The following is a 72089-nucleotide window of genomic DNA, read 5'->3' as shown; positions in this document are numbered from 1 at the left end:
ACTTCTGGGTATTATGCAAAGAAACCCAAAATTCTACTTTGAGGGGACATGTGCATCCATATGTTCGTTGCAGAATTGTTTACAATGGCCAAGATGTGGAAACAGCTTGGGTGTCCGTCAATGGATGAATGGATAAAGAGGAGGTGGTTCATAAATACAATGGAATATTGCTCAGCCAGGGAAGGGAATGAGTTCTTGCCATCTGTGGTGGCATGGATGGACCTGGAGGGTAATGTGCTGAGTGAAGTATGTCTGACAAAGACAGATGCAATGTGATTTTGCTTATATGTGGAATCTAAAAAACAAAATAAACAAAGAAAATACAAACAAACTCATAGAGAACATTTTGTTGGTTACCAGATGGGAGGGTGGAGATGGGTGAAAAAGGGGAAGGGATTAAGAAGTACAAATCGGTTGTTATACAGTAGTCATGGGGATGTAGGGTATAGAATAAGGAATATAGTCAATAATATTGTAGTAACTAGATATGATGTCAGATGGGTCCTAGATCTATCAGGGTGATAGATGGGAGGGGTTGGGTGACTGGGTAAAAAGGTGAAGGGATTAAGAGATACAAATGATAGTTACAAAATAGTCATAGGGATGTAAAGTAAAGCATAGGGAATATAGTGGATGCTATGGTAATAACTATGTATAATGCCAGATGGTACTAGACTAGTCAGAGGGATCACTTTGTAAATTATATAAATGTTTAACCACTATGCTGTACACCTGAAATTAATATAAAATAATACTGAATGTCAACTGTAATTGATAAATTTAATAAGGGGGAGAAAAGGTGAAGGGGAATAAGAGGTTCAAATTGCCAGGTATAAAACAAGTAAGTCGCAGTGATGTAATGTACAGCATAGGGAATATAGTCAACATTGTGAAAGTGTGGTATGGTATCAGATGTTTGCTAGACTTATCATGGTGATCACTTCTTTAGGCATATTCATGTTAAATAACTATGGTGTGCACCTGAATCTAATATCATATTGTATGTTAGCTATATGTTAAAACAAATATTTTTAAAAGCAACAATAAACATTTCAAATAATCAAAGTACCTTTCTACTTCAAGAAACTAGAAAAAGAAGAACAAACTAAGCTCAAGTTAGCAGAAGGAAGGAAATAATACATATTAAAGCAGAAATAAGTGAAATAGAGAATAAGAAAACAATAAAAAATATTTACAAAACTAAGAATTTGTTCTTGAAAAGATAAACACAATTCACAAAACATTAGATAGACTAACAGGAAAAAATACAGAGAGCATTAGTCAATGAAATTATAAATGAAATGTGAGACATTACAACTGACACCACAGAAATACAAAAGATCATATGATGTTACTATGAAGGACTATACACCAATAAACTGGACACAACATGGAGAAAACGGAAAAATTCTTAGAAACATACAACCTACCAAGACTGAATCAGGAAGAAATAGAAAATCTGAACAAACCAATTACTACTAAGGAGATTTAATCAGTAATCAAATATCTTCCAATGAAGAAATGTCCAGAATCAGATGACTTCACCAATGAATTTTACAAAACATTTAAAGAAGTATCATCAATCCTTCTCAAACTCTTGCAAAAACTCAAAAAGAGAGAACATTTCCAAACTCATTATATGAGGCCAGCATTACCCTCCTACCAAAGCCAGACAAGGCCACAAAAAGAAAAAAAAATTAGAAAACAATATCCTTGAAGAATATAGGAGCAAAACTTTTTAACAGAATACTAGGAAACCAAATTCAGCAGCACATTGAAAGCAAGGATTTTTCCCTGGGATGCAAAAACAACTCAAAATATGCAAATCAATAAGTGTGATACATCGTATTAATAGAATAAAAAATGATAATCATCTTAATAGATGTAGAAAAAGCCATTTGATAATATTTAAAATTATTTGATGTTCAAAGTTCTTAACAAATTACGTATAGAAGGAACATACCTCAGCATAATAAAGGCCACATAAGACAAGTCCTCTGCTAACATCATGTTCAATGGGGAAATTCTGAGGGGCTGGCACGGTGGCTCAGGCGGTTAGAGCTCCGTGCTCCTAACTCCGAAGGCTGCCAGTGATTCCCACATGGGCCAGTGGGCTCTCAACCATAAGGTTGTTGGTTCGATTCCTCCGAGTCCCGCGGGGGATGGTGGGCTGCGCCCCCTGCAACTAAGATTGAACACAGCACCTTGAGCTGAACTGCCGCTGAGCTCCCGGATGGCTCAGCTGGTTGGAGCACAGGCTCTCAACCACAGGGTTGCGGGTTTGATTGTGGCGTGACTGGGCCTGGAGCTGAGCTGTGCCCTCCACAACTAAGACTGAAAGGACAACAATTTGAAGCTCAAGGGCGCCCTCCACAGCTAAGATTGAAAGGACAACAACAACTTGACTTGGAAAAAAGGCCTGGAAGTACACACTGTTCCCCAGTGGGGTCCTGTTCCCCTTCCCCAATAAAATCTTAAAAAAAAAAAATTCTCAACTTTTCCTCTAAGATCAGGAAGTGTACCCTCTCTCACCACTGGTACTCAGCAAATTATTGGAAGTTCTAGCCAGAACAATCGGGCAAAAAGGATAAATAAAAGGCATAATAATGGGAACGTAAGAGGTAAAATTGTCTCTATTTGAAAATGACATGATTTTCTATATAGAAAACCCTAGAGACTCTACCAGAAAGTATAAGATCTAATCAGTGAATTTATTAAAGTTGCAAAACATAAAATCGACATACAAAAATCAGTAGTGTGTCTATACACTAACAACAAATTATCTGAAAAAGAAAGCAAGAAAATGATTGCAATTACAATTTCATCTAAAACAGTAAAATATTTAGGAATAAATTTAAACAAGAAGATGAAAGATACCTGGTACATCATCTCTGATTATTAAGAAAAAAAATCACTTCACCCCAGTTGGAATGGCTATCATCAACAAAACAAATAGTAACAAGTGTTGGAGAGGCTGTGGAGAAAAAGGAACCCTCATACACTGTTGGTGGAAATGCAGATTGGTGCAGCTGCAATGGAAGGCAGTGTGGAGGTTCCTCAAAAAATTAAGAATAGAATTACCATATGAACCAGCAATCCCTCTCCTGAGTATCATCCCCCAAAATCTGAAAACATTTACCCATAAAGATATATGTGCTCTGATGTTCATTGCAGCTTTATTTATGCTGGCCAAGACATGGACACAACCACAGTGTCCTTCGATTGATAATTGGATAAAGAAGATGTGGTATACATAAACAATGGAATACTATTCTGCCATAAGAAAAGATGAAATAGTGCCATTTGCGACAACAGGGATGGATCTTGAGATTATTATGCTAAACAAAATAAGTCAGACAGAAAAAGTCGAGAAACATATGATTTCACTGATATGCGGGATATAAAACTGAAAGCAACAAAGGAACAAGACAAACAAACAAACAAAAACTCATAGATGTAGACAATAGTTTAATGGTTACCAGAGTGTAAGGGGAGAGGGGAGCGGTAGGTGAGGGTAGATGGGATCAAATACATGGTGATGGAAGGAGAACTGACTCTGGGTGGTGAACACACAATGGGATTTATAGATGATGTAATACAGAATTGTACACCTGAAATATATGTAATTTTACTAACAATTGTCACCCCAATAAATTTTAAAAAAAGAAACAGAAAATAAAGGGGAAAAAGAAAAAAAAAAACATTTTCAGAGTAGATCCCTTTCTGCCTATATGCTGTACACAAGAAACCCACTTTAAATATAAAGACACATATAGATTAAAAGTAAGTAAATGGGGGAAATATATCATGCTAACACTGATAAAAAGAATGCAGGAGTAGCTATATTAATTTTAGATAGACCAGTAGTCAAAACAAGGAAAGCTATTAGGGATAAAAAGGGGCAATACATAATGATAAAGTAGTCAATTCTCCAAGACAAAACAATCTTTAATGTGTATGCCTGTAATACAGAGCATCAAACTACATAAGACAAAAGCTAATAGAACTAGACGAGAAATAGATGAATCCACTATTATAGTTGGAGACCTTAACATCCCTTTTAGAAATGGACAGATCCAGCAAGCATAATCAGTAAGGTCATAGTTGAACTCAACAATACCATCTATCAAGTGTATATAATTAATATCTATAGACTATATTATCTAACAACATCAGAATACACAATTTTTAAATTCACATAGAACATTCACCTGGATAGAACATTCTGGGCTGTAAAACACACTTTAACAAATTTTCAATAATAATAGTGGTCACATATGTCTATAATTGAAAAACATTTTTAAAAACAAAATGACTTCTTTGTCGAAAATTATCTGTCTATATTTATGTGGGTTTATTTCTGGGTTCTCAATTCTATTCCATTGGTCTGTATGTCTGTTTTTCTGCCAATACCATACTGTTTTGATTATTGTTGACCTGTAGTAGAAGCAGAAGTCAGGGAGTGTGATACCTACAGCCTTGTTCTTTTTTTTTTTTAATTTATTTATTGGGGTGACAATTGTTAATGAAATTACATAATTTCAGGTGTACAATTCTGTATTACATCATCTATAAATCCCATTGTGTGTTCACCACCCAGAGTCAGTTCTCCTTCCATCACCATATATTTGATCCCCCTTACCCTCGTCTCCCTCCCCCACACCCCTTACACTCTGGAAACCACTAAACTATTGTCTTTTTTTTTTCCTTAGGACTGCTTTGACTATTCAGGGTCTTTTCTGGTTCCATACAAAACCTGATGATTTTCGACAAAAAAGCCAAAAACATACAATGAAGAAAAGATAGCTTCTTCAATAAATGGTGCTGGGAGAATTGGAAAGTCATGCGCAAAAGAATCAAACTAGACTGCTCTCTGTCACTGTGTATCAAAATTAACTCAAAATGGATCAAAGACCTAAACATAAGACCTGAAACAATAAAGTACATAGAGGAAAACATAGGTGCTAAATGTATGGACCATCGCTTCAAAGAGCATTTTATGAATTTGACTTCAAAGGCAAGGGAAGTAAAAGCTAAAATAAATGAATGGGACTAAGTCAAACTAAAAAGCTTTTAGAATTGGATAGCCATGTGCAAAAGAATGAAACTGGACTGCTATCTGTCACAATGTACCAAAATTAATTCAAAATGTATCAAAGACTTAAGCATAAGACCTGACACAATAAACTGCATAGAAGAAAACATAGGTACTAAACTTATGGACCTTGGGTTCAAAGAGCATTTTATGAATTTGACTCCAAAGGCAAGGGAAGTAAAAGCTAAAATAAACGAATGGGACTATATGAAACTTTAAAGCTTCTGCACAGCAAAAGAAACCATTGACAAAATAAAGAGGCAACCAACTGAATGGGAGAAGATTTTTGCAAACAGTGCCTCCGACAAGGGGCTAATATCCAAAATATACAAGGAACTCATGAAACTCAACAACAAAAAAACAAACAACCTAATTGAAAAATGGGCAGAGGACCTGAAGAGACATTTCTCCAAAGAGGACATACACATGGCAAATAGACATATGAAAAAATGCTCAACATCACTAATCATCAGAGAAATGCAAATAAAAACCACAATGAGATATCACCTCACCCCAGTCAGAATAGCCATCATCAACAAGACAAATAGTAACCAGTGTTGGAGAGGCTGTGGAGAAAAAGGAACCCTCATACACTGTTGGTGGGAATGCAGACTGGTGCAGCCATTATGGAAGGCAGTGTGGAGTAATTTTCCACAAAAAATTACGAATAGAATTACCATATGACCCAGCAATCCCTCTCCTGGGTATCTACCCAAAATTTTGAAAACATTTATCCATAAAGACAAGTGTGCTCCAATGTTCATTGCAGCTTTGTTTACGGTGGCCAAGACATGGAAGCAACTAAAATGGCCTTCGATAGATGAATGGATAAAGAAGTTGTGGTATATATACACAATGGAATACTATTCGGCTGTAAGAAAAGATGATATAGGAACATTTGTGACAACATGGATGGATCTTGAGAGTATAATGCTAAGCGAAATAAGTCAGACAGAAAAAGCAGAGAACCCTGTGATTTCACTGATATGTGGTATATAAACCAAAAACAACAAAAGAACAAGAGAAACAAATGAGAAACAAAAACTCATAGATACAGGCAGTAGTTTAGTGGTTACCAGAGAGTAAGGGCGGTCGGGGCTGGGAGATGAGAGTAAGGGGGATCAAATATATGGTGATGGAAGGAGAACTGATTCTGAGTGGTGAACTCACAGCGGGATTTATAGATGATGTAATACAAAATTGTACACTTGAAATCTATGTAATTTCACTAACAATTGTCACCCCAATAAATAAAAATGATAAATTAATTAAAAAAAGAAAATGTTCTAAACTTGATTGCAGTGATGGTTGCACAACTCCGTGAATATTTTACAGTCACTGAATTGGACAGTTTAAATACATGAATTGCATGATATATGAATTATAGCTTAACAAAGCTGTTAAGAAAGAAGTCAAGGAACACTTTAACATATAGTGGAATTACAGCTGGAAATGGAAAATAGGTAGAACTAGGTGAGAAAATGAGAAACCTGGTTGGGGAGATATGGGGCAAATTTCAGGAGTGTCTATAGACAGAAGAGTTTGTGACCTAGGCAATCATTTCAGCTTCCTATGCAATGATCATGACATGTAAAATTGTAATTTAGATTCATCTGCACTTGGTTAGCCAGCATCATGGACATCTAGGGACACAGGGAAGCAGAGTTGGGTAGGTGAGTTAGGAGGCTCCTAAAATCACAGTCTGAAGAGCCAGAGAAGGTGTTAGAGCCTGAGAAGGCCTGCGCGACCAGGAGGGCTCTGCCTGAGGTGGAAGGGTGAGGAGACTGAGAAAAGACACAGAGACAGGAAAGCTGGGATTGGGAGGTCCACCATCCATGGATGGTGGAGCAGTGGCCAGTTTTTATTATTCACACAGTTTTGTACTGTCTTATAACAATAGTCTACACAAGTAAGTATTAGCAGAACAAGTAAGTATCAGTAGAACATTCCATTCTGTACATTGGCAAGTTTGTATGTCTGTGGCTGCATTAGTGTTATCTTGTTCTTCCTGGGAAAGATTGCTGAGGCGAGGCTTCCCATGAGAATGACCTTGCAGCTGCAAGGCCTTTGTCAGCTCACAGCCTGCTCCCCACATATCCCCCTTCTCTTTTTGCTTTCAGCAGTAGCCTATAAGTCTTATATATAAGACCAGAAAAATAGATTTAAACCAAATCACCCTAGTCTGATAAAAGAGTCATGAATGTAATAGTAATTGTTGTATATACCTCTCCAGGGGACAGAACCTTATGTTGAAACTTATAATAGATGGAGAACTAATGTGAAACTCAAATCATTGAATATAGCCAATTAGATGACCCCTATGCGACTGTGTCTGTCTTATGTTGTTCCTTTCTTGCTGAATCTTACCCGTCCTTGACTAGCCAGTCATCTTTTGGGGTCGAGTTTTCTAGATGGCCCCTATGTAGCTGTGTCTGGCTTAGGTTATTTTTACCCATCATTGACTAACCAGCCATCTTTTGGGGCCCCACAGGGAGACATAAGGTGTAAGCACAAAGGTGAGGTAAAGTCCCTGAAAGGATCAGTCTCACAGACTCTTTTGTGTTATCTAAATTTTTGGGGTGTGAGATGTTGGGGTGAGGCTTCAGGCCAGAGGCCTCAGGCGCTTGTCAGCCTACAGCCCACTCTCTACATCTTCCCCTTCTCTTTTTGCTTTTAGCCATAGTTGCTGTTGATTAAGAAAGAGGTCTATGAGTCGGTGTTGAATGACTCGGTAGACATATTTGTGGAAGAATGGACAGGGTTGGGTGACTGATTAGGTAACAAGATCCAAGCTATTGAATAACTAAAAAGAGATCATGAGGAATGTTGATTTGCCATATTATATCTTTAGTAAGCTATACTATATTATTTAGTTGGTGACCAAAACACAAGTTACAAAATTGCTTTGAACACAATGCATCTGAGACCCCAAATGCACAATTTTGCATGATTAGCATAATAACAGACTAGACTGGAAAACTGAGTGACAGCTCGAAGTCCTTACAAATGGCACCACGTGGGTGGCAAGAGAGAAGGGGATACAGAGCCCAGAACCCAGGACTCTCCTTCCCTTTCTGTACCAGTCAGCTGCAGTGCCACCCTCTCTCTCTCTCCCTGTGGAATACTGTAAATTGGTTACCAGGAGGCTTTGATGAGAAACGCCAAGCCCGTGCTCTCTCGTCCTGGTCCTGATTGGCTGTCTTGAGGTAACTCCGGGAATCCCACTTGCAACTGCTGTTGCCCTGGGGCAAGAAGGGGACTGAAAGAATTCTGAGGGATGCACAAAGCCAAGTCCCAGAGGCAGTAGGAGGATCCAGAGAGGAATCCCGGCCTAGGGGCACTCAGAGAGGGCTGTGTGATGGCACTTGCTTCAAAGATATTGTGCTGTAAATGTGTGGACCTCACTGTGCTTATCGAAAAGTCTGCATTCTCCAGTGTGGAATTGGAATTTTTTGCTCCAGGCCACTCTTAATATAAATTATTTAATTATGCATGCAGCTGCAAAGGGTCAGGCAATGTGCGGTTGTGCCTTTTTCTGTTTTGGTTTTTTTTTGGCAGAGTGAGAATCTTGCACTGTAAGTTGGGGGACTCCCTGAGTGGTTGGAGGAGCTGTGTGCCGGTGTCTGCTACAAGCTCTCAGAGCTCGGCTGAAGAGGTATGTTTGGATCTAGCATAATGGAGAGACTGTTGGAAATGTCTTCAGAGCTCTTGGCCATCCTTCGGGTCTGGAGCAGGCCGTCTGGACTCTTTTAAAGAAGAGATTTGGGTTACGAAACATGGGGAGAGGTAAGGGATCCTCCAACATTGCCTGCGAGTAAATTTTGGCTGTGAGAGAGATGTGGGATGTCCTCTGGCTGTCGAGGGAAATTTTGATGTCGTCAGGAGACACATGGTGCCCTGGCTATGTCTGCTAAATTTAATGCGTGCGGCAGACATCACAATATTGCTGCATTGACCACTGGGGGGAAACCTGGTCCTGGAAAGATGCACGTGTTCTAACCTGGACTGGGGTAAACACAAGGTGATGCTGCAAAATTTAATATTCAATGCAGATTTGAAAATATTTCCAAAGATCCAGGTGAAAGTTAGGGTGAGGGAAAGTTATGGTATCACCTCTCCAAATAGAGATAATTTTGAAGTGTGCAGGAGATAAGGTGGGGATTATTATACAACCTTATAGAAATCTGGGGCGAGGTGTTCTGCATTCTCCAAGGAAATCAAGGGTGTATGGGAAAGATACCGGGTATTCACCACTGGGGGAAATTGGATGAATGTGGCAGATGTGAGGTGTTTCCACACTCGCCAGTAAGAAATAAGGGGCACAAGCGGAAAACCACACAGTTCTCACACTGTCCTAGGGAAAATCAAGCTTTATGGAAAATATCTACAGTGCTGTCATATTATTGGGGACAATTAGATGTGCCAATAAAGTTTGATGGTGCCCTCCTGCTCTACCCAGGGTAAGTTTGTGCGTCATCGTGTATAACAGTTTTTGGAGTGTTGAAATGTCCTTTCTAGAGATTTGGGATGCAGGGGAAATTAGAAATCCATTTGAGAAAATAAAAGACACAGTGGGAGACTGTTTTGTTCAGAAGGATGTGCGTGCGCACGTGCATACACACACATACATACAGTAAGAAAATTACAAAAATAATAACCATACCTCAGGAGTTTCAAGAAATAAGACTCTTTGCTGTGCATTTTAAAGTAGGAACTCACCTGTTTTCCCCTCCCTGCCCCCCCTTTCTCTCTACTTTCCTTTTACAGGAGAAAATAGGAACCATGTTAAGTACTGACCACACTGGTTTTGCAAGAACAAACAGTGGGGTAAAGATAGTCTAGTTAATAAACGGTGTTAGGAAAAATGGACAGGTACCTGCAAAAAAAAAAAATGAAATCAGACCACCTCTTTACACCATATACAACAATAAACTCAAAATGGATTAAACACTTAAATGTAAGACCTGCAACTATAAAATCCTAGAAGAAAACATAGGCAGTAAACTCTCTGACACTGCTCTTAGTAATATTTTTTTCTTCTGATCTATCTTCTTGGGCAAGGGAAACAAAAGAAAAATAAACAAATGGGACTACATCAAAGTAAAAAGTTTTTGCACAGCAAAGGAAACCATGAATAAACAGAAACACAACCTACTGAAAGAAGATATTAGCCAATGATACACCCAATAAGGGGTTAATATCCAAAATGTGTTAAGCACTCATACAACTCAACACCAACAAACACCAATCCAATTAAAAATGATCAGAGGACCTGAATCGACATTTCTGCAAAAGGTATATAGAGATGGCCGATAAACATATAAAGAGATGCTCCATGTCACTAATCAGAGGAAAGTAAATTAAAACCACAATGAGATATGACCTCGCACCTGTCAGAATGGCCATCATCAATAAATCAACAAATAATAAGGGTTGGTGAGGATCAGAGAACAGGGAACCCTTGTATACTATTGGTGGGATTGCTAATTAGTGTAGCCTCCCTAGGAAACCATTTGGAGGTTCTTAAAAAAATTTAAAACAGAACTACCTTATGACCCAGCAATTACAGTTCTGTTTATTTATCCAAAGAAATCCAAAACACTTATTTGAAGAGATATATGCACCCTTATATTCACTGTAGTGCTAATTGCAATAGCCAAAATATAGAAGCCACACAAATGGTTTTTATCCAACCATAAAAAGACGGTTGGATAAAGAAGATGTGGTACATATACGCAATGGAATATTACTCAGCCATAAAAATGAAATCTTACTATTATTTGTAACATCATGTAAGGACCTAGTGGGTATTATGTTAAGTGAAATAAGTCAGGCTGACAAAGACGAATGCCATATAATCTCACTTATATGGGGAATCTAAAGAACAAAATAAATGAACAAGCAAAATAGAAACAGAGTCATAGATGCAGAGAATAAACTGATTGTTTCCAGAGGGGAGGAGAGTTGGGGAGCTGGGTGAAAAAGGTGAAGGGATAAGGAGTACAAATTGGTAGTTACAAAATAGTCATGGGGATGTAAAGTACAGCATAGAGAATATAGTCAATAATGTTGCAACAAGTATGTATAATGCCAGGTGGGTACTAGACTAATCAGGGGGAATCAGTGGATAAATTATATAAATGTCTAACCACTATGCTGTATACCTGAAACTAGTATAAAACAATACTGAATGTCAACTGTAACTGAAAAAATAATTTAAAAAAGAAATGAAGATACCATGTATGTCAGAGATTAAAATGTAAGTAAATAGCATTCATATTAAATATCTGAAGTGCAGCCAGAATCTTAATGTACTTTACCAGTGTGTCAAATTTCACTCCTCTCCCACTCCACATCCCTGATACGGAGACCGAAACTAGGGAATCTAGGGAGAGTGTAGGGCCTCTGGCCCTGAGCCTGGAGTAAAGATAGCTGTTCTTTTCTGACTCAAGGATGACAATGTGACTTTGCTTTCAGATTTGAGCCACAAAAGACAGTATGAAAGACTTTATTTAAACCTATTTGAGAGAAGAGTGTTGGCATAAGGTAACCAAGGCTATTATTTTTTTCTCTCACAGTGATAGTTGAGAATACATCAAATATACCTCAAATATACTTGATAGCCATTTCCTACAAATGACTGGAAAGAAGTGCATACTCATTGAAGGAGGTTACGAATGGGGAAAAATAACTCTCTCATGGTCTGATGTGCCCTACAGGATTCCATCATCCCAGTGAATGTGAGCTGATCAGCAGGAACCCTAGATTCCCTTCTCCTGCAGGAGAGGTAAAGACCTGGCTTTTGCATGTTCAGGATCCCACTTTATAACAAGATTTGAAAAACTGATTCACCATTTTGTGAAGCAGAAAATCTGTGATTTTTAAAATCTAAGGCACATCCAGGAGTTTCTTTGTTGAGCTTTGGAGAAAGGTTCTCTCATCTATATCTTTTATAGTCCTTTGAGGCCTGCTTATTTTGTAATCCCAAACAAAAGTGAACTATTTTATTAATGGAGCAATGCCTTTTCTATTACAAGTGTAAAGTAGAGTTGATTGGCTCCTTGAAAAGTTCACTTGGGTTCCACAAACTGTAGATCAAAACTGGAATCTCACAAGTCTAAATGCAACCAGAGTCACCAATCCAGAGTGGGAAGGGCCAATAGAAACAATCAGGCAATGCTGGAGGGCAAATCCCACATTACAGCAAAAGTAGAGTTGTCTTTGGAGTATACAGTCATCATAATGATGTCCCTCTGCAGCAACTCACTCCTATGCCAAGTTTTCATGAAGCAGAAGGAAATCAACAAATCAACAGGCCTTCCTATCTTGAATCTGGCAATATCTAACATTTTGATAATTCTGCTCAACAGTCCATTCGTGTTGTTGAGTGACTATAAAGGGTTGCTTCCAGCATACAGGGTAAATGCTGCTCCAGTGCAAGGAGCAGTGATGGGACTTAGAGAAAGAAGAGATATAAACCCATCTCAAGGCCCCATTCTTTAACCTGCCTGCTGTGCAAGGCCAGACGGGGATTATTTGAGTGGTTAGCCAACATCCGCTTTGCTTCCCTCTTCCTGGCTCAATTCCTGAGTGGACAGTGGATGTCTGGCAGGATCATGTGTCACCTCAGCTGATTTACTCAGTACTGCTCCTTCCACGTTTCAACTCTAACATTGATGGTGGTCGCCATTGACTGACACTGGGTAAGGCTTCTGGAGGGAATTTATGAATAAAAAGACAGAATGGGCTGTGCTGAAGCAGATTAGATACTTCCTCAAGCTCTTCAGGATGGGGCAGGTCTTGAGGACAGGTTATGTTTAGAATGGCACACAAATATCTTCCCACCTCCACACTTCCTCCTCCTTTGGCTGGATTCCATTTGGAGTTCAGGCATTTTCAGAGACATAACATTTTGAATGTATTTTTCCTTTTTTTTTCTAAGCTACTTTTAATCCAAATGTATGCATACTGGAATGAGGTAAACAGTATTAATAGTCCAGGTAAATCATGTAAAGCAAGTAAGAATGCTTCAATGTTTGACCATACATAAAACATAGACCAGAGCAGTTATCAAGAAGGGTGTTGTCTCTCTGTGTTCCAGGTAATTCTGTATCCAATGAAACTGAGGGAAACACAGCCCCAAAGCATGCTGACTGTAGCTATGATCTGGAGTATTGCAGTGTTCCTTGATCTTCCACATGCGATTTATGAAAATCTGTTCTTTCTCATCAGCATATAAGTCAGTCCAGTCACTTAAGATTTTGTTGTCTTTGGAAACAAAGACCCTAAGGAAGGTGACATTTTAGAAGTCCCTAACTTCATGTTTTTCCACTCAATCTTTCTTTAATAGAGGATATGTAGCCTCTCTCTGACTCTAACCTGGATTAATGGGACCAAGATGATAGGCTGCAGATTGCAAACACTAGTGATTAGGAATCTGGTGGGCCTCAGTTTGACTACTGCCTGGACCAGGACAAATTAGAGAATAATGTAGTGTAGTCTCTTAATTTTAAAATTAGATAAACTAAGACCTAGAGATCGGAGAGGGTGGGATTTAGTTAAGGACATACTGTGGCAGAACAGGGACTAGAACTAAGGTCTCCTGATGTGCATTCTACTGCTCTTGTTATCATAACTTCCATTCTCCTCTGTTCTAGTGATGCAGTTGTCATGAGTCACTGCCTCCCTGCTTTACCTGGGCCCAGCAAGCTGGTTGGGAAGTATGTGGGCCTTGGGACATTTGGCCTGCTTTACATCCTGCAATTGCTGATGATTGTTATAACATACTCACACCTGGGGAAGAGGTTGTGGATACAAAGTATGAGTAACAGTGCATCTGCTCATCAAATTTTGGCAAACTACCAGAAGCGAAAGAAGAGCATCTGAATGTTGATTGTCACTGTAATAGTCTTCACAATACATTGGCTTCCTCTCAGTTGTTATGTGGTTCTTATTTCCAGTGCAAACACAGAAACTGAGAACTTAGTTTTCTATGCTTTTTATAGTTTTGCTATGAGTGGTACCTGCTACAATACTTTCACCTACTGCTGTCTCACAGGACATTTCAAACCAAACTCAGATCTATAGCATCCTGGTGCACAACATTCCAGTTGTTATCCTAGGACTCCAAGGTGCCTCAAGTGCAAGTGCAGGAGAGTCATGAGCTCCAGGAGCTCCCATGGGTACCTCTGACAATTCCAGAACTCCAGGTGTTTAGGAATCTCAGGTTAGCCACAGTGGTGGGACAGTCCCAGATCCCTGTCCAGGGAGACTGGGATGATCCAGATGTCTTCATGGAGCAAGAGGAGGAGTCTTCAACCAAAGATGCCTATTTCTGTATCCAGGGGTAGACTGCTAATCTTTAAGGTGGGCACCCACTTTGGAAGACCACCTGGCCCCTTGGACTTCTGTTGAGAGGAGTTCCTCGGCATATGTACCTGTGGGCATGCTACCTGAGAGCATCTCTGAGCCTGAGGCCATGACTATTCCATTCTCCTCCCAAGGAAATGGCCCATCTCCTGAGCTCAGGTTAGATGTTCATACTCAACATGATGACAACAAATCATCCAGAAATGGTATATCCCTTAAGCCAATGTTTTCCAATCAGGGACATCCCTGCAGGCAGATCCTGAGTCCTCTCTCTACTTGATGACTCTGAGTCTTAAAGAAGAAGTCATAGTATACCTAATGGAGCCAGTGTGTCACTATTGGGGCAACTGGCACCACAAGACATCCTGCAGGAGTATGGCAAGTCTCACCTACGTTGCTTTAGAAATGGTGTGTGAGGGAGGGAAGACTATTTAAAAGCCCCTCCTTACCAGTAGGAACACCTTATTTTTCTTCACTGTACCCCTTAGCACCAGCTTGGTGCTCTTGTATATTTGCTTTCTGCCTCAACTTAGCCTGGCCACATCAAAAGGCAAAAGGTCATCACAAGGAGCAAGACCTACCTGTGAATGGCCCTCGTCTTCTATTACCCCCTCTTCTCAAATGTGACTCCCCAAACTCAGAAATTTTTGCAGTTCTTCTGGTTTCTGCTTTTCTAGTTTTCAGATTTTCCATCTTATTATTCAGAACCATGGGCTCTCTCACCTGGAGTAATACATTGGTATTTGTATTTTACTACTGTGTACAATTGCATATCTGGTCTCCGATGAATTATAATGGCTTTTTCCCATCTAAAACTCTTGATCCCAGTAACATTTTCTACCGATTTTTGCATGAAAATTAAATCAGCCCCTCAACCGTAACTACTCATGAAGTACAATTTGTTGCTTCCTAATTTGGAACATTGACACAATGAGGTGCATGTGTGCACACACACTCATACACACTCGTATTCACACAGGTACAGGCATGTATATACTGCCTCAATCATATAGATCTATAACCCAAACTCTCATGCTACTCTCCCGCTTGGTGCTCTCACTTATTTCTACCTGTAATTTCCATGCTAACTGGGCCTGAATGTAATTTCATGCCTGAAAGTGAAGTCTTGCAAGTTCTCAGATTGTGGCATTTTTTTTTTTGCTTTAGTAATCAGGGTTTCTTTACTGCTGGAGCTTCACTTACCCTACCCCTGACTTGACTTTTCTTGATGTCGTGTACTTCCCTGTGACAATTCTATAGATCTATAACCCATATTATTGTGCTCTTTTCTGCTAATTCTCTTCCTGTGTTAATTCTATGTTCCTACCCCAATTATCTCTTGTCAAATGTATATAGCTTTACTTTAGTTTACCTATAAAGGTTTTATTTTTTTATCCTCCTCTCACATCCTCAACTCAATTCACTTCAGTTCAAACCCTAAATACCCTGCCACTCTTTTTGTGAATTTTTCTAGTCTCATCTTCTCATTTGACACCATTGCTATCACACGTGCCCCAGACGTGCCATACACATCCATTCAGAAGCACCCTCATTGGGTACAAAACCGTGTCTCTCTCCTTGCGACATTCCACCCAGGTGCTCACCTTTCCATATATGTTTTTGTTCCTGCTACTCAAGCTTGGGTTTCAGCTATTGCCTTAACCAGAGGTTCACAATTTCCTGAGCTAAGAATTGTCATCTCAGTAATTAGGGTTTCTCCATTTCTGGTGCCTTTTTTCTACTCTTTAGATTCTTTCCCCTTCCTCCTCTATTTTTGTATATTCCATGCTCTCTTTTTTCTGTTTTACATTTTCTTTCTTTTTAAAAAAATTCTTTGCCCCCTGCTTGCCTCTTTAGTGTTAACCCTCTCTTTGGTGTTAAGCTGCATCTAATCTTACTTCGGTATCACAGTTCTCTACTTTTCCCTGTACATAGATCTCCTTCTTGTCCTCCACCACCTACACGCACAAATTCATGTGATGCATGCACCCAATCATACACCTGAACATTTTTGCACCTTTTATGTCACCAATTCTGGATGTTTCTTTTATGTCACCAATTCTGGATGTTTCTTTTATCTCTGAAGCAGAACAGGGCCATGGTGACAGAGCCAGGAAACATTGTGAGAGCTCCTTGAGGAATGAAAAATAGGGCACAATTTCTGTTTCAAGCATTTTGCTTGTGACAGATCTTTCCTCCTTGCCCTTTGAAAGGCTAAATGACTCTGGTCTCATGAAACATCTCGGCATAGCACATTCATCAGAGGGCATCATGCAAAAGAATATTAATGAGAAAAGCAAAGAGTGTGATAGTTTCCCTGAGATCTCAGTCTTCCTTAATGAGATTGTTCTTTCTAGCTAAAGAGGACTTTTTGCTTAGTATGCGCTTATAGATTAGTTACAGTTTTGTGTCTGTTTATAAATTTTGATCAAAAACCATGGTCGCAGCTTCCCTTTTTCACCAATGAAATATCTCTATTAATATCTTGCTACAGACAATGAAAACCACACGATTTTAACACCAACTAGGAGAGCTAGGTCGTAGTTGTTTTTCATTCAGTTAAAGGTTGGCATTTCCTTCCAGCATTGAAAAATTTTTCTGTTATTATTAGCCAACTCCAAGGGATGAGGATATGGGGAAGAGTGCAATCTCCTATGTTGACTTCACTTTAAACCGGTGGGATGACCTAGCCAGAAGCAGTCTTCTCCTAAATATCTTTATTGCCTTCTAAGCTGTTGAAAGGTCAGAATTTGGAGGGGAACATAACATTAGTATTAACAGTAACACTAATAATCGGGTCATAATCAGGTAATAATATAGTAGTAATATAGTAATAATATTTATTATTAATAACATCACAAGATAAATAACGAGAATGAAACTATTAACAATGATAATTATAATACCTTATATTCAAGAAGGCATTATGATGATAAAATACTTCTAAATGGTTCATTCTTTTTCATAGATAACCGTTACAACAGCCTTATGAGCTAGGTACGTGTTATTATCTCCATTTTACTGATGAGAAAACTGAGGCACACCAATGTCAAGTCACTTGCCCAAGGTCATGCAAATGGTTAATCCAAAAAGGTAAATCTAGTCCTCTCACTCTGAGTCCTGTGTTTTTTCCATTGCACTTACCATCCTGTCTCTACAACTAAACTGAAGCACAGAAGCACTGCCTTTCATTATACAAATGGTGTTTCTATAATAGGAACTGGACGTGAAAGAATATCTCTAACTGAGCAACCCAAATAATGTATAATTCATTGGCAAAGAAAGCCCTCTGTCACCCATAATCTCTTTCCCATAAGCTTCCAATGAAGACATGTTAACTCTCTCAGTGTAAAGGTTAACTCTTCTACCTGTTTTCTGAATTCCACTTACTCATCTGGAACCTGGCTTCATTTATTGTTGTTACAAAATTTTCTATGTTTTCAACTATTCATTCTCTATAGAATTCTCCCTCAAATTTAAACATGCTCTGACTTTTCCTCTTTTAATAATAAATATATAAAACAACAACAACATGATCTTGAATGTCCTCTACTTGGTGTGATCAAAAACTACAGTGAATGTTTAAATAAGAACATTGTTACAGTAAAACTTCCAGCAGTTCTGGAAGTCCTCTTTCATGAGTTTCTATACTTCACCCTTCAACATGACAATGCTCTGTGTCACACATTGCTTCTGGTATGGCAATTTCTGTCAAATAAAAACATTATGGTGTGTCCTCAATCCATCTTATTCACTGAATCTGGCACCGTGTGACTTCTGGCTCTTCCCCAAAGTCAAAATGATTCAGGACATCGAAGCAGCCATGACAGTGCAACTAAAGACACAAAAAACGGCTTCTAGATTTGCTTCAGAAAGTGGCAAGAATTATGAGATAAGTGTGCTTGAAGCAAAGGGGAGTATTTTGAGGGGGATTAATGGCAATGTGTCTTTTACTGTAATAATTTTTTAAAATGTAAACATTCACTGTATTTTTTTTATCACACCTCATATCTTTCTTTTTCTTTCAAAACCCAAGGTCAATGAAATAGTAATCTACACTCACTTGTCTTTATGTCATTACCTCCTTAACCCCCAGCAATATGGCTTCCTCCTCCATTTTTGTGCTAATAATGGTTACCATTGATTTTCTTTCTTTCTTTTTTTAATTAAAGTTTATTGAGGTGATAACTGTTAGTAAAGATACATAGATTTTGGGTGTACAATTCCATAATACATTATCTATATATCACATTGTGTGACCATTGATTTCCTAACTGGCAAATCAAATGGACTTTTTGACTCTCCAAGTAATTTGACCTTTCTTCAGATTTAACTGTTAATCACTCTTTTAAACTCTAATATTCCTAGGTTTCTGAGAAACTGCTTTTTCCTGGTTTACTTTATATCCATTGGAACATTCTCAGTCTTTTTAAGCCTCTTGTTTTCTCATAGGTGATCACACACATGCTCAAGGCCCAAATTATTGGCGTATACGCTCATTTCCTCCAAATCAATATATCTGGGGTTCCAAAGTTATATGGTCAGTTGCTTCCTGGATATATCCCACTTGGATGTCCACACTTACCTCCAAGTAAGGATGTCCACAATTAAGTTGATTACATTTCCCATCATGTCTGGTGAAGTATACTATCTTTCACTCAGTTGTGTAAGACAGAAACTTGCAAGTCATATTTGACTCCTCCTGCTCTCTCATTCTCTACAGAACACAGTCTTCTCAATTTTACTTCCTCAATATTTTTAAAAAATCCATCCTCTCCTCTCCATCTCCACCATTCCAGTTTTGGCTGTGCTGTTCCTTATGGTAGCCGATAGCTATACAGGTGGCATAAGTTCACTGCCTTGTGGCTGGCACAAGCACTCTATGAAATCAGCTCTGAAAAAGACAAGGTCTACATATGTGATAACCCTTCCTATGCCTTCATCACCATCCATAAATTAGAGGGTTAAATCTCCCCTACCATACCAGCACTCAAAATTTTGTTGAGTGAGAATGGGAAGACTGGTTGGGCAAAAAGGTCTTTTCTGACACAGAGCCAGGACAGATTCAACACAAGTCTTAGCCTCTTACCTGTCAGGTAATTCCCATTTACTCCTCCCCCATTTTGTGATGGCTACCTCAATAAACTCCTCTGTAGCCTGTGATGTCTCCCAATATCTCTTTTCCTGACTCATCCCTGAAGCTGTAGTGATTTTCTTTGTTGTTCCTCCTTTGGTCTGAGTGCTACCTCCTAAGTCTTCTTCCTCTAAGTTCCTTATAGATGCATCCTCTCTTTCCTTCAGGCTATATGGAAAGCTCAAAATGAAGAGAACTGAATAGGACTCAGATTCTCTTTTGTCTTGAATTGAGTGACTTGGTGGTGGGGGTGGGGTAGGAGAAGAGAGGGATGGGAGGTGAAGGGGAGGAGGTTGGGGAGGGGAAGAGGAGAAGGAAGGGGGGTTGAGATTGTTTCTGGCAAAGCAGGTGTTTGTAAAGAAATCAAATTAGTAAATCAATACCAGTCTAATCAGAGATCAGTGGTCATAGAATTTTTTTCAAAAACACAGCTTTATTGAGGTATATTTTACATATTATAAAGTTCATCCATTTCAAAGATTTTATTTTTAACTTTACTGAGTGCTGTAGCCATCATCCTAACTCAGTTTTAGAACATTTTGACCCCCAAATAAGATCCGGGATGCCTATTTACATTCAATTCCCCTTTTCACCTCCAGCCCTGCACAGCCACTAATCTACCTTCTCTCCATTCATTTGCCTTATGAACATTTTATATAAATGGAATCATATGAGATCTTGTGTGTCTGACTTTTTCACTTAGCATGCTTTGAGGTACATACTTTATGTCAGTTCAATCCTTTTTATTACTGAATAGTATTCCATTATTTGCATATATGGCAATTTTTTCTTCATCAATTGATAGACATGTGTGTTGTTTCCACTTTTTGGACATTAAAACAATGTTTCTATGGATATTTGTGTAAAAGTTTTGTGTGGATGTATATTTTTGATCATCTTTAGATACATAACCTAGGAGTGGAAGTAAATGTCACTTTTAGAGGAACTGCCAGACTGTTTAAAACTGGATGCACCATTTAACAATCCCACCAGCAATGTATGAGGGGTCCCATTTCTCCACATCCTTATTAACAGGTGGTATTTTCAGGATCACAGAATGTTAAAGATGGTAGAAAACTTGATTTCTCTAGCTTTTAAATAAAACTACAGTAAAGCACAGCTTTCAAAGTTAAATAGCACCTCTTTAGGTGGTTCCTTGAATCCAATGAGATTTTAAATACAAACACAGATTCTGAAATGGCAAGGAAGAATTTCTAAGAGGTAATCAATCATCCTGATGGTTTAGATGGAATATGCTTATATTTCTAAAAATATTATGATCAATATGAAAATTCCAAGAGATTTTACAGAACTCAGAAGACATGTGCACAGTCCACATGGAGCCTGGTATTGAGAGGTATTAGTTTAGAGCACAAAACTTTCCAGTAGATCTGTAGCCCAGATGAGAAGATAAATGTCATAAACAATTAAAAAATATAGAAGGAGAGCTTGGACTACGTAGCCCAGATCTGTTGGGTGACAAGTCAGTGGATCCCACTACTTGGGCTTCATCCACTGATAAGAAACACATTCTCTTGCTGTTCTCACTGAGCAAACACACAACAGCTAAATGAGGCACCTTGGTTCTTTGAAAGTAGAGGAATAAACATGGTATTTGGATGTATTTATGTTTATTGGCTAATATGAAATATATCCAGAGCACCAGAAACAAAACACAACTTTGTCAGTAGCCACACATGCATATGGCTCAAGATCTAACAAAATCTCTATAAATATCCAATTTACGATGGAAAAGTAATTAAAATTTACCTATATGCAATGTAAAACACCAAAGACCTTGGTAGTAAGGCAGGCAGGGAGTTAGAGGCATGAGAAATTACTTTCTCAGCACAGTAAGGCAGTGTGTTGGGGAGATGGAACTGCAGTATTGACACTCTTACCAAGTCTGGGTCTGAGAACCTTGGAGGAGAAAGTTGCTCTCCCAGACTTATCCCTGTCAAAATCCAAATCAAAATATACAGAGAGAAAAATACTGAACCAAAAAAAAAACAAAAAAAAAACAAAAAACAAAAAACCAAACTCATCCCCAGCAAACACCTCCACACTGTTACAAACAAAACAACTTTCTTTTGATAGTTCAAATATAGAGAACTCAACTATTATCTAGGCTTGGGGGTATGTTGAAAACAAGTCTCTTTTGGGCTTCCACCGACCAATAAACCCCAAGCAGAAAAGATACATGAAAGCAAGGTGCTGAAACAAAGATGGCTACACTTTAAAAGCAATGAAAAGAAAATCTTTAAAAAGCACTCTGGAGGAGCAAACACTTGAGTGTGACATTTGCCATGGCCAAACAGCAATTTTAAAGAAGAAATACATGCTTTACCTCACCTCGACCCAAAATACTTAAAAAGCAAAGTAAAGCTTCGTTGCCATTTCCCAATTGCCAACTCCAATTTTTCAACTTCAGAAAGAAAGTTAGAACCCCTACATGATTCTGGGTATGCCTTGGGATGGCCACACTGTTCATACCATAAGGACCTTGCTCCTGGCTGGCACAACAGTGAACTGAGCTAGCCCTAGCAACCAAGGCTGGTGTATTCATTGGTACAGGAAAAAGTCAGTGTTAAGAAGCTATTCAGGGCTGGGTATTCCAGGAAGTTTGTTGTGATAGTGTTTATACACCATTGGGGGATTCTGCTACATGGCTGCTGGCTTTTCTGCAATGATGTCCCCAGTGCCACTATAGTAACTGTACCATCCTAAAGCAGTTGTTAAGGGGAAGCCTTGAGCAGTAGAGAAAGTCCTGGACTGGGAATCAGGAAACCTGGGCCAGACTGACCTTTGGCGTGAAAAGCCATGTATATAACATGAGTTGGTTTTCTCTTCTTTGAAAGAGATATAATAGCCCCCAATTCAGGGGCTTGTGAGGATGAAATGAGACCATGAGTGTAAAAGAACTCTGTAAATTATGAAGTCTAGAACAGGCACAGTGAAGAAGCAGGACTATGTCATCTGATCTTTATATTATTGCTATTACCATGTTTTAATTACTAGCTTTCCTGTAGAGCAGCAGTGTTGACTTGGACTTGAACCACTGCCAGCGACATGGTGACCTTTGAAGACCTAAGGCCTGCTGAAGCTGAACTGAATCATCTTCTGTTTGGGTACCAGTTCTTACCCTATAAGATGTAGACATGGCTAATAAAGCCAGTGAGAAGTACCCCAGACAGAAAAGAACAGAGAACCCAAAGGCCAAGGCCTAAGTCCTTAACTCATACATATTTGCTAATACCTGTGTGAGGCCAGGCTGCTTGGTGCAGGCTTGTAATTCAATTGCTTCTAATCCCCAGTCCAGTACAATGGAGCCTTTCCACTTTTTCCCAGGGTGCTTTTTAGCACACTGATCAATGGGTTGTCCCAATGCTCCCCAGAATGGGAGCATTCTTTCGACATGGCTTGTACCTCATGATGAAGTGCACATGCTGCCTTATGCACTTAATTAACCAACAAATATTTGTGCAGCAGGAACTAACTATACAGGCTTCAGAAAGATAACCAAATAATAAAGAATAATACAGCTTCCAAGAAGCTTGTTCCTCCCTGGTCCTGAGATGTATAGATAGGAGCTAAAGCAAAAACACTTCAGGAAGAATCAAATGGTAAGGGGTGGTGGGAGAGCTGGGATCGAATTAGTAACATGCCAGTAGAAAGGGGGAAGTGGGGCTCCTTTCATCTCCACACTTCGCTGCCCCTAAACGGATTAGGGGGTGTATCTGGGGTGCTGGGGGGTAGTTTGGGGGAAATCCAGAAGGAAAGTTATGTTAGCACAGAAATATTCCGTAAGGCAAAACCCAGCCCTGCTCCCTGCTGGAGGTGGAGCGTTATAGCACCTCAAATAAAGGGTGAGGCCTGGGAGATCCACAAAAAAAAAAAGAGAGAAAAGCAAAACAAAATCAAATAAAAACTCCATCTCTGATGCAGATCACATCATGTGCTATTTTTCAATGGAAGACTTCCTCAGCACCACTTAAAAAACTATGCGGCCTGGTGCATTTCCTGGTAGTGGGGATGAAGGGCCTTAATCTCCTAAGTCTCTTTCCTATACTCCTTAGTGATCTTTTAAGGGCTATTTAGGCAGTGGAGAGAAGTAACCATTGCCCTCCAACACCTTTGTCTATCCCTCTGCTAGAGTCAAGAGCAGTGTCTGCTCTATTTGCCCTTCTTGGTCTCTGCTCTCAGCCATGGTATCCACACTTGGGTCTAGGGGTGGGTATATGGGCCAGGCTGCCTTTTCCAAATATGAATTGCTTTGTGTAAGTTACTACTCCTGTCTGGGCCTCAATTTCCTCATCTTTAAATTAGACAAAATGTATGAATAAACATTTTTTAGACTGTAGATCACTGAAATGTTATGATTGACAGATTTGCTCAAACATCTGCAATCTACCTAGGGTAGGCTTTTAAAGATGGTATAATTGGCCCCCTCCAACCTCCACAAAAAGTTAAAGTCTCAAGGCTTCCCTATACTAAGATCAGAGACTCTTAAATTGAACTGAGAAATGTGGGGCGGGGGCAAGTAGGATGGATGTTCCTACCGGCTCCAGCTTTTATCCCTTTTCTTCGCAGCCCAGGAGCAAAAGGAGATAAGAGACAGGTGGAAAGAATCTTGTCTGACCTTGCACCCCTTCTTTTTGACCTCTTCACAGTCAGTGCTGAATGAAAAGTCTCTTAGCTTCCCACTGGGGTCAGCCCGGGCAGAGAATGTACATCCTGGCTGCTTGAAGGGTGGGGTGGCGGAGCTACTAGGCAGGGAAGAGGATAGGTGTGGTATGGTGGGAAAGGCCATTTCCTCATTTACAGAGGGTGCCAAAAACTGTGTACGCATTTTAAGGAAGGAAAACTGTATTTAAATTGTATTACTCAATATATACCAATAACAAAAGATGAATACAAGTCACATTTGACTTCTGCAAATACAAGAGATGCTCAAAGTGGTTACCATCAGTGTCCAGACACTTCTGATTATGGCAAACGACTGCTTGAGAAACACTGACCAAAGTGTCTACTTGTATACATTTTTTTGGCACCCCCGATACATCCAGGTATAAGGGCCTTACTTGTCTCTCCACCATTTTTACTACCAAAGAGAGCTGTTTTCTGGATGCCAGAAAACCAAAATACTCTTATTCCAAAACACTATTTTACAGAAAATGAAGATTTCAAGATATTGGAGAGCCCCCTAACCTTGCTATTTACCCCTGCATCACTAAGTAAGGCCAGTTACTTTCCATCTCTGGGCCTCAGTTTCCTCACCTACAAACTGGGGATTGTAATCCATACCTTACCCACCTTAGGGTCTGTGTAAAGACCCAATGAGATGATGGCTGTGAATGAACATTGCAAACTGTAAAGTGCAGTACCATATATGTAGTAAATTCCAGCTTTCCCATACCAAGATAACAGAGCCCTATTTCCAATCTTGATTATTATAAATTAAGTCACATCCGATATTCTGGACTATATAGGCTGCTCCCAAAAAAGAAGACAGTTGCTCCACTCAACTGAGCACATTTTCCTTCCAAATCTGACCCACTTGGAGGGAGTGGGCATCAGCCCAAGTGGCCCATTATGGAGATAAGGTAGACTTAAAAACAATCCGTAATGTCCACATTCTGAGCCCTGAGTTTCTCTGCGCCATCAGTCATGGAGAAAGACGTTCCATTTCTTTCTGAGAAGCTTTAAAACTGGTGGTGAAGGATTAGAAATTGATTGTTTTTTCTCTAAACCAAGAAAGCACCAATGTTCTCTGAGCTGTCCTTAGGGTCAGGCCTCATTGGAAACCTTAGGTCCTGAGTGTCCCCCTCATAGATCCCAGGAACTTCACTGTAACCACAAAGACCAAAGCTCTGAGCTCTCAGTTTGGCCCTGGGGATCTAGATATTCAACCTTAGGCTTCAGAAGACCAGGAAAAAGGAGGTACAAAAGAGGCAATAGTAGAAAAGAAATAAAAATGAAAGGAACTTTAGAAAGCACCATTTTAAAGATTAAAAAGACACTGAGTTGACTCCCCACTAAAGAAGGGTACAGACCTATTATGTATGTGGGGAGAAAGACCCTGGCAAATGGGCTAGGTCCAGAGCTGTCACAGTCACGGATATCTATGAAATGAATGGAGAATAAAAGTGTCAATCCTCACCCAAGGTGTGTGTGTGTGTGTGTGTGTGTGTGTGTGTGTGTGTGTGTGTGTGTGTGTTAGGGAAGGGAGCAGTGCAGAGGATCTAAAGCAGGGAGGGTTTGATTTTTGTCCCTCACCCAAGGTGTGTGTGTGTGTGTGTGTGTGTGTGTGTGTGTTAGGGAAGGGAGAAGTGCAGAGGATCTAAAGCGGGGAGGGTTTGATTTTGTCCCTAAAGTGCTAGGTGGCTATATCAATAGAGTACCGAGAGGCCATTTTTTCAGGTCCACCCGATCAAAGATGCAGGCAGTAAAACTCTACCCCATTCATTGTCACTCCCGTCTTCTCTATAATCAAGCTGAACTAGGAACATCCCTGGTAGCCCCAGCGCTGGGGAATCCAGCTCTCCAGGCTAGCTAGAATAGTGAAGCATGAAATGACACAAGTCAGTCTTAGGAAAATAGTGAAGAATTAGTTCTCTGGTGGAATGGGATAGGATGTGTCCCATTTGTAGAGTACTGGCTGTTGTGGACACAACATCCCAGGCCCCTGCTGCTTCTGGGGTACAAGAACAAGGCAGAAAAGTCCAGGGAGAATGACGGGGCAAGGCTGCCAGGAGCCCAAGAGACCTAGGGAGGGAGCAGAGCAAGTTAGAAACCCGTGGGGCAATCTCACTAGCTCCCTATTCTCTCCATCCCTCAAAAAAATGGTTTTGGCCAATGATAGTTCTACCCTATTCTACACTGGTGAGACCATTCCTCATGAAACTGGGCTCAATTCTAAGCTCCACATATTTTACAGGAACGAAAAGTGGTACTTTCCAGAGAGGAGATGCTATCTTCAGACTTCTTCAAGGCTATCACAAGGCAGGGGAAGCAGATGAGGTCTGTGCGGCCCAAGGAACAGAGCCAGGACCCACTGGTGAGTACTATAGGGAGACAAAGTTTTTCTTTACATTGAGGTCAAATTCACCAGTCAGAGTTTGAATACACATTGGGCAGTAGTGAGCTCACTGACATTGCAAGTATGTCTGCAAGAATTACACAAAATTTGGTGGAAATGTTATAAAAGGGACTCAAGCATGGATTGGAGTACTTGGAGGGTAAGTTGGACTAGGTGACCTTGAAGGTATCTAGGCTGACTGCTTTAATAGCCATCTTGGCTTTCATCTGCATATGCTCACATTTTCCTAGGTAGGGTGTAGGGAGGAGGGTGTGATTGAGGGACCTGGACAATACCTCAGCTTGAGAAATACAGAAATGGATGGTGAAAGGTAGTTGGTTAGTTGAAAAGTAGGAAACTACCCACCCTGCTGCCTCACACTACTTAAGCCTTTGAGAAAGCAACATTGGCTATGGAATAGCTAGCTGCATTGATAGAGTTGGACAAGCTCTGGACTAGAGCTCCCAAACCTGGGTTGCAGCCCAGTTCTGCCACTGATTTGCTCTGGGACTGTGACTTTGAGCAAATCACTTTCTCTGTGTCTCAGTTCCTGCCTCTACAAAATGAGGCTAATAAACCTTGACCTGCTCACCATAAAGGGATATTATAAAGATGCAATGAGTAGTGGACATGAAAGGATGTGTAAATTGTGACTGAGGGTGACAGAAGGAAAGAGAAACTAACATGGTTTCAATATCTCTAATGCATCAGATATTGTAAAAGGCACTTGCACATGCATTTCTCATTCGACTCTGACAAGAACTTAAGAGGTGAGCAGTGCTTTCCAGACTTTCCAGATGAAGGACCTGAGGCTCAGAGAGGTAAAGGGATTTACACAATGTTCACATAGCTATTAATGAATGGAGATAGTTTTGAAATATAGGGCTCCCAGATGCCAAGGCCTGTGTATTTTTCTACTGGGCCATCGTGCTTGTACACACAAGGGGATATAACTGAATAACTAATTATTAGATAATGGGGCACTGAGAGAGCTTGCCAAAGGCTGAGATAGTGAGCCTGGTGTCATGTCAACCCAGCTACTTCCTTGACAAATGGAGGCCCAGAAATGTGATTTCTGACTGGCTCAAAAGATTAGCATCACCACTGTTGCCCTTCCATCCATCAGTGTTCTTAGCTTCCTGTTCCTCTAGTGCTAGCCCTACTGAATAACATTACTCCATAGGATTCCTTGGGGGTGGTCCCCAATTTCTGGTCCTTCTTCCCCACCTTTCCAGCTCACCTCAGTAGAGTTAAGGGCTGGGGACTTCAAAGGGCACATTGAGTTCCAGCCTGTCTCCAGAGCTTTCAGCTGTGTTACCCCCCAGGGTCTCAGCTCCAGTATTGGAGGCAGAGCTGGAAAACTTTTGCAGGTCCAGCTCTGTGCATTCGATGGGAGTGTGGACCCAGTGGGAGTGGCTCTCTGAGGCGCAGGAGGCCATGGTAAAAGACTCTTGGGTGGGGAAGCCACGAGTCGAGCTGCTGTCGTCATCCAGGATGGGGTTAAGTGGCTGGATCTCAAAGATGCTTTCACTCAGTGGGGACTCAGGACTGGTCTCCCGGCCAGGTGGCATGGGGAAGAGAGATTCCTCCTCCGCTGCCTCGTCAGCCTCAAACTGCAGCGAACCTCCTGCAACTCGAAGCAGAAAGCCACTGGGTCACCCAAAGGCAGAGGCTTCTCTCAGCAGGGCACCTGGTCCTGAGTACAAGATAAGGAAGGTTCTGGGAGCTAGTGCTCCCCTTCCCCTCCCTGGGGACCAGGGCACCTAGCACCAGGCTGAGGTGACACAGTTGAGAAACACACTTACATTGAGGTATCATATTGAGGCTACCTGGTGGTGAAGAAGGGAAAAGAGTCAATGTCTCCAGAGAAAGAAACCCTTTGTGGGAAGTAGGGTTTCAACACCCAACCCAAATCATCTTCATCTTCTGGTGTTATGCTTGTATATATGTTATGTTATATGGTAAAAAGCACTCTGCAGATAAAATTATGATTATGGACCTTAAAATAGACAGATTACCATGGATTATCCAGGTGGACCCAATGTAACTGCATGTGTCCTTCAAAGTGGAAGAGAGAGGCAGAAGAATCAGAGAGAGTGTTAGAGAGATATGTCATCAAAAGGACTCAACCCACCATTGTTAGTTTTGAAAATGAAACAGAGTGATGAGCCAAAGAATGTGGGTGGTCTCCAGAAATTGGGAACGATGCTCAGCTGATAGCAAGGAAATGGGACCTCAGCCATATAAAGGCAAGGAACTGAATCCTTCCATGTTCCTTAATGATCAAGGAAATGGATTGTACCCTGGAGCTTCCAGAAAGAAATAAAGCCCTTCCAACACCTTGATTTCACCTTTTGAGACTCTAAGCAGAGATTCAGCTGAGCCTACAAAGCTTCTGATCTATGGAAATGGTGAGATGACAAATGGGTGTTATTTTAAGCCATCAGATTTGTGGTAATTTGTTACCACGGTGAGAGAATAGTAATACATTCTTCATGCCTACGTTTGATTCCACATCAAGTTAAAACTAAGAGCCTACGGGATGTGTGTTTGCTTGACTTCCACATTGTGCTTGTGGCTTTGTGTGTGTGTGTGTGTGTGTGTGTGTGTTTTAATTTATAACTCATTGCCAGAGCTTAAAATGATTTCATACAAAAATCCAGATTTTTGGCTTCTCTTGAAAATCCAGATCTTGAAACATTGAATATTCTCACCTGATAACAAACATCTGGAGCTAAGTAGTAGAGTCCCCATTTGACAGGAGATGAACTCTTCACTTTCACACAGTCCCTACTCCTTCCTGTTGCACCTTACGTTGGATCTATTTCATGCACTAATCTTGCCTATACAACTCCAGTATGCATGTAAGTCAGTGACTCCTGATAAACACCTTCCTCAAATGAGAAAATTTCTAACCCTCTTTCCCCTATGGAGACCCTGGGGGAGCTATCTGCTCTCATATCCCCCAAAAAGCATACTACATTATTATCTTGAGGACAGAGGAAAATCATATAAGGGTTATCCATTTCTCCTCTTCTGAGTCAAGAAGAGGGAGACAGGCAGCTCTCAGATGGTGCCTTATCTTTCTGTGCCCTGGGGCTCAAATGCTTCATTGCCCATGTTTCACACCCATGCCAAAGGACTGGGCAACAGCTCTTATCTGAGAAACTGACCTCCAAAGTCAGAACCACAATATTCCAAAGAGTAGAGGAGAGAGAAGTAGAGTTTGATAAAAGTCATGAAGGGACTGCTCATTAGTACATAAAAGTCTTGTGTGCCTGAAGCCCATGAAATGCTAGATTCATCTCCAGTTAAGCCGGGGTACAGTGAAACATACTGTTAGGCTTTTTGAAGATCATCTGGCAGGCCCTATAGTCAAAATCACCAACGTAGATCTATATAACAGGGATCTTCTTATACCAATAAAGACAGGTAAAAGTTGTGTATCTAGTGGGCTGAGGAGGAGTCCTGAGCATCCCTGTATCTAGTAAACTTTATCCTCCCTCTTCCTTACTAAATCAACATCATTCACTAGCCTGTGTTCCTGTTTTGGTGTTTCTGCCTACCTTTCCGTTCCCTGATGGCACTTAAGCTGTACTGAGCCTCAGTACTCTTGGGTGGAGTTCTAACACCTTGCCTGGTTCTAGCCAGCCACTATCCCACCTCTCCCATCTTTGCCCTTAGTGACATGGACATTCTGTCTCACATTCTTGGCTGATGGCTGAAGGTGTGCTGAAAACAACTCACAATATTGTTCCCAACTTAAATATGACATTCTAGAATTTCACATGGCCATCTCCTAGGGACTGGGCGAGACCTCTTTGAAAATCATTATTTTTTGGGGGAAAAAAGTCTAAGTTTGTCAACTCCACTGGACACTGGGCTCTTAGTTACCCATATCTGGATTATTACTATACTAAATACAGTTACGCAAGACCTCACCCACTTTTATTACAATCATATCTCAAATCCATTTAGCCTTGCTTCATTCCTGACATGTTCCCGAATCTGTACCTATTAGTAGAAATGAAAAAAATTGGAAAAGAACTTAGAAACCAACTAATCCAACACAATCTATCATTTTAAAGATTAGGGAAAAAGAGGCCCAGATAAGCTAGATGACTTGTTTAAAGTTACACAGTGAACCCAGGCCTGCAGATTCCTTTCCCAAGGATTTTCCCATTATGCTGTATTCCTTTATGAATCCCTATACCTTAATGAAGCAGGTTCCAATAGCCTCAGTCATCTCTGAAGTCCCATGCTTCCTATTGCCAGCCCAAGATAGTCCACCCCTGGGGTTTTCCAGAAGTGTGGAAGGCCTATTAAATCTCAGCCCCAGAAAATTCATCTATTCTGCTAATCAGAGCCTTGTTCCTGATTCACGTAATGTGCAAAGCATCTACCCTTACCATGCTGGCAATGTGTGTTGAAGAACTGCTTGCAGTAGAGGAAGAAGAGCCCCAGGAAGGCCAGGGTAAACACCACGAGCAGACTGCTCATCAGTACAAGTGTGGCCTCCTGAGGGGGCACTGTGGGTACATCTGCCTTCACTAAGCTCAACTGGAAGGCACCTGTGAGACAAGAAAGTGGGGGAGGTCAGTCAGTGTGGGCAGTCAATAGTCACCTTGACACTAGGCCTGGTCTTCCTCAAGCCATCACCCTCTCCCTAGGGCCTTCCCCAATTAGGGCGGCTAAGCTGCTTTTACTTCTTTGTAGAGCAGGCAAAAGCATAAAGAACAAAGCAGAGAAACTGGCATATACTGCTGGTATGGTAGGAATTAGTACAGTAATTTGAAGATGCACAAATCTTGTGGTCTTTCCATGTCACATCTAGTTATATAACCTAGAGAAGTGGAAACAAACTAAAATGTTCATGATTAGGGCACAGGATAAATAAATTACGGTATAATCCTATGATGTAATATTATTATATAGCGCTTAAAACACCTGCATGGATTAACATAAATAATGCAGAGGGAAAAGCAAATTGGAGAGAAAGCATATAGCTGGATATCATTTATATAAAACGTTACAAAATATAAACTAATAGAATGTCTTTCCTATGAATATATACATAATATGTATATCACAAAAGAATACAAGTATTAATTAAAACATGGGTTGACAATATGGCAGAGTCACAGTGCTCAGCAATAATTCAAACGGTTCCCTGCATATTCTATATACCCTTGTGGTAAGGCCATCAGAGTACTTCTGGCCTAAGGACTATAAGTGGAAGTAATGTGTGTCACTTGCAGACTGAAGTAGTTAAGAGCCAGTATGCCTTCTCCATCTCTTCCCCTGTCCCATTAACCTGGAAGCCACATGGTCTAAATGGTGTAGTCACAAGATGAAGGAAGGTCTTTGTATAGTGCAAAACAAACTTTTATTGTATCATATCACTGAAATTTGTGGGTTTGTTATTGTAGCATAGCCTACTAACAAGATACATACAATTTCATGATAGTGATTACTTGTGGGGAGGTAGGAAAAGAATGGAACTCAGGATGAAAAAAGGAATTCCATTAAACCTGTGGAATCTTTGTTATTTTTTTAAAAATCTGAAGCAAATATGCAAAATGTTAAGGTTTATTAATTATGGGTGTTGTGTAACTGATCATTTTTATTTTTATATTTCCTGCATTTAAAATCTTTCTACATATTTGAAATATTTTATATTTTAGGATTTAAAAGACACCAATAATTTAAAAAGAATACATGAGTAGATATATAGATAGTAGATCGATAAAAATTACAGACAGACAGATAAATGGGCAGTGAAATAGGTATAGACTAGATCCTAGTATTTCAGTGAGACTTTTACTAGTTCTAACCATTAGGGACTCCTATAAACCTCATAGCATCATTGTCATCATCATCACCATCCACAAGTACACACGTTATAATTTATAAGGTGTTTTCTACATCTATTATTTCATTAGGCCTACCCAACCATCCTATAAGGTATGAAAAACAATGATTGTCATGACTTAGTACTTTTTTTTTCAGATGAGAGGAATGAGGTTCAATAAATTTCAATGATTTGCAGAGGGTTACAGATAATACATTGTGAAACCAGGATTCAAATCTGATTCCTTTGCCAATCTACTCCACAGAAAGGAGTATGAGGGGGTAAGTCTTTACTACCCTGTCTTGCTACCACCCAATGGGTTGGGGAGGAAAAATGAGAAGAGAACTAGATACACACATTGAACCTCAGAAGTGGGGGTCTGCTTCGTGCACGGGATGCACTCTTGATCCTGCACACCTCCAATGCGTGTCTTTTGGTAGAACCTGTGGTCAGAGCAACAAGGGATGGCAAGGTGATCAATCAATGCCCTTGGACAGGTCCTTCCTGAGACCATAGGCTTCTAAGAGTCTTGCTCTCCTGGAAGCCAACACTCACCACCACACCTCGTGAGTTCTCTGCCTCTATGTCTGATTCTGACTCAGAGTCCCAGACACTCCAACTCTTCCCCCATTCACCACACCCTACAGACAAAAGGGAAACTAATCTCACAAAAGAGGGGAGCACTGCTTTGACAGTGCTACTCTCTTTTAGGTCTACAGTGAAATTTGCCTTGAATCTTGGGCCTGGGCTAAGCATGCCAGCATGCCCATAAAGCTGCTGAGTACTCATCTATGACTGACTATGTGCTAGGCACTTTATAGGGGCATCCTGGGAAGACACTGCTTCTTCCTCATAGGAGTTTAAACTATCATGATACAGAGTTAGAATATTTCAAGTAGGCTGAGAGTGATAAGGTTGAGAGAGAACTCCAAGGCCTAGAGAAGGCCCAGAAGAGCTTGGTTTCATAAAGTGGGCTCACCTGGGCAGACAGTCCCCACAGACAGCATTAGAGGTAGCTGTGCAGTTGGTTTTCTGGAAGCGATTGATGACAGCACAGGTGATGCAAATCTGACATCGATGGTGGCCCCAGCTGCTTTTGTATCTGCGGGGAGGGCAGGCTGTGCAGTATGCATCTCCACCCTCTCCATAGCCACAATCCTGCAGAGAAATGGGAGTTACTAACACTGCTTTACAGGAACTCGGAGAGAGTATCAGACATGGGACAAGTAGACATTATACAGAGTAGTGTTTCACAAACTGCAAGTTGCAACCCATTACCAAGTCATGAAATCAATTTAGTAGGTTGCAACGAGCATTGAAAATTCAAATAGGACAAAATAAAACAATGGTATCAAATACCAGAGTGCATATGTAGCATATATGAAAGCTAGGTATTTACACCAGTCAGCGTAGGATAGGTTATGCTATGGCAAAAAGCAAACTTCAAATCTCAGTGTCTTAAAGCAACAAATGTTATGTGGGGAAAGAACCCCAGAAAGCAGTTTCCAGGCTCTCAGCCTCACATAGAAAGGTGCTGGCTCAGGTAGTAAGTGGCCATCAACTGTGATTGGATGGCTATCAGCTGTGGCTAGTTGGCTGTCAGCTGTAACCAGTGAGCCATTGGCCACTAATATAACTGCCGTGGCTACGCTAGCAGAAAAAATGGGGGCTACCAAGAAGATGGTGGCTGGGCTGGCAAGCGAGGATTGCAGTTAGCACGGAGGAATGTGGGTTGCAGATTGCAGAGAAGTGGACAGCAGGTTGCGAACAGTGTGGCTCCTGCTTCCTGTTCCTCCAGCCCAGCCGCCAGCGAGAATATATTGGTTTGACTCCCCTATCTATGGCCCCGTGGGTGTTCCTTTTTGGCCTCACCATGTCCTGCGTTCTTATGTGGGGAGCGGGACCAGAGACCCCGCCTGACACCCTCCATGACATGTTTTTTTCCCATTCACATTATTTGCCTACCACGGGTTTACTGGGGGCTGGGCATTATATTTTCCTCATTGGGTTACCCAGGGTGACAGAGGCTTCATCTTTGTGCTGCCATGATTGGAGCACCAGGGAAAAGGTAACATTGTAAACTGTGCACTGGCTCTTCCTATTTCACTTTGCTTACATATCCTTGACCACACATATCATTAGTAATTACAAAAGTAAAAGAAAGTGCAATTCTACAATGTGCCAGAAGGTGGGGAGCTGGAAATATTTGACAAATAGCTGTAATCACTACCTACCTCAGTATTGTTTTGTAAATCTTTTACAGATAAAATATATGTAAATATATGTTGGACTGTAATGAAAAATATATTTCTTACTCTTGGTAATGGTCAAAAATGTTTGAATGCCAATGGTATAGTGGAGAGATGAGTAATCCAGCTGGCTCTTGTTTCAGGTCTTGTATTGACTCAGTGGCTCTGGCTAGCCCCTCCCCACTTATGAGAATCAGAGGAGATTGAAATAGATGGTTTCTAAATATTCTTCCAGCTCTGAAATTCTAAGCTAGGAGCAAGGCTCCCGCCGGATATGTTATAGCTTTTTCTCAAAGACACAATTTTAGTTATCAATGGATATTAGCTATTTAGTAGTTGTGGCAGAAACTGATTCGTTGTTCACCAAACTCATTCTCCTTTAAACCTGTACCTACCATAGCCAGTATTCCCTGATCCCACTGCAGTTACGTAGAGCCATGTGCCTAATTTCTAGCCAATGGAATAAAATTATGTATGCCTCTCCCAGGTCTGGCCCTCACAAAATGCCTGTTTTTATGCTTTATACTTTATTTTATATGTAAAATATACTTAATTTTCTTTATACTTTGATTTTATGGTGCATAGGGACACCCAGGATGATGCTGAAATCAATGTATTAAAAATGACAGACAAGACAATGGAGGAGGTGGTAGCTCCAAGTTTTAATTTCCTCACAGAAACACAGAAAAGCAAGCAGAAACTGTCAGAATCAATGTTGTCAGAACTCTTGGAAACAGTCAAGGGTTACAGAAATGAAGCTAATGTTGAATCAAGAAAAAGGCAACTTGAAAATGATAGGAAAGGTTTTTGGCATTTTTACTTGCCCTTACCATAGCCCTCTCCCCAAAGAAGCACCAGTCCTAAAGTGGAGGTAATCTTGAAGTGGCATCAACCTGTATTCCTAGTTTGAGGCCCTTATGCCTAGTTTCAGAGTGAGCTGAGGAAAACTTATTCACAAATTATTGTGTATGTCTGTTTTAACCTGTCTGGGGGCTACCTAAAGGAATGATACAATGAGATCACCTCTGTTTCACTCAATACAGAATGCAGACTGAAAAAGGGGTGGGCATTTGTTTTAAAATGTTACAAAGAAAACTTAACAAACCATAGCTGCCTGGGGCAACAAATTATGGGTGAAAACATACAATACACTGCCTAATTCTTGGAGCTATAGCTGGGAGAGATTCTTTTGGAGATTAGGACATTTAAAAGCACAAATACATATAAGGGGATTCAGAAAGGCACAAATATGCCTAGAGCAAAACACATGCTCAGAAAAGACTGGAAAAGACCCAAAGCTTACACATTGGTGATCCATAGACTAAGTGTAAATTTGGCTAAGTGTTGAAGGAGGGCTTCAGTACAGAACCAATCTGCAAAGACTTGGAGGGGTGTGTGTGGTTTTTTTCCTCTCTCTTTTTTTGGTTGCTGATGTTGTTTGGTTTTTTTAAACTCCTGGCACTCAAGGAAATCTCTGTCAAAATATTAAGTGAACACAATCTAAATGAACACAGATTTCAGTGACCATGTGTGGCAAGGAATACAGTCTTTATAAAAATATGTTTTGGAAAAATACCTAAAGAAATAGACTACTATGGCCTTTAACAAATAAAGAAAAAAGAAGCTAAATGTGGACAAGGGGGGAAATCTGCTTTCCAGAATTACCACATTATAATTTAAAAAACGACCAGTTTTCAACAACAACACCACCAAAATCACAAGACATACAAAGGAACAGGAATGTACGTGTCATTTTAAAGGAACAAATACAATTGACCGAAACTGTTCCTGAGGAAGTGTAGACATTAGACTTACTAGACAAAGACTAAAAGTACTGTCTTAAATATGTTCACACTTGTCTTATTAGGGAGACCACTTCAGGGTTGGTGTAGATGCCTGATCACTGCACCTGAAGCTAAAGCTGAATAATAATGAATGTCAACTAAAATTATATATATATATATATATATATATATATATATATATATATATATATATTCATTCACAAGAAGTGGAGTGCAATATAAGGAATAGAGACAGTGGAAATGTAATGGCTGTGTGCGATGTCAGAGGGATAGTAGATTGGGGGAGGGGGTTATCACTTTGTGAGGGGTATAAATGTCTATCTATTACTTGTTTTGTACACCTGAAACTAATAATAATAATAATAATAATAATAATAAAGAAGACAGGTAAAAAAAGTATGTTCAAAGAAAAACATGGACAAAAAACTAAAGAAAAATCAGGAAATAAATGTATGAATGTAATGGGCATATCAGTAAAGAAAAAAATTGTAAAAAGAATCCAAACATAAATACTGCAGCTGAAAAATAAAATAACAAATGAAAAAATTCACTAGACTTGTTCAACAGCAGATCTGAGCAGGAAGAAGAAATAATGAGCAAAGTTGAAGGCAGGACAGTTGAAATTATAAAGAGGATAAAAACAAAAGATGATGAAGAAAGTAAACAAAACCTAAGAGGTTGTAATATAGAGTAACATATGCATTATAGGAATCCAAGAAGGAAAAGAGAAAAATGGAGGAGAAGAAAGAATATTTAAAGAAATAATACTGAAAATTTCCCAAATTTGATGAAAGACATAAACAAATACATCCACAATGCTCAACGAATTTCAAGTAGGAAAAACTCAGAGATCTATACTAAAACATATTATAAACAAAACATGGATAACTAAAGACAAAGATAATATCTTGAAGCAGCAAGAGAAAAACAACTTGTAAAGTACAAAGAATCCTTAATAAGATTAAAAGTTGATTTCTCTTCAGAAACTGTGGAGGCTAGAAGGCAATAAGATGACATATTTAAGTGTCAAAATAAATAAATTGTTAACCAATAATTCTATAATATATCCAGCAAAAGTATCCTTCAAAAATGAGGGAGAAATGAAAACATTCCTAGATAAACAAAAACAGAGGGAGTTTGATGCCACTATACCTGTAATACAAGAAATACTAAAGGAAATTTTCAGGTTAAAATCAAAGGACACTAGATAGTAGTAAATCAATGCCATACAAAGAAATAAATATCCCTGGTAAAGGTAAATATATGGACAAACAGAAGGCAACATGATTGCATTTTTGGTTTTTAACTCCACCTGTTATTTCCTGTATGATTTTAAAAATAAAATAATAATTATAAATCTGTTATTGGGCACACAATGATTAAGATAATAAAAGTGACAACAACAACATAAAGGAAGGTGAGATGAAGCTGTATAAGAGTAGAGTTATTGTATGCTATTGAAGTTAAATTGGCATCAATTCAAATTGCATTGTTAAAATTTAGAATGTTAAGTGAAAGCCACATGGTAACCCTGAATAAATTATCTAAAAATAAACACAAAAGAAATAAAAGAATTAAAATTTCTCAATGAAAAAAAAATCATCTATCACCAAATAATGCAGTGATGTTGAAAATAAGGGACAGAAAATGGTATAAAGCATACATACAACAAATAAAATATCAGAAGTACTCTCTTATAGTATTACTCTTCAGACCAATTGATTAAACTCTCCAAAGGCAGATTGGGAGACTAGGTTATAAACAAAACAAAAAAACCATGATCCACTTATATGCTATCTACAGGAGATTCACTTTAGATCCAAAGACACAAATAGGTTGAAAGTGAAAGGATGAAAAACATATTCCATGTGTGGTGAAAAGAGACCTGGGGTGTCTATACTGATGTCACACAAAATAGTCTTTAAAAACTTCTACAAGAGACAAGGAAGGACATTATATATTAATAAAGGGTTAATACATCCAGAAAATATAACAAGTATGAAAACTTATATACTAATAACAGAGCCCCCAAATCTATGAAGCAAACCTTGGCAGAATTTAAGTGAGCAACAGCAGTTTTATGAAACTATCTGTAGACTTCAGTACACCATTTTCAATAATGGTTTGAATATTTAGAGAGATCAACAATGATATAGAGGGCTTTGAAAACACCACAAACCAACTAAACCTAACTGACACGGAGGTTAAATGGGTATCAATTCAAACGGCACTATACCCAGCAAAAGAACACACATTCTTCTCAATGGCACATGGAATATTCTACAGGATAGACTATATGTCAGGTTACAAAACAAGTCTCAATTAATTTTAAAAGACTGAAATAATGCAGTGTCTTTTCTGACCATAAGAGAATGTAACTATAAATCAATAACAGAAGGAAAACTGCAAAATGTACAAATATGTGGAAATTATATACTATGTTCTTAAACAACCAATGGGCCAAGAAAAAATTACAAGGGAAACTAGAAATTACTTAGAGATCAATTAAAATCAAAACACAACATACCAACATTTATGGAATACAGAAAAGGCAATAGTATTCAGAGGGCAATTATAGTTGTAAAAACCTATATTAAAAAAGAGAAAAGGGCCAGCCCTGTGGCTCAGGTGGTTGGAGCGCCGTGCTCCTAGTGCCAGTCTCTGGTTCGATTCCCGCGTGGGCCAGTGAGCTGCGCCCTCTATAGCTAAGACTGTGAACAACTGCTCTCCCTGGGGCTGGGCAGCCCTGAGCAACCGGAGGTTAGTGTGAGCTGCTGTGTGCTGCCATGAGTGGCCAGTGGTCAGCGTGAGCGGCTGGCAGCCAGTGAGAGCTGCTGTGAGCTGCTGTGAGCAGCTGACTGGCGACCGGCGACGGACTGCCTTAGCCAGGGGGAGCGCAAGGCTCAAAATTCCATGGGCCAGGGACCTGCGTCCTACACAACTAGACTGAGAAACAATGGCTGGAACCAGAGTCGGGGATGGGGAGGTGGAAGAAAGGGAAAAAAAGAAAAAGAAAAAAGATCTCAAATCAGTAATCTAACTCTATACCTTTAGGAACTGGAAAAGAGAAACAAAATAAACCCAAAGCAAAATAAAGGAAATAATAAAGATTAGAATGGTGATAAATAGAGTATAAAAACAATAGAATACATGAAATAAAAAGTTTATTCTTTGTAAAGATCAACAAAATAGGCAATCTTTTAGCTATACTGACAAAGAAAAAAGCTCTGAAAGAAGATGCAAATAATTAAAATTAGAAATGAAAATGAGGATATTACTACCAACCTCACAGAAATTAAACAAAAGGATTATAAAATAATTTTATAAACAATTACACACCAACAAATTAAATAAGATATGAAATTTACAAATTCTTAGAAATCCACCAATTACCTAAAGTGATTCAAGAAGAAATAGACAACATCAACAGACCTATAAGAAGTAAAGAGATTGAATCAGTAATAATAAACCTCTCAATGAAGAAAAGTCCAGGACCAGGTGGTTTCACTGATGAATTCCTCCAAACATTTAAATAATTAACACTAATCTTTCTCAAAATCTTCCAAAAAATTAAAGAAGAGGGAATACTTCCTAACTCATTTTATTACAGGAAAAGGAAATTACACAGCAATATCCCTTACGAATATTCATGTAAAATCCTCAACAAAATGTTAGCATAGTGAATCCTACAGAATAGTAAAAGGATTATACACCAAATGAGATTTATCACAGAAATGCAAGGGTGATTTAACTTAAGAAAAACAATCAATGTAATAAAGCTCATTAATAGAATAAAGGGAAAAAATGATCATCACAATTGCCAAAGAAAAGGCTTTTGTCAAAATCCAACATCATTTCATATAAAAACGTTCAGAAAACTAGGAATAAAAGGGAACTTCCTCAACATTAAAAAAAGACATGTATGAAAAACCCACATCTAACATTATACTTAATGGTAAAAGACTGATACCTTCCCCTATGATCAGGAACGAGGAAAAGATGGCCACCTGTACCACTGCAATTCAACATTCTACAGGAAGTCCTAGACAGAGTTATTATGAAGAGAAGGAAAATAACTAAAATGCATCCAAATTGGAAATGAAGAAACAAAACTATATTTGCAGATCACATGATGCTACATATAGAAATTCTCACACAAAAGCTACTAGAGCTAACAAAATGTTATAGGCTGAATTGTGTCCCACTCCCAAATTCATATTTTGAAGTCGTAACTCCTGGTATCTCAGAATATGACTTTATTTTGGAGACAAGGCCTTTATAGAGACAACAAAGTTAAAATGGGGTAGTTAGGGTGAGCCTAATGCAATATGCCTGGTGTCCTTAGAAAAGAGATTAGACACACAGGGAGAGAGAGAGAGACACCAGACACAGACACAGAGAAATGACCATGTGAACACACAGCAAGAAGGCAGACACCTGCAAGCCAAGAGAGAAACAGAAGACACTAAACCTGCCTAGACTTTGATTTGAGAATTCTAACTTCAAGAAATGTGAGAAAATAAATTTCTGTTATTTGAGTCACCCAATCTGTGGTATTTTGTTATAGCAGCCATAGAAAAGTCATACATAATGAATTCATAAAAGTTGCAGGGTATAAGATCAACACACAGAAATCAGCTGTGTTTCTATATGACAGCAAAAAACAATAAAAAAATTTAAAAAGCAATTGTGATAAGTTTGTACAGTGACAGATGATTACTGGAATTAGTGGGATGATCCCATAGTAAGGTATAAAAATGTTGAATCACTATATTGTATACCTGAAACTAATACACCCAGTACAAGATTGTATAGCAACTATACTTAAATAAAAAAGACTTTTTCTAATTGACATTATGATAAAACTGGACAATAACTAACACACACACACAATTACATTTCATAGCATTGAAATGAATAAAGTACCTAGGAACACATTTAAACAAGGATGTGAGAAAATTGTACATTAAAAAGTACAAAATCTTTCTGAAAGGAATTAAATATGACATAATTAATGAAAAGACATCCTGTGTTCATGTTTAGGAAGACATAATATTGCGAAGATGTCAATGCTACTGAAAGTTGTGTATAGATTCAACAGAATCTCTGTTGATCTGATCCCCAAATTCATAGGGAATTACAAGGGGCCTCAAATCACCAAAACAATGTTGAAAAGAAGGAAAAAAATTGTATTTCAAAAATTACTATAAAGCTACATTAATCAAAAATACTGGTACTAGTATATTGGATATACAGGCCAATGGAAAAGAATTGAGAGTCCAGGAGTAAACCCATACATTGGCAAGGGTTCCAAGTCCATTTAATGAGAAAAGAACAGTCTCTTTGACAAACAGTGCTGGGACAACTGGATTTCTACAGGCAAAATATGAATTCAAAAAAAATAAGCGGCCTAAATGATTTTAAGAGTTAAAATCATAAAACTCTTAGAAGAAAACAGGAGTAAATCTTCATGACCTTGAATTTGGCAAAGGATTTTTAGAGATGGCACCAAAAGCACAAGCAACAAAAGAAAAAAATAGATACATTGGACTTGATAAAAAATAACAACTTGTGTGCATAAAAGGACATAATCAAGAATAAAAAGAAATCTACAAAATATGAGAATATATTTGTAAAGAATAAAAAGAAATCCACGAAATGGGAGAATATGTTTGTAAATCATGTCTTATAAGTGTTTAATATCCAAAATATATAAAGATCTAAAACAAACAGCCGAATTAAAAAATAGAGTCAAATAGAAACTTCTCCAAAGAAAATATACAAATGGCCAATAAGCACATGAAAAGATGCTCAGCATCATTACTCATTAGGGAAATGCAAATCAAAACCACAGTGACATACCAATTCATACCTATTAGAATGGCTTATAGAATGGCTTTTTATTTTTATTTTTTAATTTCTAAATATGTTTACTCTTTTCAATTACAGTTCATATTATGTTAGTTTCAGGTAATATTGTCATAATTATATAATGTCGGATGGCTACTAGAGTTACCGGGTTGATCACGTCATAATTCATATAACTGTCTAATCACTATGTTGTACATCTGAAACTAAAATGGCTTTTAAAAATAAAAAAAATAAAAAATAAATGTTGGTGAGGATGTTTAGGACTTGGTATCCTTGAGCATTATTGCTAGAAATATAAAATGGTATAAGATATTGAATAATACAGTCTGGCCATTCCTTAAATAGCTAAACATAGAACTACCATATAACCCAACTATTCCACTCCTAGTTATATACCTGAAAGAATTGAAGCAGGGATTCAAACAGATACTTGTACACCAATGTTCATTACTCACAACCCTCAAAAGGTGGAAACAATCCAAGTGTCCATCAATAGATGAATGGACACAGTATGTACATTCAATGGAGTATTGTTCAACCATAAAAAGGAATGAAGTTCTGATACATGCTACAATAGAAATGAACATTGAAAACATTATGCTAAGTGCAATAAACCAGACACAAATGGAAAAATATTGCATGATTCCACTTATATGAAATATATAGGCTAATCAAACTCATAGACAGAAAGTATAATTGAGATTACCAGAGGCTGTGGCAAGAGTGATTGAGGGAGATATTGCTTTATGGATACAGAGTTTCTGTTTGGGGTGATGAAAAGGCCTTAGGATTATATAGAGGTGATGGTTTCACATTGTAAATGTGATCGGTGCCACTGAATTGCATGTTAAAAATGGTTAAAATAGCAAAATTTTATGTTTTATATTTTACTACAGTTTTTGAAATTAATAATTCAGTGTACCAAAACCCATTGAATTATGTACTTTAAATAGGTTAAGTATATGATATGTTAGCTATATTTCAATAAAACTGTTAGGAAAATGACAGACCCTCCATAAGTCTGGTCCTTAAAGGACAGAGAAGAATCTTCCCACTCCCCACCACTGATTGGAGTTTACTAGAGTGAGTAATAAACCTTTATTTTTAATAATCACTAAATTTTTAGTATTTATCTGTTAGAGGAACTAAATGAAGCAATACCAGATAAGCTACACTTTCCAAGGGGTTAATAAAAGAGAGCATCAGCCAGCTACTAAAGACTCCAGCCATTCTATGCCTTTGCTTGCCCATTTTTGCCTTAGTAAATGCCTTGCAGCCCCACTTGGAATGATCTCATCTACCAAAACCCAACTCTCTGCTGCATACCAGAGATCTGAAAAGCCTCATTGGTGGTGGTGGTGGTAGGGCATACCTGACATGAGTGCTGGCCATTCTACTCAGAATCTGGGTTTTGGGGGTACAGCACTGGATTTTTGGAGTCTCTGGTACTTTATATGCAGCACTGGAATGGTGACAGATGCCATATCCGTTTTACAGGGTGGACTAAAGATCAAAGTGATAGAAAATACACTGTAGTGATACAAATCCCTGTTTCCAGGGTCAAGGCAACGTAGCTTTAATGTCCATCTCTACCACTGTGACAAGCCATGTGACCTCAGGAAACTAAGTGGGCTTGAATTTTCTTGTCAATCAGATCAGAGATAATGCTACATACATCAAAGGTCTGTTAAGATTAAATGAAGTGACCAAATGAATGAAGGAACATCTCAAATCAATGGGGAAAAGCTGGCCTTTTCAATGGGTCACGCTGGATAACTGGATAGCCATGTAAAAAACAATAAAATATGGTCCATTTCTCACACTATGCACCATAATAAATTCTAAATGGATAGAAGATTTTAAATATAAATAATGAAAACCTACTGAAAAAATGCATAAGTGAATTCCTTTTTATTCTGGGTGTAGAGAAATCTTTCTTAACTATACTCAAAACTCCAAAAACAATAAGGGAAAGATAGATTAATTTAATTTACTTCCTTAAACAATGTTTTAAAAGTTTTACAGGGTAAAAGATTCATAAGCAAAATCAAAGGATTAATGACAAACTGGGGTAAATATGATGCATCTTACATCACAGAATAAAGATTAATATTCCTAATATATAGAACTGGTATTTTTTTTAAATGCAACAGTATAGAACACTTTACGCAGACTTCATAGAAAAAGAAACATTAATGGTTCTTAACCAGATGAAAGATAATCTCACTCATAATGAGGGAAATGAAATATAAAACTATATTGAAGTATCACTTTTAACCTATTAGATTGGCAAAAATCCAAAAGTTTGACAGCATGCTCTGTCGGTAAGACTGTAGGGAACAGGTAGATCGTTGTAGGTGATATAAAACAGTACAGACACTGTACAGGGAAATTTGGCAATATCTAAAAAAATTACATAGGCAGTCACTGTTTAACCCAGCAATCATACCTTTAGAAATCTATCCCACATTACAACGACAAAAATACAAAAAGGTACATATGCATGAGTGTAAGGAGCAGGGCCTTGCAGCCTTGAAGGTCATTCCCATGGGAAGCTTTGCCTCAAAGCTTGTACTTTCCCAGAAAGTACAAGATGACACTAATGCAGCCACAGACATACAAACTTGCCAATACACAAAACAAAATGTTCTACTGATACCTGCTTATTCTACTAATACTTGTTTGTACAGACAACTGCTCTAAGACTGTATATAAACTGTGTGTGAGATAAAGACTGCTCCACTGCTGTGCCATCTGTGGACGGTGGACCTCCCAATCGTAGCCTTGCTGTCTCCGTGTCTTTTCTCAATCTCCTTGCCCTTTGCCCTCAGGGCGAGCCCTCCTGGCTGCGCGGGCCGCAGCACATGAGGTTACTCACTGCAGCACTATTTGTAATAGCAAAATTGTCCATCAAGAGGAGACTGGTTGAATAAACTGTGGGAGATACATGATGGAGTATTTTGCAGATGTAAAAAGATATGAGGGCTATCTATACATAATGCAATGGAATGATCTCCTGGACATATTATTAAGTGAAAAAATTAAAGTAGAGAAGAGCATGCTATCATTTATCTTAAAAGTAGGGGTAATCTTGGTTCAAGTATATATACACATACACTTACATATACCTGCTTATATTACAAAAAGAAACAAAAGAACGATATACCATAAAACTAAGCATTTAAAACATGGTCAGGAGAGGAGTTACCTACAAGGGGAAGGAAGGAATAGGTTGGATGCTACGAGGATACAAGTTAGAAGTTTTGAATATGCTTTGTTTTATAAATTTGACTTTGGAAGAATGTAAGTATTTCACATAATTATAAAACAATACCAAATTGAAATAAAGCCATCCACAAAAAATTAAATGAAACAAAATAATATACAATGAGAGAATCTCTCTCTCTCTCTCTGTGTGTGTGTGTGTGTGTGTGTGTGTGTGTGTGTGTGTGTGTGTGTGTAACATGCTGTCATCATGCCTGGCACATAGTAAGTCCTTAATGAACATTAGGCATTGTTCTCATGGGAGGCAATTTGTTTTTAAATTATCAAGAGTATTGGAATTAGAAGACAGGACCTGAGCCTGACTCCTCACTTGTTCACTTGCTGGGGAAGAGAACAATGGGAACTAACTGCTTACATTTTTGAGAATCAACCATGTATCAGGCACTTCTCTTTATTTTATTCATTAGTTCATTATTTCAGAAAATATTTATTGAGCAACTATTCTGGATGTTGTGACTAAATAATTGAGTCAATCAGACCAAAATTCCTGCCCTCATGAACTTACATTCTTATTTATTCTCTGTAAAATTCTATAAGTTATGCATTATCATCTATGTTTCACATTAAGCAAACTGAGGTACAAATGGTTGTGTCACAGCAAGTGACCCAGCCTGGGAAGCCTCTTCCCTGAGGCCCTGAGACTCCGCATCCACAACCAGAGACACCAGGTTGTAGGGAGTACCAGCAAGGAAGATCAACAAATGCCCAGCCCAAGATGCTTCTTTGTCCTTTGAGTTTGAGACTCTAATCCCCCACTGAGAGACAGGTGACTATGGTGCACTGGCAAGGAGCATCCTACCACAACAAGCAGTCTGGGCTGGGAAGTACTCTTCCTCTCCACAACTCAGAGACTTCCTTCCAATTCAATTTAGATGCACCAGTGACCTGGCCCAGGACAACTCCTTTCACCCCTCAGGCAGCACCAGCACACAGGAGTGAGAGCCATGGCAGCACCAGATAAACCACACAGATCCAAATCATACTACAAAGGTCCTGAAAATTGTCATTAGGACCACACTTAACATAGTGGGCCAGGACCTGTGTACTAAACCTAAACAGGTGACTGCCTGCTAAAATAAAAGATTTAAATAGAATCCTGAATCACCTAAAATAATTGACAAAATGTCTAAGATATAAAAATAAAAATCTCCTGTCATAACAAGAATCAAGAAAATAACAACATGAATGAGAAAAGGCAATCAACTGACAGCAACACTTAGATGAATAATATGTTTAAATCATGTGACAAGTATTTTAAAGCAGCCATCATAAAATGTTTCAAAAACCAATTACAACTTATCTTGAAACAAGATAAATTAGAAAATCTCAGCAAAGAAATAGAAGTTATAAGAATATACAATTTCAGATCGAAATTACAAAAATAAAACAAATAAAAAAATTCACTCAAAGGGCTCAATAGTAGAGAGGAGATGACAGATGATAGAATCAGTGAACTTGAGGACAGAACAATAGAATTTATGCAGTCTGAACAATAGGGAGAAAACAGATTGAAAATAAAATGAATAAAGCCATATGGAGCTGTGGGATAATAATAAAAGATCAAATCGTCAGAGTTTCACTAAAAGAAAAAGAAAAGAATATATCTCTGAAAAATTTTTCAAAGAAATAAAGGCTGAAAATTTCACAGTTTGCCAAAGGCCTACAGACGCAAGAGGATGAGCAAATCCCAAGTAGAATAAATTCAAAGAAATGTAAACCAATATACATTATAATGAAACTTCTAAAAAACCAAAGGCAATGAAAAAATTATTGGAAATAGCCAGAAAGAAATGACATTACCTAAAGATAACACCAATTAAAATGACAGAGGGTTTCTATCTGAAGGAATAGAAATCAGAAGGAAGTGGCCAACATTTTTGAAATATTGATAAAAAAAGAATTGTCACAAGTGCAAATTCTATATCCGGTGAAATTATCCTTCAGAGATGAAGAGGAAATAAAGACATTCTAAGGCAAAGGAAAACTAAAGAATTTTTTTTCGTAATAGATATTCTATCCTTTAGCAATGGCTAAAGAGAGATTTTCAAACAGAAAGAACATTACAAACAGAAAAGAAATGATAAAAGGATGAAAGAATTTTGGAACACCAAGAAGGAATAAAAGACACTGGGATAGCAAAAATTATGGGCTATATTTAATAAACTGTCCTCATGAGTTTTATAAATCATGTTTAATGATTAAAAGAAAAATCGCAACACTATCTGATAATCAAGAGAATAGTATTTAAAAGTGGACAAAGTAAAGGAACATTAATGAAAGTAATGTTCTCAAAATGGTAAAATGTTGCTATCAGTGAAGTGTGAAGGCACATTTCTGTGTGTATTGTAATATGCAGAATGACCTCTAAGAAAACTATACAAAACCACTACAAATAAGTCAAGATGGAACCCTAAAAAAATGTTCAAGTAACCTTCAGGAAGGCAAGAAAAGATAGAGGAACAAGAAATGGAAAACAAACAACAATAATAATAAAATAGCAGACATAAGCTCTAACATATCAATAATAACCTTAAATATACATGGTCTAAGTAGCAAAGGCAGAGTTTTGCATATTGGATAAAAATAAACACTCCCAAATTGTCCTCAATAATTATTTTTTGAATAAATGGATGAATCATTTCTTAACAAATTAAAAAGGAACAAATTATCATGAAAAACTCAACAACAACAAACAGACAATCCAATTAAAAAATGGGAAGAGCACCTGAATAGACATTTTTCCAAAGAGGACATACAGAAAAAAATGCTCAACATCACTAAGCATCAGAGCAATGCAAATAAAAACCACAATGAGATATCACCTCCCCCCAGTCAGAATGGCTATCATCAACAAGACAAATAGTAACAAGTGTTGGAGAGGCTGTGGAGAAAAAGGAACCCTCATACACTGTTGTGGGAATGCAGACTGGTGCAGCCACTGTGGAAGGCAATATGGAGGTTCTTCAAAAAATTGAGAATAGAATTACCATATGACCCAGCAATCACTCTCCTGGGTATCGACCCCAAAAATCTGAAAATATTTATCCATAAAGATATATGTTCCCCTTTGTGACAACATGGATGGATCTCGAGAGAATAATGCTAAGTGAAACAAGTCAGACAGAAAAAGCAGAGAACCCTATGTGGTATATGTGGATATGTGGTATATAAACCAAAAAGAACAAGACAAACAAATGAGAAACAAAAACTCATAGACACAGACAATAATTTAGTGGTTACCAGAGGGTAAGGGGGTGGGGGGTGGGTGATGAGGGTAAAGGGGATCAAATATATGGTGATGGAAGGAGAACTGACTCTGGGTGGTGAACACACAATGGGATTTATAGACGATGTAATACAGAATTGTACACCTGAAATCTATGTAAATTTACTAACAATTGTCACCCCAATAAAATTAATAAAAAAAAAAAGATATATGTTCCCCGATGTTCATTGCAGGTTTATTTATGGTGGCCAAGACATGAAAACAACCGAAGTGTCCTTTGATAATTGGATAAAGAAGTTGTGGTATAAAGAAGTTGTGGTACACAATGGAATACTATTCTGCCATAAGAAAAGATGAAATAGTGCCATCTGCAACAACATGGATGGATCTTGAGATTATTATGCTAAACAAAATAAGTCAGACAGAAAAAGTCAAGAACCATATGATTTCACTGATATGCGGGATATAAAACTAAAAGCAACAAAAGAACAAGACAAACAAAGAAAGAAACAAAAACTCATAGACACAGACAATAGTTTAGTGGTTACCAGAGGGTACGGGGGTGGGGGTGGGAGATGAGGGTACGGGGGATCAAATATATGGTGATGGAAGGAGGACTGACTCTGGGTGGTGAGCACACAATGGGATTTATAGATGATGTAGTACAGAATTGTACACCTAAAACCTATGTAACTTTACTAACCATTGTCACCTAAATAACCTTTAATTAAAAAAAGAAAAAACACAGAAAAACTAAATTGAGAATCCCCTTTCCTAATTTGGAGGCAAAATAAATTCTTCTAAAAAAGGGTAAGGGGGATCAAATATATGGTGATGGAAGGAGAACTGACTCTGAGTGGTGAACACACAATGGGATTTATAGATGATATAATACAGAATTGTACACCTGAAATCTATGTAAATTTACTAATAATTGTCACCCCAATAAATTAATTAATTAAAAAAAGGCACACTTCAGCCTCTTGGGTATTTTTACACAACAGTAAAATAAGATAAAGTGAAAATCTTTGGCAAACAATAAAATTATAAGAGATTAAAAAAAAATTAAAAAAAAAATCAAAGACCTAAAAATTCTTTTGCTAGCAACTGGTTTTATACCCAGAAAAACACTGATTTTTAAAAAATTAGTTTCAGGTGTACAAAACAATGTAATAGTTAGACTTTTATACCCCTCATAAAGTGGCAACCCCTTGATCTTCTTAATCAATTTTACCAGGCTAGTACAATTATGATACAAAGTTTGATGCTGATAGTGCTACAATAGTATTTATTTATTATAAACAAAATATTAATTTATAAAACATAGAGGGTATTTAACTCAAAACTACAATCAAAAATGGTTTATCCTGGTATTGTAAGATATATTAATTTGTGAAATGTATTAATAGATGTCATCAAATTAATATGTCAAAAGGAAAATGTATGAAATAGTCAAAAGACGATAAAATAAAATTCAAAACCATTTCTGATTAAAAAAAATCTTGTATATTATATAAAATATTCTAAAAATACTCTGGATTCTGCTATGTCTCTCTACCCTTACATGAGTGAAGAAGGAACAATAAACAATGAATAAAACAGAAAAACAAGCAATGAGAAACAGTTCACAAAATTGGAAATGCAAATAGACAAACACAAAAATATTGGGATTTTTCCCTATTAAAGAGTGAAACATTTTTCATAAAGTTCTCATAAATTAGTAATTAAATGTTACCGAGGGAGGCATAAAATTAATGGATGACAAAAACATGCATTTATTCATGTGTGGTTAGGCTTTTGGGATATAAGAATTCCATGCACTATTGAAAATAAATGTAATTATAATAGAAAGTAGTAAAAATCAGAAGTATTATCTGATAATATATTTCAAGAATCTTAAAACTGTATACATAATTTAGCTTGGTAATTATACTTCTAGAAATATGTCCTGAGGAAATAATGTTGATTTTCTGTAAAGAATTATTTGCAGTGATGTTTACAATTCATGAGTATACTTTATTTTTTTCCTGCTGGATATTTATTTATTTAAACTTTTTTATTGGTTTCAGGTGTACAAAACAACATAATGATTAGACATTTTCACCCCTCATAAAGTGATAACCTCTGCAAGTCTACTACGCCTCTGACATCGTACATAGCTTTTATAATACCAGTTATGAGTGTAGTTTTAAACTAAGTAAAAGTAAGTATAAAAACAAGGCTGTGTCAGATGCTCTTATCTGCTTATCCAAAAGTCATTGCCAATTTTTTTCTCTTACTAACAGAACATTGATTTCATTCTGGGTGGCAAGATGACCAGCCTCAACAACTGATTCTTGATTGGTCTTAATTGCAATCCCATTTCCATTTGGCAGGTATTGATTCCCTAACCTCCTTCCTAGCAGTGTAAAAATACTTACAGCACCCTTAAGACATAAGGGGAAGTTTGCTGGGAGCTTTATGAAAATATTTATTCCCTAATAAAGTTAAGATACTTTATTCCTGCCCCTTATTCCTGACTTTGACTATGGTGTAAAGATGTGATGCTTTGAGTTGTGACAACCAAGAGGCCACTAGCATGAGGACAAAACAGCAAGGAGCCCAAGAAAATGGATAAAAAGAGCCTGGACCCTTCATGAAGTTGTTGATATGCCCAATCAACCACAAGGCTCCCTCCCTCCAGCTTTCATTACATAAATGCATGTGTTTATGGTTCAAGCTGTTAAGTTTTATGTTACTTTTAACTTAGTACATCCCAATTGAGTCAGTGATGAACTAATTTGCCCACAGCAAAGCTGGAACTCAACTTTGTGTGTATCTGGCTCATATTTACTTTTACTGAACCACTGAGACTTTGAGCAAGTCACAAATCTTCTTTGAGTCTTAGTTTCCTCATCTAAAACCTATGGGACTGATAATACCTTCTTGGTGGGACTGAGAGTCAAACGAGATAATGCACATGAAAGCTCTTTATGAGGTACAGAGCGCGAGACAAGTATAAGCTGTTTATATATAAAGCTTTTCAAGGAACATGGTATTGCAATTTTCTTGGAGCTTTTTAGTGATGCTGAAATAAATGGCAATCACAGAGGTGCTTAGACAAATGTACATTTCCTCATGAGCTACTTTTTGAGAGTTTGGTAACAGCAGTTTGACAGATAGACCTATTTTCTCCCTTGGAAAAATTCAGATTTGGAAATATGGACAGCTTTACAGGTAACAACCATGTACATGACAGGATCATTTCTAAGAGATTGTTTTTTATGGGAGTGGTGAGACTTTTCATCACAAAGATCAATGTGATATTTAAAACAGATATTGTCAAGGCAAGCAGCTTTTTCCTCAGGTCCACCCTAATGTCCAGCATGACCTAACATCTGAGATCTTTCCTTGGTCCTGGGATCCCTTATCAGCCTCGTGGGTACCCCACTGTGGTACAGAATGTTATGTGTAAAGAGTTCAAATTAGAGCTAGTGCTTGTATCTATTGAGATCTCTGAGTCTCAGTCTCTTCATCTATGAAATAGGGAGGTGGGAAGAAGGTAGGCTAAATAATTGCTATATTTTCTTTCAGCCAGAGGATTAGGTCACTCTTCTGCCCCAAACCTTCTAAACGGTTCCTGGTGGACTTAGAAAAAAATTAAAAATTCTCTTCATAGACTTCAAGACTGTACATGGTTTGGCCCACACCTCCCTCTGTGATCTCACTGTGTACTATCTTCCCTCTCGCTCACCACACATTGGCTGCACTAACCTTCTTCCTCTTCCTCGAACATGCTTAGTTCATTCTCACCTTGGAACTCTGCATGAGTTGTATCCTTTCCCCGGAAGGCACCTCCTTAGAGAGGCCCTCTCCGGCTACCATATCTAACGTTGCCACCCAGTTACTCTGTTATCAGATCACTAATTTAATTTTCATCATACCTCCATATCTAAGTCCTTCATTTATCTATGTATATATCTCATTCAGTGTTTGTTTCCCTAAAGGGTAAGATCAATGAAGGCAAAGGTTTTAGTCTGTTTTGCCATATGCACTGTGGCTGCAACCATGCCTGCCAGTTTGAAGGTGTTCAATAATGATGGCTGAATTAATGAATGAGTATAGAAAATAAGATGTGCAGAAAACATCTGTTGGCTGTCTGTCCCCAGATTATTTGGCCCCAACCACAGCCAAAATTTAACACCATCCCCAGATTCTGGGACCAACAGCGACCTCCATCTTTGCAAGCCAGGGCTAAGCATAAAGTGCCTGCCTTGCCAGTCATGTTGTTCTGACCCTTACCACTAATTGAGATTCAAGACCTTCCACAGTTCCCCATCCTGTAATTCTCCCTTAAACACTTCCTCAATGGCCCAGTCCCTCTAGGACAGAGGCTACACCTAAGCCTTCTTAGTTCTTCTCTTTCCCATTCCCAACACCTGATATCTGGTTCCTGAACCCCAAGTGGGTGGGCCCTGCTTTATTTGACAGATTTCTCTAATGCCAAATAGTCTTCTTAGGCCTCTGCACTCCACATCTTCTCTTGAGATACCCCATTATCTCATGGAACCCTCCTCTAATCCTGATCTTGCCAGGCTGACTTCTTGCTGGTGTTGTGACTGCTATTGTCACAATCTTTGGATTCCGTGTTTTGCCTGCAGAACTGGATCAGCCACAAGTGGAGCTGATGCTGCTAATCTTGGACCCTCCCAATTGCCAGGATGGTTCCTAAGATGTAACAGAAAAAAACTCTCCTGACCAGGGAAACTTACCTTGGAGAGTTCTTGTCCAGGCCCACACAGTTGGCAGGTGACACACCGTCCCCATTGATCCCAGTACTCATTTTCTTTGCAATCCATGAAGGAAGGGCTGTGGGTACAGAATACAAAAAACTGGAGCTAGTGAAAAGAAATTTCAAGGTAAGTAGTAACTTCCATGTCACTTGGTGTATGTGCCTTGTCCTCAATCTAGTCTCTGGCTCTGAGTTAGAGGGGTTGAGAAAATCAACCTAGAATAGTTAATGATTATATAGTCCTGACCATGTGCCAGGAACTTTTTAAAATGTTTTACACGTAATCATTAATTAAATCCTTAAAACATTGATAGCTGGGATTATTATTATCCCCAGTTTGTATATGAGGAAACTGAGGCACAGAGGCCAAGGAATTCGCCAAAGTTCACACAGTCAGTGGCTATACCACTTGGTGAACTGGAAAGACAATACGAGAAGAAGCTGCCTTCTGCTTAGGGGAGTAGAGAATAACGACAATTTCTCACATATGGCCAGCTATTAACAGTTTAGAAAGCATTTTCACATCCAGTATTATTTGTTCTACACAACATTCATGTGAGGAAAGCAATATAGGGATTATCATCTTTCTTTTGTGGCTGAGAAAGCTGAAGCATGGTTCTCTTTTGCCAAAACTGTCTTAAGTACCTTTAAGGATCACTAACTGCTCTTCTGTCCTATGCAGAGTGGAAGGGGAGTATGAATAAATGTCCTGGTACACTAAGGTGTAATAGAGGCAAGGAAACACTACTCAGATAACAGCTCTTGGAATACAGACAGCATAGGGCAGGAGCACTAGCATTGGTCTGAGATATGAGTTCCAATCCTGGCTATAGCGTAACCAATCGTCCAGGTTTGCTGAGTAATAATAGGCTTCCCTAGGACATGGGACTTCCAGTGCTAAAACTGGGAAAGTATCCGGCAACATGAGATGGCTGGTCAACTTACCTGGCTCTTCTTCTTTCAATCTATGACCTTGGATGAGTCACTTAATCTTTTCTGGCCTCAGTTACTTAATCTGAAAAAAAGGGGACAGTATGTTCCTCATCCACCTTATATACCTCTTGGGAGAATTAAATGAGCCAAGTAAGATCCATCAGACTACTCTGAAGTCTTTGAAAAACTATGCAAAATAAAGCAGAGTTAAGTATGCAGAGAGATAATTCTCCACAAAGATGAATTTTAATGAGGGAGACTCAAGTAACTGATACACGGTATTTGTACTGCTCAAAGAGAAAGGTGCGGCGAGATTATTTTGCTCACTCCTTAACCGTATACCAAGATGAACCTTAGTTGGCTTCTCAAAGTACTGAAAGTTCTAAGAGTGGACTTCCAGTCAGAAAAAAAAGGATAGTTTACATGTGGACATTAAGAGGCCATCGCCCTTCCCCTCAAAACTCCCCAATGGCAATGGAGTAAGTCACCCTGGTTGGCATGCTTGTTTGAATGCACCTTTTCCCACCATCAACTGGGACATTCTTTCCCACTGCTTGATTCAGTGGACTACACAATCCATTCTGCACAAGCTGAAGATGCCTCCTCCTGTGTTGTTTAGATTACTGGCCTATAGTGTCAGCCTCAGTATGTATGCTCCCTTCCCTAACTACCCTCCTCGTTAAGGACAAAAAACCAGCAGTGGTCTCATAACCCTCATGACAAGAGAATTAAGTGTCATGGGCACAGGGCCAGCATACTGGTCTGAACAACTCTCCTGTATTCTGTTCTTGCCCACAAAAACAGAAAAACATTGGCAGGAGCCAAAGAGCAGCCATGCCCTGGAGAGAAGCTCCTGACATAGGCATCTGAAATCTCCATAGCAGCTGCTTCTGGCCTTTGGGTGTCTGAGACACCCTATTTTGTGTGGTTTCCAGAGTCCCATCCATCAATAATTGTCATATGTCATGAATCTTAACACACACCTCTAACCCTGGCTTTGAAATCTATGTCTGGGCAAGGTTGGCTTATTGCCAAATCTCCATATAATGACCTAGGGTATGAATAGAGGGCTTTTCCCCTTCTTTCTTGTCAAACTGTTTATCGAAAGCATACAAATTAAATTGTCTTTCATTGTAAGCTTAACAAATTACTTTTCTTTTTTAGATTTAACAAATGCTTTTGATTTAGTTTTCCAGAAACAAATTACTTTTCTTAAAGAAAACAAAACCACATAGATTCTGGCTCATTCTGAAGAAGTCAGTGCGTATGTGTAGAATTGTCTAATAATGGTTAAATGTCATTATCCAGGGACACACTCAGACCTTATGAGTATGTCAAATTCTTCCCTGTGGTCAGCATTGCGCTGTGGCAGACATAACTGCCTTTTTATTTGAAAGGAATAATTAGAGCTACTCTGAGGTGTCCCATAATTGCATCTAGATACCCTTCTAAAGTGTCACAGAGGATGTAGATGAATACTCCAAACTTCTGGATAAGTCAGCAATATAGACAGGCTAATACATTTTTTGCATAGGTTTACACTCATGTAAACACTATCCCGATAAAGATACAGAACCTTTCCATTACCTCAGCAGGATCTCTAATGCCCCTTCCCAGTTAATACCATCCCCCTTTACCTAAGTAATTTATATTCTGACTTCTGTCACATTTTTAGTTTTACCTGTCATTGAACGTCACATATAAATTGGATTCATACGAGAGCAATTTTTTGTTTCTGGCTTTCTTCGCTCAATGTAATGCTTGTGAGATTTATCCATTATGCGTGTATAGCAAAATTTGTTCCTTACCATTGCTGTACAGCACCCTATTGTATGGCTATTCTGTAATATATTTATACATTTTTGGTTGGTGAACGTTGGGCTATGTCCAATTTGTGGCCATTATAAATAAAGTTGCTATGCTATGGTCAAGTGACTTCCAAAAAGTCTGCCAAGACAACTGAATGGGAGAAGAACAGGCTTTGCAAAAAAGATATTGTGACAAATGGCTTTCCACATTAAAAAAACAATCAAATTGGACCCTTACGTCACACCATATATAAAATTAACTCAAAATGGACGAAAGCCCTACACGTAAAAGATGAAACTATAAAACACTTAGAAGAGTTTATTAAAAGAAAATAAACATTTTAATACCTTTTAGATTTGTTTTCTTAAAATATAGGTATAAATCTTTGTGACCTTGGATTAGGCAATGCCTCCCTTTTTTAGATACAACACCAAAAGCACAAACAAAATAAAAAAAGATAAATTGTACTTAAGTGCAAAATTTTAAACTTATGCACCTCAAATGACACTATCAAGAAAATAAAGAGACAACCCACGCAATGGAAGAAAAAAACTATATCATAGAGACTTATATGTAGAATATATAGAGAAATTTTATAACTCAGCAGTTAAAAAGACAAATAACCCAATTAAAATGGGCAAAGTATTTGAATATACATTACTCCAGGAAGATACATAATTGGCCAACACACGTGAAAAGGTACTCAATATCATTAGCAATTAGGGGAGTATAAATCAAAATCACAAGGAAATCCCATTTCACACCCACTAGGGTGACTATAATAAGGAAAAAAGGGGGGGTGATTAAGTGTTGACAAGGATGTGGAGAAATTGGGACCCTCACATATTGCTGGTGAGAATGTAAAACAGTTTACACTTGGGAAAATTGTTTTGCAGTTCCTCAAAATGTTTAAACATAGAGTTACCATGTGACCCGGGATTTCCACATATCTATCAACTAATGAATGTAAACAAAATGTTGTCTATCCATACAATGAAATGTTATTCAACCAGAAAAAGCAATGAAGTACTTGATACATGCTACAATATGGATGAACCTTGAAAATATTATGTTAAGTGAAAGAAGCCAGACACAAAAGGACACATATTGTTTGAGTCAATTTAAAAGAAATGTCCAGTATAGGCAATTTATAGAGACAGAAAGTAGACAAGTAGTTGTCAGGGGCTGGGGCAAGGAGAGAATGAAGAATGCCTGCTTAATGTGTATGAGTTTCAGTTTAGTGTGATGGCACGGTCTGGAAGTAGATAGCGGTCACAATTGTACAACTTTGTGAATATGTTAAAAACCAATGAATTGTACACTTTTCAAAGGTGAATTTTATGGGATGTGAATCATACTTCATTTTTTCAAAAGCTACTTCTTCATCTTTTTCTTTTTTTAAAAACCAAAAACAACAGAAGAACAAGACAAACTAATGAGAAACAAAAACTCATCTTTTTCTTTAATACTGTGAACTGCCCTGTATTATTCCAATAGACATTGCATAAGTTAACCCCAAAATAAATCTTTTAAAAAAGTTACTATGGGGGCAGTTGGATGGCTCAGTTGGTTAGAGCGCGAGTTTTCAACAACAAGATTGCTGGTTGAATTCCCACATGGGGTGGTGGGCTGTGCCCCCTGCAACCAAAGATTGAAAACGGGGACTGGACTTGGAGCTGAGCTGCGCCCTCCACAACTAGAATGAAGGACAATGACTTGGAACTGATGGGCCCTGGAGAAACACACTGTTCCCCAATATTCCCCAATAAAAATTTTTTAAAAAAGAATCCACTTTTATAAAAAAGCTACTATGAATATCCCTATATATGCCTCCAACAGTGATTTTTTTCCATGCAACTTTTAACCCAAATATATCTAGTAAGTGCTGTTTGGGTTTAACCAGAGGGGCTGACAAATGGCAAAATTACTAGAGTGTCTCCTTATTTCATCTGTCTCTGTCATGTGGCTGCTCTCCCTGTCCATCCACCTGTCCTGATTCCTACCCCACCCCCATAAAAAAAAAACACCTAGAAGAGTAAGAATGACAGTAAACAGGGAAGAGGAGAAGCAATGAGGCTGGCATTAATTATAATCCCCCCATTAGCTCATTGTGCCCTGAATTATCGATGTTGGCCAAGTTTCTGCTGGATGTAAGGTACTCAGGCTGCTGCCAGGCAGCTGCGTCTGGCTGCAACTTGTGGCTGCTGCTCTTCTCAACTTGCACATGCCTGTGGGGTGAAACATACACTCTCTATCTAGGACGGGTGGGCAGGACAGGATGACAGGGCTAAATTAAGAATTTAGGACTTCAGGGAAGATATTTGCTTTGCCTGGGCAGTGCAGGAGGTGTGGGATTAAAGAGGGTGAGGAAGACAGCAGCTGATCCACGCCCTGCCCATTCCTCTTCTGTGAGCCGACTCAGTACCCCACATGCCCAGGACTGGCAAAACTCAAAAGTAGCTGCTCAGCCTGGCCTTGAAAACACTACTTTCTTTGAAAAAGCAAGCTTCTAATCTGTACAGTGCCTTCGTCATTTACAGATGTTTGGCCTATAATCTAGATGTTGCTTTATTATTTGCTGCTGGCTCAGCTTTCCCTTTCCTGGCCTGGCCCAGGTCCACTTCTAGCCCGGCTGTGTCTTGCCTGTAACCTGCTTCCAAACTATCAAACAGCTTACCTTTTTTCTGCCCCAGTATTTGTGAATTTTGCATTCCTCAATGTGGTGAGTGGTCCCAGGTCCAGTTTTGCCATCTGAAACATGTTCCTCCCCAGTGGTGGACTCAAGGTCCCCATTTGTCTATAGTGGTTCTCACTATAGACTACAACTTGGGAGCTTCAAAAACACTGATACTTGGGTCCCTTTCCTGAGATTCTGATGTAATTAGTCAGAGGTGTAACCTGAATCTTTGGAATTTTAAAATTCACCAGGTGATTCTCATGTGCAGCCAACTTTGAAAATCACTGTTTTAAGGGCTCTTTTTGGCTCTTGTCTGTTTTGTCTAAATATAAGGTACAGTCAGAAAAATAATTTTTCTGTTCTACCGCATTCAGAGGGAACATGCTGAGGGATTAACCTGGGTTCTACCTATTTCTTTTCCCTCTAGTAAAAATGAGCAATAAAGATAAAGGGGCTGAGTGGTTCTTTTAAAACATTAGATCATGTCATTTCCAACCTCAAAATCTATCCATGGCTCTCCACTTTACTCAATAAAACTGAAGATCTAATAATGGTCAATGAGGCCCTAGATCAGGGGTGTCCAAACTTTTTTCAACGTTTTTCACCAAGGGCCATATGTGGTAAAATATACAGCCAGGCCACTCACTCGAGGTGAAGTACATATTGCCTCACCTGATTTATTTAAGTAAACTAAATATATTTTTGGAATTTGCTGCGGGCCAATTAACAATGTATTGCGGGCCGCAGTTGGCCCGCAGGCCGCAGTTTGGACAGCCCTGCTCTAGATGATCTGCCTACCTCCCCTTAATGCATTGCCTCTTAGATTCCATGATCTACTACTCTTCCTCTTATTCTCTTAACCCCAGATACGCTGGTTTTCTTGCTATTCCTCAAACTTACTAAGAATGCTTCCACCTTAAGGCCTTCACACTTGCTGTCCCCTCATTGAGGCAGGCTTTTTCCCCAGATATCCACATGGCTACCACCCTCATTTCCTTTACTTCTTTCTTCTTATACCATTGTCTTAGTGAACCTTCTCTAACTACTCTTTTAAAACTGCAATTTTCGTATTCTCTATCCCCTTTTCCTATTTCATCCTTCTCAATAGCACTTATGACCATCTGATACACTAAATGTCTTATTTACTTCTTTATTGCCTGTTCCTTCCCGACTAGAATATAGTGTTTACGACTTCATCCCCTGTGCTTAAAACAGTGCCTGGCACATAATAGGTAGTAAATAAATATTTGTTGGATGAGTGAATGGTAAAAAGCTACAAAATGAAGGTAACAATCTTCTGACTGAGTGAAAGGTTTCATAATTTTTAAAAAATTTCACGTCAGTTAGTTCAATGGATCCTTACAATAACCCTCGGAGTAAGCCAGGGATTATTATCACCAATTAACACATTTTTAAAAACAGGCTCGAAGAGAAAAGACTTCCCTAAATTTATTCAACTAGTAAGAAAGAAAACCATAATTCACAGGAACTTTAAGATCCATGAGTGTAATGTGCTTTCCAAGGCAATAGTAGACTCTAAAATAGGGAATGACGGTCCTCCTAGCCTGTCAGTGAAATTTGGTTTTTCTTCAGTAATATTTTATGTGGGCTAAAAGGTATTTTCTGAATTGTAATCTGACTTTGCTTTCAAGAATGCCTACACAGAGTTATTGCCCAAGCTTTAGGAGATAAAGGCCAGGACGAAGGTGGTAGCAACAGAAATAGAAAGGAAGTGATGGTGGGAGATACAGACCTTACAAAGAAAGTCAATAGGACTTTACAATTCCATGTATGTGAGAGCCAAGGGAAAGACATGAGTCAGAGAAGATTCTGAGGGTTCCTGCCTGGAAAACCAAGAGAACATTGGGACCATGAAGAGTGTGAAAGAGAAGTTGCTTGTTAGAAAAAAAAAGACAATATATGCAGTTTTTCAAATTATTTTAAGTATGTAGAGTTGGAAGGGACAAAGGAACATGTCAGTGGTGGTGCCCAGCAGGCAATTAAAATATGTAGAACATAGGTTGGGACTAGACATGAGGCAAAGCATAGAAAAGCAGGTCATGGATGCAGATCAGAGTCACATGGGAAACTCTGAAAGAACACCTATACCCTAGGCCAGGGGCGTCCAACTGCGGCCCGCGGGCCAGCTGCGGCCTACAATCCATTTTTATTGGCCCGCAGCAAATTCCAAAAATATATTTCGTTTACTTAAATAAACCAGGTGAGGCAATACATACTTCACCTCGAGTGAGAGGCCCGGCTGTTTGTGTATTTTACCGCATATGGCCCTTGGTGAAAAACGTTGAAAAAAGTTTGGACACTCCTGACCTAGACCATTACATCAAAACCTCTGGGAGGTTGAGAACCACTGACCAAGATAAATCATGGCAGAGGTTTAGATGAGCAAAGAAAAATGCCAAGAACAGAACATCGAGGGACATCCATATCTGAGGCTAGAAGAGGAAGGACAGCCAGCAGCAACCAAGAAGGGGGATGTCAGAAAGAAAGACTAGAACCTAGATAGGGTAGTGCAGGACAAAGTTTTAAGAAGTAGGGGTTTTTGGTACAGGGATGTGGAGTGGGAATGCATTATTTTTATTTTATTTTGTACGCATGTGATAAAAGTTAATTGTCTTTTAATGTTCAAGCATATTATAACAATAATAGAAATAATTCAGAAACCACAGGTGGTTATTACAGTTTTGAATAGGCTTCTCTTTCCATTTCCAAAGTGGCTGAAGAATTTCAACTGTTAGTGATAGCAACATCTGCTCCAGTAATGTCAACAGAGGAGAATGAATGAAGCAGTGCAAAATTAAAGAAGCTTCACCTATTTACCTTGTCCTTTATTTGAGTATACAGAGCAACAGATAATGCCTTAGCAAGAATAAAGATGCTGGGGTAGGAAAAGAAAAAAATACTTGTTAAAAAGCAATTGTCGGTTTTCTGTCAAGATGGCAGAGTAAATAAACCCTGTGCTCGCCTCCTCTCAGGACCACATCAAAATTACAACTAAACTACAGAACAATCATCATTGAGAATCACCTGAAGTCTAAACCAAAGTCCTACAACTAAGGATATACGAAAGAAGCCACGTTGAGACTGAGAACCTATGTAACAGATGGTGTGCTGCTCAACTTGTGAATCTTTCAATAAAACCAATCAGATCATTAAAAAAACAGCAATTGTCACTGTACAGATTGAACTGGGCCATTTCCATTCCGCCAAAAGCAAATGCTAACCATATGAGTTAAATTCTTCTTCCTTCAAAACATGTGTGAGGGGGCGGGCCGGGTGGCTCAGTTGGTTAGAGCTCCATGCTCCTAACTCCTAAGGCTGCCGGTTCGATTCCCACATGGGCCAGTGGGCTCTCAACCACAAGGTTGCCAGTTCAATTCCTCAAGTCCCACAAGGGATGGTGGGTTCCGCCCCCTGCAACTAAGATTGAACACGGCACCTTGAGCTGAGCTGCCTCCCGGATGGCTCAGTTGGTTGGATCGCGTCCTCTCAACCACAAGGTTGCTGGTTCAACTCCCACAAGGGATGGTGGGCTGCACACCCTGCAACTAGAAATGGCAACTGGACCTGGAACTGAGCTGCACCCTCCACAAATAAGACGGAAAGGACAACAACTTGACTTGGAAAAAAGTCCTGGAAGTACACACTGTTCCCCAATAAAGTCCTGTTCCCCTTAAAAAAGAAAAAAGAAACATGTGTGAGCACACGTATTCACAACAAAAAAGTACAAACCTAAAAAGAAAAACATAACTTAAAAGACTATAAATTGAGGCGGACAAAGAGATAAAAAGTATATAAATATTTGGTTAGTGTCTGGCAACGGCTGAGAAAGAATTGTGAAAGGGAGGAGAGAAAAGACTGTGTAGCCAAGAATATAGAGATATAATTAATAAAGCAACTGGGATGGAATTAAAACAGCAAACTTTGGGCTGATTATGATGGGAAAATATCCTTTTAATTATTGCTGAAAGTCTTCCCAAGTGGGAGCAAAGGCACAGAAACTCCCCTGGATGATGTTCAAGGGAAAAATGAAATCATGCATGTGAGAGTCCTCTGGAAACTCTGGATTGTGCTACACATGTGAAGTGTTGCTATGACTCTTGTTACCATCCCACTCAGAACTGGGAAACAAAGGACACTGGAGACAAGCCATGGGCCAGACGAACACAGCCAGTACCTGAAAGCCATGGTTTGCTCCACTGTGGTCCTAGCTAAAGTGAGTCATTTATTCATGTACCAACAACCACAAGATACCATGAAATTATAGTATCATCAAAAAGTAGTTACCCCACCAGCAGCACTGAGAGTGGATATTCATTGACTTCTCAAGGAGGTTATGCTTTTGGCTGAGTTGTCCCAGCTAGGAATTGAATTCATGGTCTTTCTTTCCTTCTTTTCTCTTTTCTTTTCTTTTCTTTTCTTTTCTTTTCTTTTCTTTTCTTTTCTTTTCTTTTCTCTTTTCTCTCTTCTCTTCTCTTCTCTTCTCTTCTCTTCTCTTCTCTTCTCTTCTCTTCTCTTCTCTTCTCTTCTCTTCTCCTTCCCTTCCCTTCCCTTCCCTTCCCTTCCCTTCCCTTCCCTTCCCTTCCCTTCCCTTTCCTTCCTTTTCTACCTTCCTTTTTACAGGGCTGGGAACTTGATAAAAAAAATCAGTCATATGCACTGATTTCTAACATCTATTAATTTTTTTTTTGGTCTTGCTCCACATTCTCTCCATTCTGTCCAATTTACCAAGCAATATGGAATAGCTGTATTTCTCTGAAGATGTCAATAAGAATAGTGCCTTTCCTCCCATAGCAATTTAAATTCTATGAAGTACACTATCTTTTCCTTATAGGCCAGGGAATGAAATATCCTAAAGAAATAGACATACAAATGGATGGGAATTTGCAAGCGTAGCTCAGGACCACTAATGGGAGAATCAGTCTATAGAACAAAGCCTGCCTGTAGAGGATGAGTACTGATACTAAAACATTCCTTGCATTTTTTTTAGGATACACAAGGAGGATTAAAAAATGTACAAGACCTGGCAGGGTAGTGGGGGAAAGGTGAAACTGATAATAATAAGAAGGCTATGATCTCTGATGTAGGTGCATATTCTGTAAGAAAATTCACAGAATCCTACAATCTTGGACTTAGAAAGGAGTTTAAAACTCACTAGTTCTAACTTCCTGTTGTCCAAAAAGAAATACCGTCCAGCTCTACCTTAACTCTTTCAATAACGTCCACCTCAGAATTCACAAGACATCTCATTTCATTATTGTTTATTTTTTCTCCTCTTCAGAAACAGGTTAACACTTCAAACTGTCAGATAATTGGAAACATATTATCATAGAATCCCAAAAGGTTTCTTCAAGATAACCTAACCCTATTCCCTGATGATCCCAATGGGAAAACTGAGGCCCAGAGAGGGGATATAGAATTTTCCAAAAATAACACAGTTATCAGTGGCAGATCCAGGACTAGAATCCAGGGTCCACTGGCTTGTCTGTTTCCCATAATTAAAGAAAGGGGTAGGCCCAAGTTCAGGACTGATTACTCAATGTGTATATTAACAAGGCTGTAGCTTTTCTCTCTTTTTGCTGCACTCCCAGAGCCTAATCTTGGCTTATTTTACACTCAACAGGAACAATTCCAAAGAGTGAGCTGGTTCAGGGCGAGGTGACCCATGGAAGGAAAGTGGTGCTGCCCACTCGTTTTGGCTCATCCACATGATGACTAAGAACACCGTGAGAATGAAAACATTTTACTCTTTGATTCCACAACATATGTTACAAAGAAATTCTATATTTGGACTTGTCAGAAACACAGAAAACATACACATTTAATTCTAATCCAAGACAAACTATATCCATCTTCATATATCCCATGAGCACAGAATAATATTCCTTCCATTTTACAGACTGATAGTGAAATGGACTCACATCCTTCTTGTTAAGCACCCAAGAAAAGAATTGATGGATGAGCTATTTTCCAGAAGGAAAGCAGAGAAAAATAGCTTCTGCTTCAATATAAGCTTCAGTTCTAAGGAATGAATGCAAAAGATGCCTGACTCTCTGCAGAAGGAATTCAAGTGGAGCATATCAAGGAGATATCTAAAGGTGGGTTTTTGGCCTGGCTTGTGTTCCTAGGTGAAGAGGTATTATTTACTCTCCTTTGGGACTAGGGACTTTTGTCCCCCTTCAAGAGTTTTTCTAAATGAGTTCCTTCAAAGAAGGAATAATTAATGTAAGGTAATTAGAGGATCCATTCTCCTCTTATCCCCTTCTCTAGTGCCAAAGTTAGCCTAATTGCTCAGCCTGTACCTTAAACCAAAAAGCTGTGAAGTAAGAAAAATCTGGTTCCCAGTTTTGGCTTACTTAATAACTAAGCAATTTCCATCCAGCAACTTTCATCTACTCTGGGCCTATTTGGTTACTTGTACAATTTAGAGAAGAACACCTACACCTTCCTAGTTGGGGTGAGGAGTCGGTGGGATGATGGATTTAAAAGTACCTGGCATAAAATAGGAACTTAAGAAATAATAAATTACAGAGCAACTTATGACATTCACCCATCGTGTTCCTTTTGCAGTGTTTCCCATCACTTTGAAGTCACAACCATTGCCCCAATTTATAAAGCTCAAAGCCTCAGTCTTATTTGACTTGACATCATGCCATATGAGAAATGGTGGAAGAGCTGGGCTATTTGACCTGGGAATGGAAGATGCAGGAAGATCTGGTCTCCAGTTTTCAGATCTCTAAAGAACTATCATGAAAGAGAATGAGAAGACTGCTCTGAATAGCCCCAGGGAAAATGACTAGGATCTCTGGGTGGAAGCCACAGGGAGACCGAGTTCAGTTTAACAAAAGGAAGAACTTTTGAAGAGTCAAGGCTTTCCATGAAGGAAAGGGACTCTCTCAGAGATTAGCAAGCACACTTCTTCTGGAAGTGTTCAAGGCAGAGACTATCAAGAATGTTTTAGGGTGAAGTCAATTAGGATGAAAAAACATTATAATTCATGACAGCTTACTATTTTACAGATAATTGTGCTAGATACTTTACAGGAATTATTTCTCTTAATTCTCCCAACAACACTATGATATGGGTACTACTCTCCCTGTTTTTCAACATAGAAAACTGAGGCTCAGAAATGTGCAGTATTTCTTATTGGGCTTACTACTAGTATTATAAGTGGGTGGGAGGAAAAATTCTTCGTCGTATCAAACTGGTTGGCACTAAATATAGTAGTACCTCAGTTTTTTGCAAAAAATAAAAATTCACACTCCCTACACATATTTCTAAATGCCTTACGGATTTAGAAATATGCTTAGTTGGGAATGACAATAATATGCTTAGAATCTTGGTTGGGAATGACAAATAATATGCTTAGAATCACAAACAGCAGGTAAGCAGCAGACTCAGGATTTATACACAGCTGTGTCTAATTCAGAAAGTGGCTACCCTTTGTATCACACTATCCACAGATGTGGATGGAAGTGGGATAGGAATGAACACCTTTCAAAGTCTAAGCCAGTTCCAAGAGATTCTGATTTTCTCATCCCTCTTTTTCAATCTCATATAATTTGTCTACTTCTAAATTCTATAGATTCAACTTTTGTAACGCCTTGTTAAATTCATTGCCTTCTTTCTAGTCCCACAGTCACCACCTCAGTTCCAGGGTCATATCCCCTCCCTGCATCTGGTTTATCCACCTCTCATCTTTCCCTATTTTAATCCAGCTGATTCATGTTTACCAGATTATTCTTCCTGAAACACAGATTTGACTTTTTTCTTTAGCTCAGAAACTTTCAATGGCTTTTCGCTGTCTGCCGAATCAAACAGAAAATCTAGGATCCAAAAATCTTCCAGTTTGCCACGAATCTAACCATGGCAAATTTAACTTCCAAGTTTTCCCCTAATTGCACTCTAAAATCCAGTTCAGCTGCGGTTCTTTTCACATGCCCTGAGCTCCCCTGCCTCCAAACAGTTGTTCTTGTTGTTTTCTCTGCTTGGACTGCCTTCTCTCCTATCTCCACCTGTTGAAATCCTATCTGTGTTTCATGGTCCATCTTAAATAATAATAATACTTAACATTTATTGAGTGCTTATTTTGGTCCAGCCACTGTGCTAAGTGTGTGCAAGTATTTTACATGGATTATCTAATTTAATCCTCACAAAAACATGATGAAGTAAGCTCTATTATTATCTCCATTTTAGCCTAGAGTAAATCAGACTTCAGAGAGGGGGAAGTAATTCTACTTGTCCAGTGTCACACAGTTTATAAATGGTGGGAATAGGATTTGAACACATGAAGTCTGGCTCTGGAGTCCAGAAAGGTGTTACAATGTTAAAAAACAAACAATCACAAAGCCCTGTCTGATTTTCCCTGGCTCAGCCTGATATGATCCTTACTTGATAACCTCAAAGCATTTTGACTGAACATTTAAGACCTATCTTGTGTTATATTTGTTTGTTCTTATACTCATGATGAGAGTGCCAGGTCTCAGTGGACACAACCTATGTCTTAAGCATCGCCCTGTCTCACATAGTGGTGGCAGAGTAGATGCTCAGTGAGTCTGTTATGTTGAATTGAAGATATGTTGTGGTGAAAGAAGGAACAGGAGAGTTATGTAGGAGAAGATGCCCTTTACTTCCTATCTTAGCCACCCTGCATAACATGCTAACACCTGTCCAAACCAGACCTTGTAGTCTCTGCTTTCCCAGCCTAGTTTCTGACTGGTCTCTTCTTGTCCCCCAGTTTTCACAGCTGCCCCAGCTTTGGCCGTGTTTGGGGTAAGGCAGGATCAAAATATCACTGCCCTGGGCTTAGCTTCAGGAGTGAGGGATCAAGTGAAACCCAGTCGGGTGGGTGAGAGGGCAGACAAAGCCCCCAAATAGAGCCTGTATGCTCTTTACACAAGCCCTGACTTGCCCAACGGCCACGTGGGTGGGCTGGCAGCTAAACTTCCCTCGGGATGCTTCACATGTCTGATCTAACCCCTCCTTCCCTAAGCTCTCAGACTCCTTCTCTTCCTTATCTCCCAAGCACAGATGCTCAGAGTGGCTGAATGTGTCCAGGCATGTTCCCAGAAGCCATGAGAGTCCAGTAAAAAGCCTACACAGGGAGGAACTGGCTGCCAAGGCCATCGGGGCATTAGCCCAGGTCCCAGTCACTGTAAACAGGAACCTCTGGATACAGATAGGTGTACTGACAGATGGCCACGGGATGCCTTCCCAGACATTCTGGCTTTGTAGCGCCTTAACAGGGTCATCCAAATGATCCCGAACTTCCACCCCTATTTTCCACAGGTCTGAGCTGCCTTCCTATGCCAAGGGGTGTTCCCATACTCACCCTGTAAGTGGATGGATCGATAGATCTTGCTCCAGCAACAGAATTCCTGGACAAATGTACCTCAGCGCAGGCCAGACATCCCACCAAGCCCCCACCATTCAGCCCCCAGCCTGCATACCACACTTACAGTAGATGAAATCCTTTGTAATCAAAGCTCCTCTCAGACTCATTGCACATCCACGTGTAGCAACAACAGCCCAAACCCGTCCTCTTTTCCTTTCATGTTACGCCTACTTCTCCGCCTCCATGAGGCTCCTGAGGCAGCTATTGGACTGCTCGTGTGTCTAGGCATGGCTATGCAAAGAAGTGCTGCCCCTGAGATGGGCACTGTGGGGACAGCAGAAAAGGGGAGGAGCAATCAGTGACCAAGCCATTCCTATGGCAGGAAATGAAAAGCTTCAGAGTTGAAGCTGGGGTGAGATCGGGGGATGGGCAGAGTCAGGTCCTGCCTAGTCTGCGGTCACGTGGTTAGAGGCACCTTGCAGATTCCATTTCCTGTGACTATTTCACAGTAGGATGCAGCTCAGCTCCTCAAAGTTAGCAGGCTTGGAGTTTGATAGGGAAAATTAGTGTTGGAAAAGTAACCATTTTCAGACTCACGGAAAAGCCACTTCCCAGCTCTGGCCCTGCCTTTTTTTATACTATTACACTCAGAAGGGTAGGTAGGATTTGGACAGGAGGAGGATAGGGGATATAAAGCAGAGGAAAGACTGCTAAAAATCAAGGAGAACTGGATTGTGAAATCACCGTGTCTGGGCCCCAGAGTCTCTGTACAAAGAAGGGATCAGACTAGATAGTCTCTAAGGGCTCTTCCAGCAATGACAGTCTGGGAGTTTATGAGTGTATGATCTCAGAGGCAGCAGTGAAGAAGTCCTGGAATGTTAGTAGGCCCTGACCTTGAAGAATCTGCAGAGGAAGTGGGGAGATAAGAAAAACTAGATAATCAGAGAACAGCACACAGAATTGAATGAAGGGTCAAACTATGGGGTAAAAGCTAGAAGGGCAGTGAGTGGCAGGGAGAAGGGAGAGAGGGGGGAAGGGAGGGAGGGAGAGAAGAGAGAGACGGAGGAAGGAGAGGGAGAGAGAAGCCAGGCAAGTCAAATGCTCTTCAATAGAGCATTTGGGGGTGGGGAGTAGGGGACAAAAAACATGGAGAAGCAAATAGCATTATGGGTAGAGGGAAAGGAAAGTTTGAGCCAAGGCATGGGGAAGGGGACCAGACAATGTGACATGATCAGACTCTGGGGGGCCCAACCTGGTATGGGCAAAAGCTGTATGCTAGGAGTTTAGGCTGGTACAGGGTCTCAGTACAGGGGCTACAAATCCTTTCACAGAAAAAAATGCTGAACAGGCCCTGAGGTAACTCTGAATAGGTCCTGAGTGAACACCACATATGCTCCCTGGTTAAATCTGTGACCAGAATGTGGCCTCTTAGAATGCTAGTGTGGGCTCAGGCCAAGAAGGAGGAGAAACACCTGCGCTGGAATCCTGGGGCTGCTCCTACTAGCTGCATGACCTTGGGCAAGTTACTTCAATGCTCTATGGTTCACTAACCTCATTTGTAAAATGGGAACAATAATAATCCCTTCCTCATAAAGTTGTTTTGAGGATTACATGAGTTAATATACAAAACAGTCTTTTTTTCTCCATTTTCCTTCTCTATTTTTTGATTTTTTAAAAATTTATTGGGGTGACAATTGTTAGTGAAATTACATAGATTTCAGGTGTACACTTCTGTATTACATCATCTATAAATCCCATTGTGTGTTCACCACCCAGAGTCAGTTCTCCTTCCATCACCATATATTTGATTCCCCTTACCCTCATCTCCCTCCCCCCACCCCCCTTACCCTCTGGTAACCACTAAACTATTGTCTGTGTCTATGAGTTTTTGTTTCTCATTTGTTTGTCTTGTTCTTTTGTTGTTTTTGGTTTATATACCACATATCAGTGAAATCATAGAGTTCTCTGGGGAATGCAGATTGGTGCAGCTGTTATGGAAGGCAGTGTGGAGGTTCCTCAAAAAATTACGAATAGAATTACCATATGACCCAGCAATCCCTCTCCTGGGTATCTACCCAAAAAATTTGAAAACGTTTATCCATAAAGACACGTGTGCTCCAATGTTCATTGCAGCTTTGTTTACGGTGGCCAAGACATGGAAACAACCAAAATGTCCTTCGATAGATGAATGGATAAAGAAGTTGTGGTACAAAACAATCTTAATGTGTATAAGGAGCTTAGAACAGTGTCTGGGATATTCTAACATATCAGTGTTTATTTAATTTAAACAATCAAACAAACAAATACAAGCAGTTTAGGGCCCTCTGATGTCATCTGTTGAGACTTAAATAAAAATAGCTATCCTATGAACTTCTTCAGCCTGCCCTGTCCCTGAAGAGACTGTTGGACTAGATGACCTTGAAACTCTAGAGCAGTGCTTCTGACATGTCTATGTGCACACAAATCACCCAGGGATCTCATTAAAGCACAAGTTCTGATTCAGTAGCTCTGGCGTGGGGCCAAGACTCTGGCTTTCTAACAAATCCCGAGTTCATACTCATGCTGCTGAAGCACCGACTATACTTCCAATAGCAATGGTTGGAATCACGTCTATTATTATATGTGCATTCTAAGCACGCAGGAATCAGAGAGCCTACCTTCAAATCTTGGCTGTGCAACTTCCCTGGGCCCCTTGTGGGGCCTTAGGCAACTTTTTCAACTTCTTTGTACCCCAATTTCCTCATCTCTAAAATGGAGATAACAGTAGTACCTATTTCATAGAGTTGCTTTGAGGATTGAATGAATTAATGTATATAACAGTGCCTGGCATATGGAAAATGTTACATAAGTATCTGCTGTCATCATTCCCTTGGGTCCATATTTATCATACAATGGATAAATGTTCAGGGAGGCAGCTGGAGGGAATACAGACTCTAGAATCCAGAGACCTCTATTCTACCTCTGGCTCTAACATCTACTAGCTGTTGGCTCTTCAGTAGAAGACTAACTCTGTCTGAGCCTCAGTTGTCCCATCTGCAGATAGGGGCTAATAATACTTTCTTCATGATGTTGTAACTGTGAAATGAGCTAATGTTTATACAGCAAGTAGAATATAGTAGGTGCTCAAAGGATACTCCAGGTCCTAGATTTCAAGAAGATGGGTGTGGCTGCAGGGTAGGAAATGGATTGGTGGAGTAAAGGCTGGTGGTAGATACTACGTAATCAGTAGATTATTGTTGTGATTAAGGCAAGAAGTAATAAGGGGATGATCTATGGTGATGAAAACAGGGAATAGAAGCAGGAGAGATTGTGGAGCTAAGATTGTGAAGTTATGATATGTGGTATCAAGGGAGGATTTGCATCTTTGTGACAGTGTCACTTTCTCATATAAACCTCACTGGTCCAGTACTCCCCCTTTACCCTGCATCCTGTTGATTTCCTTACTGGCACTGAATTACAATCTGTAATAATTTAATGAATTAATTTGCTTACTTGTATAATGTTTGTTCTTTCCCTTCTACTAATCAGTGAGCATCACGAGCTAATACTTAATAACTAGCACTTATAAGTCACTTGTCTGCTGG

General features: G+C 39.2%; 1 protein-coding gene across 1 annotated transcript; it reads right to left on the bottom strand.

The window, feature by feature from the left end:
* Positions 1-27926: 27926 nt before the first annotated feature.
* On the bottom strand, positions 27927-68687 carry EDA2R (ectodysplasin A2 receptor; the record flags this gene model as incomplete). Its single annotated transcript, XM_081042883.1, has 7 exons — positions 68630-68687; positions 54680-54749; positions 53715-53811; positions 33507-33685; positions 32885-32970; positions 31086-31247; positions 27927-28303 (listed from the first exon to the last, which is right to left on the bottom strand). Exons 3-7 carry the CDS (start codon positions 53799-53801, stop codon positions 27927-27929), a joined length of 891 nt encoding a protein of 296 aa, XP_080899009.1. The 5' UTR covers positions 53802-53811; positions 54680-54749; positions 68630-68687.
* Between the last annotated feature and the right edge of the window lie 3402 nt (positions 68688-72089).

Source organism: Rhinolophus hipposideros, assembly GCF_964194185.1.
Source record: "Rhinolophus hipposideros genome assembly, chromosome: X".
Classification (NCBI taxonomy): Eukaryota; Metazoa; Chordata; class Mammalia; order Chiroptera; family Rhinolophidae; genus Rhinolophus; species Rhinolophus hipposideros.
Note: the sequence above shows the minus strand (reverse complement) of the source record. Positions and strands in the feature narration are given on the sequence as shown.